The sequence below is a fragment of the Dama dama genome, chromosome 24, assembly GCF_033118175.1.
Source record: "Dama dama isolate Ldn47 chromosome 24, ASM3311817v1, whole genome shotgun sequence".
NCBI lineage: Eukaryota > Metazoa > Chordata > Mammalia > Artiodactyla > Cervidae > Dama > Dama dama.
In genome coordinates, this window is record NC_083704.1 from 23,263,272 (window position 1) to 23,334,041 (window position 70,770).

Genomic DNA, 70,770 nt, shown 5'->3' on the forward strand with positions numbered 1-70,770 from the left:
GTTTTGGGGGGAGGTATCTAATGGAAAGGTGTGCATGGGTTGGAATCTGAGATTCCCATAGAGATCTCTGTGGTCTTGCCCTTTTTCTGACATTCTTTGAGAGTAAGATTCTTTTTTTGTTTTTGCTTCTTAGCTAAAATTTGTCTCTAAGTCAGAATGGCTTTCCTTTTAATTGGGGGATGTTGTAGAAGTTGCATTAAACTTCAATTTCAGGCCAAGTCTTGAGGGATGGAAACTGCAGAGTGAAAAGCCTCCTATTTGAATGGACATTGCTGGACATGGTCATATCTAGAAGTTCTGGATCCTTAGGATGGGAGATTGAGAGATGACTGTGGTCTTTATTAGCAGGACATCCTTTCTCTCCACTCCCTCTTGCTTCTCTTGCTCCTCTTCCTGTGTTCCCCCTCTTCCTTCACCTCCTCCTTTCCTTCATCTTCATCATCTTCCCTCCCCTCCAGTGCCTTTTTCTCATTCATCTTTCTTCCTTTTCCTTTTTTCCTCTTCCTGTTGTAGCAACTGAAATGCACCCAAAGTGAAGTGCTTGCAGTTAGCGTCTCACCCTTTTGACAATAAATGGTCCAGGGCATTGACACAGAAGGATTTTCTCAGTTGAATGTGGAGCAGAAAATCTGTCAGAGAAGAAGTGGGGAGAGGATACGTGTAGGTGGCAGGGATCTGCATGTGTGGGGTGCTTCTTAGGGGAGGCATTTGTAAAGGTGGATCTGCAGGTGCTAGATGCCAGGGAGAATCCAAATTCAGTGTTTTTATGCTTCACATCCAGAAAAGACTTCTAGGAACTGGAAGATGTCTTTCTTGAGAAATGTTTCAGGGTTGGATGGATGCTGATCTTGATAACCTGTCCAGGTTGTCTACTGAGTGCCTTAATTTGCTTTTCTGTGAGGTGGGAGCGTTGACCTTGGCTTTTTCCAGCAGGTTAGAGACATTGTGGGTCAGGGGAGGGCAGCCTGGGTCAGAGGCCACAGCATAGGGAGGAGCCAGGGTGCTTGGGCAATAACCAGGCTCTGCTGTTTTCTGGGTGTGTCATTGTCACTGTGCAAATTGCTTCTGAAGATCTCAGTTTCCTTATCTGTGAAATGGGAAAGTTTGGTTTCTCAAAATGGGATGCATTAACGCAGTTCAGAATTGTGCCCCCTCTTTCCCCCATGGTCTCACCCCTGACACTTAGCACTTTTGGCTCTATGTTTTTTAAAGCAGGGCCAACCATAGCATCTGACAAAAAGCAGGTTCTCAGAAATACTGTTTAATGAATGAATGTATGGATGAATGAATGCTTATAATCAGGGCCGCCAAGTATGGCTGGGCTTTACACAACTCCAGGGCAAAGGGACACCTCAGTTCATGAAGACTGTGATGGGAAATTGTGACCCAGGAGTTGTGCGACATGGTGGCCTGCTCTCAAGGGACAAGCAGTTCATGACCTGAAATTGCCAAGAACAATGTGCGGCTCTTGGAAGATGTGTTTTCCTTCATGCCTCTCTGCCTAATTTCATTTTCTAGAAGCTGCAGAGCACCCACGTGGGCTCTCCATCCCTCTCACCTTGCAGAGTCGCTGGTCTTGAGTACTTTCTGGCTGGCAGCAGCCATGGGGCTCCGTGACCTGCTAAGAACCTCTAGCTGGACATCCCGATCAGCAGCAGACACTTAGCATTAACAGAAGCAGAAGAACTTGTGACATAATCTGATTCTTCACTTTCTTCTTTTAGAAGCTGTATTTTGGAAGCTAAAGAACCAAAGAACCTCTCACTTTATAATCTAAGAAAATATCGATGCTTCAGACAGAAAGCAAATTCTTCCTTTGTCAAGTGTATTTAAAAGAGAGCAAAATTTTCTTAGAAGATGCATAATTGTTACATTTTTTAACGAGTTCATCTGTGTGCCTTTTATAGTTACCTCATCTGTCCCAGTGGTACTCACGGGGACCCCATCCTTGGGAAACATTTGTTACGTTGTGGACATCCCTGTAACTTTGGAGGGAGGCTCTTATCACTTAACAGGTTCATACCGCCCCCTGGCGGACATCCCTGCTCAGATCGACCATGAATTTCTTGGACTTGATTGAATTGGAAATCGCCTTTCCAGCCACACTACTGTGGTTCCTGCTCCACTTGACCTTCTTAATTTTCTCTGCCTTTTATGTTGTTTTCTGTTTATTTCTCACAACTTAACTGATGAAGCTATCAGAGGACAAAGAATGAAGGGAGGGTGGTGGACAGAAGTGGACCCAGAGTTAAGAGTTTTGGTTGCAGGCACTTCTCCAGCTCAGCAGGGGGCATTGCCAATCTGCGCCACGTCTGCTGTTCTGTAGGTCAGAAGCGCGGGGAGAGGTGATCCCCAAGGCTCCTTGTAGCAGCGTAATGCAGTGTGGTGGTGTCTGGACAGCCTGGCTTCCCATCTGAGCTTAGAACTTGAGTTCAAGTTACTTCACCTCCATGAGCTTTAGCTTTGTGATCTGTCACCTGGGGATAATGATGATTTGGCCATCCTGGGCATTATGGTGAGTATCAGACAGGAAATGCGTGCAAAGCCCCAGCTCTGGGCCTGGTTAGCTTGTTAGTATGCTCAGTTTGTGGCCATTATAATCTTCCAATGATTTGGTCCTGAAAGGTTGGCTGCTGAAGAGAGCAAGTCAATTTCTAAATGAGAATAGGAATAGTAGCACAGTGCTTATTTAGCATTTGAAAAGATTCTAACAGGATTTATTCATTTCTGTTTTCTGGTGGGTAGTAATTTGTTTCAAGAAATGGAGCCGGGGCCATCCACCATCCACCACATTGATGTCATCACATCCCATCTATGAATGAAGATGCAGTCAGAGACCAGGGTCAGTGATGTAAGAAGTTACATTCATCTGAGCCCTGATCAGGGGAAGAAGATTGGTGGATAATGGTGTTCTCTGCCTTTCACGTCACAGCTAAGACTCTGCTCCCTGTTCCAGAGCAGAGCCAGGCAGTCTGGCCCCTGTGCCCAGCTTCCTCCTCCGGCTGCATTTCTGTTGTCTTTTCTGTTTCACTAACACACATAGTACTTACTATTTATGTGTTGGCCTGAGTACTTCATAGGAATAAAGTAATTTCATCCTTCTGACCACCATGTGAACTAGTTCCTGTTATACCCCTTTTACCGACGGGGAAAATGAGGCTCAGAAGAGAATTCTGTGCCTTGCCATAGCCACCAGCTAGTAAGAGGCAGGACTGGACCCAGCCTGCTCTCTCCCTTCTCCTTGATCCTGCCTCCCTTTCTCACGCCCATGCATGGCTAAGGGTCCATGGGCTTGGGGGAACCAGTAAGTTTCTTTATTACCCATCAGCTCCTTCACAGCTTCTCTTAGTAATATCACTGTGGGTCCTGCTATCCCCTGGAAGGCATCCCTCAAAGAGGGACCACATCAGGGCTCTGATGACGCTCAGTCCTGGTGTTTGCCATCAGGAAGGCAGAGTGGCACCAGGGTTGGGCATATCACAGTCAGGGCATGCCTCTTAGGTTCTGTTGGGGGATGGTTCTCCTTGGGCCTCTGGTGTTTCCCTGTGGCCGGCGCTTCCCCATCTGTCTTGTTTTCTGGACTATCTTTACCAGGATGTTTGTAGAGCAGACATCCTCGCTAGAAGAGAGAGTCTTCCTCTGGAACAGAGAGCTTACTGCCCACTATAAAATATTTGGGTTTCCGTAGCTCAGTGTTGTTCTCCTGTGATGCAACCCACTGTGTGTACAGGTCTTCACACGGCTCTCTTTATGTGGTCCTGTGGGGGCTGGAGCTTCCCTGGGGGCTCAGATGGCAAAGAATCTGCTTGCAATTTGGGAGACTCAGGTTTGATCCCTGGATCAGGAAGATCCCCTGGAGGAAGAAATGGCAACCCGCTTGAGTATTCTTGCCTGGAGAATCCTCATGGACAGAGGAGCCTGATGATTTAAAGTCCATGGGGTCACAAAGGGTCAGACACGGTTGAAGTGACTTGGCGTGGCATGACACGTGGGGACTGGGGCTTAGGAAACTGGGGCAAAAATGCTACACTGTTGCTGTGAGTGATGAAGTTCTGTGTCTCTGATGCGGGAGCCTCCTGTCTTCTGGCAGCATCCATGAAAATGTCAGGCTCACTACTGAGTTGGTAAGTAGGCACATCTCAGACCTTTCACAGGTTTTGAGGTATTCTAGGCTATGACTTAGAGGAGACAAAGGTTCGGAGTTTTTTTTTTTTTTTTTTTTTTTTAGGTTCGGAGTTTTAAAGACAAAATCATCCTCAGCTTCTGCCCTTAAAAGGGGTGGAGGGAAAAAGACCCCTGAGAGTATAACACAAGCATTAAAAAGGTGGATGCTTTCTGAGTAGGAAAAGAAAAGACTTTCAGAGGATACAGCCTGTGGGTGTGGTATAAAGGAGGCAGAGGATCTTGATGGGCTCAGAAGCTGGGCAAGGGAGTTCCAGGCAGAGGGAACAGAGTGAGCAAAGGAATCGTGTATGAAAGCCAAGGTGAGTTCAGGGGACCCAATGTGGCCATCAGGAATGCCTGGACGGCTGGACTGGACAGCTTCCTCTGCCTTTCTGGAGTCACCTTTCTCCATCCTGCTGTCTGCCTGGGAGACCGGCCGGTTCCTTCACCCTGGCAGAGCTGCTGACGGGAGGTACCAGTGGGAGGCCAGGCAGTGAAAGGAGAGTGAGGTCTGGGGTATGGATCTTCCTGGCACGAAGTCACTGTTCCTTCCTGAGGCTTCTACCCAACTCTGTGCTCGTGGTTTCCTCTAAACCCTGTCTGTTCTCACCCTTTCTAACCTTGTGGGTGGTTCCAGCTCCACAGCAACTAGCCAGGTGACCACACTGACCGTGTGGTTCCCCCCTTCCCCCTGTGAATAGTCATCCCCATGGGAACACACACTTCTTCCTAACCTGATTTGAGTGAGCCAGTCTCCCTCTTGGGACATGACTGATAGAGCGGCTGATGGGGACAAGGATGTTAGGTCCCGTCACGGAGGGAGTGTCATGAGACCTGACCAAGAATGGTCTCCTAGTTTTACCTAATCAACCTCCATTCTTCCTGTAAAGTCCACTGAGGTGACCCCATCCCTGGAAAGACTCCCAGGACCCCTCTACTCCCCCAGTCCATGGCCTTGATCGGCTGCACTTCATCTGCCACCTCCCCTACCACCTTGAGCGGTAGGTGTTTAGTTGATTTCCATTTCTCTCACAGTGCATGCAATGGATGTTTGCTGAGTGAATGAAGAAATGTATAGATAGATGATGTGTGGACAGAAGGGTGAATATGATCGTATGTCATTGAAGGTTTGGGGACAGGGGAGTGATAGGAACAGAAGCACAGATGCAGCCTCTGCCTTCTTCCTGGGAAGACAGCATATGGGCACGTGATATCTCTAACTGTCAAAGACCACCTCTGCAGAGGTGCCTAGCACACACACAGTGGCTCTGACAGGTGTCAGACAGGAGATGCTCACCCTGCTCTGGGCTGGGAGAAATCCAGGAAGGCTGCCTGGAGGAGGTGGAGCTGGAGCTGGGCAGGGTAGGATGGTGTCTTAACTCAGGCTGCTAGGACAGAATGCTGGAGACTGGGTGGCTTAAACAACCAACATTTATTTCTCTCAGTTCTGGAAGCTGGGAAGTCTAAGATCAAGGCACTGGCCCATCTGGTGCCTAGTGAGGCCCTCTTCCTGGCTGTGTCCTCACTAGAAAGAAGAGGTTCTTTGGTGGTTCCTGTTAGGGGACTGATCCCATCAGGGAGCTCCATCTTCATGACCTAATTGCTTTGCAATCATTATCACATTGGGGTTTCAGATTTCAACATATGAATTTGGGGGAAACATGGAGACTGCAAGGTAAGAGGAGTCAGACTTCCTATGGCCTTGAACTAAGGAATTTGGAATTTATCTCAGAGGCACTAGAAAGCCATTGAAGATGTCCCAGTGCAGTTTCTTACTTAAAGAACACCGATGAAAGTCAGGCTGGAGGAAGGAGTATCAATTTCAAAGTCAGGCAGACCTGAATCCAGCCTTGCCGATTATTCACTGCGTGACCTTGCGACAAGTTCCTTCTCCTCTCCAAGCCTCAGTTTCCTTTTCTAGAAAAATGGGGCTTGTAATAGTTACCCCCTAGGGCTGCTGTGAAAGAATGATAGAATGAGAGCAACATGGCCGTCACAGTGCTTTGTCTGTGGAAATTGATGGAAGGTGATGAAGATGATGATTCCTACTGCAGCCTTCCTTCATGTGCTTTGCTTTGTTTGGGGAACTAGCTTTGACAATCATACGCATTGTCTGCAGTAGTTTTGGCTGTTACGATTGTGGATAACAGAAGGAGGAATCATGCAGCCATAGAACTCTTTTTTTTTTTTTTTTTCTGGCCCGAAAGAATTAGCTAGTGGACTATTATTACCACTATCTGGGGGCTTGACCCTGGGACCTGGCAGGGGCTTGTTTTTACAGCCTGAAATAGTCTGGCATTTGCCTTTCCAGTGGGCAGGCTGCCAGGCCAAAGAGTGTGTAACCACCCAGCCTAGAAAAACAAAACTATTTTTACCTTGGGGGGCCCAAGAATGCATCACGCAGTTCACAGGCCAGCCCCACCCAGCCCGACGGCTAAAGCCAGTCGCCAGCGCAGGCCGGCTGGTCTCCTGCAGGCGTCAGTGGGCCCCTTGGGGACCAGTTTCCCTGGCAGGGAGGCAGGTGTCCTAGAAAGTCCCAGAGTGGCCCACCCCCACCTTCTCTCAGCCGGGAACTAGGAGACCAGGATTCTCACTTGGAGAGATTCTGAAGACATCAGGCAAAAGGCAATAGAAATAGATTAGATGTCAACTAATCTAATATGAGTCAGAGCAGTACTACTGCAGATAGTAATGCCTTCCAGTTATTGAAGTTCTGCTGGGGCTCAGGCTTTCCAAGCATCATCTCTTATCTTATAATATCATGGAGGTATACTGTAATATCTCTATGGGCTATAGCCCCCATTTTTCTGATGTAGAAACCAAAGCTCAGGGAGGTTCAGTGTCACTTGCCCAGGGTTAACCGGATAGGAAGCGGTGTGACCCCAGGCTGCTGGCGGGGCTGCATGGTGAGTGCCCCTCTCAGCTCCCTGGTTACCGGCCCTCGCTGCTGGGGGGTGAGAACGGGGAGGAGCTGGGGAGCCAGTCCTCGTCCTGGTCTGCCCCTAACCCAGACCTCACGTCAGTGGCTCCTTCGTGCCTTGAAGTTTTTATGGAGAAAATAATGCTTGCGCTCCTGGCCGTGTAGGGCTGTGAGAACACGGAAGATGGAAAGCTGTAGCAAGTGATGGCAACATGTTGATAGCAGCCAAGAATGCCCCACACTGAGGGTGTGCAAGTCACCATGGCTGAATCTCCAGTGAACTGGGGTTGGGGGACCCGGGTCAGAAACCGACAGAGCTGAATCTTCAGGTTACCCCAGAAAAGTCCAGAGAAGGCTTGTCTTTCTCCCTCCCTCTTCTCTTATTTACTTCCTCATAACCTTTTTTTCTCTTCCTCTTTCTTTCCTCATTTTCCTTTCCTTCCTCCCCCACCCTTCCCTTCTTTCTGTATCCACTTCCTGGTAGGATGTAGCAGAATGTTCTGCCCGCAGACAGACACCTGGAGTAGATGTAGCAGCATGGTCTTTGGCGTCTGCCTTTGTTCCCCCTTCCCATCCATCTACTTCTTCTCACCCTTCAGTATACAGCTCCAGTCTCCCCTCTTCCAGGCAGCCTTTTCTGACTTCGTTCACATGGGTTCCCTTCCATCCGACCTCCTGTCATATCCACTCTCTGTAACTATGGGCCACCTCAGTGGGAGTGACTTCTTAGTGGTAAGAGACATTTCAAATGTCCATACCGTGTCTCTCCGACTGGATTGAAGTCTCCTTGAGGGTAGGGGCTGAATCTTATGTTTCTTTATGTCACTTTACATTACTCCTCTGCCCTCAAACCTTTAATGACTTCTTACTGTATCAGGGCCAAGTATTCATCTATTTATCCATCCATCTGTCCATCCATCCTTCCATCTACCCATGCATTGTTCATCCATTCACTCATCTGTCTATCTAACCACCCATCTATCCATTCATCCATCCATCTACATACCTATCCATCCATCCATCTACCCATCCATTCTTCCATCTACCCTCCCATCTGTCTCTCTGCTCATCCATCTGTTCATCTACTCACCCACCTGTCCATCTACTCAACTACCCACTGTCCACCCACCTATCCATTCATCTATCCATCCATCTACCCACCCAACCATCCATCTACCTATCAATCCATCCACCCATCCTTCTACCCATCTGTCCATCTACCCGTCCGTCTACCCACCCATCCATGTACCCATTCATCCATTTACCGACCCATCCAGTCATTGACCCATCTGTCCATGCACCGATTCAATGAATACTTACTGAGTCCAGGGTTAGAGATGTGGAGATCCATTACCTGTACCAAGGAGTCTTGATAAGGGGGGAAGGAATTACAGTGTTAATTGTATTGGATGTAAGGATGATAAATTTTATGAATAAGAAGGTTATGAGAGTCAGAGAAACCCATACTCTGCCACTTCTCACCTGTAGGACTTCGTCAAGTCAGTTCCTTCCCTGGGCCTCAGTTTCCTCATCTCTACAATGGGGATAGCGGTAGTTCCCACTTCACTAGGTTGCAGCGAGGACTCACTGTGCTGATGCGTGTGAGGTGCCTGGCCCTCACTCTTTTTTTGGCCACATTAGTTCCTCACAGGCAGGGGCATGTGGGGGTGTGATCACTGTGGAGAAGCACTGGCTGCCTGTTGCTGGTCCAGGGGAGCTGAGAATTTGGGAATTCAAATGATCCGTCATCAAGCAGGCTTTGTGCACTGTGGTTCCAGAGATGCTCTGAATCAGACTTCAACTTGATCAGTCTTTTTTATTTCTCTCCTGCCTCTGATCTGTAAAATACATTTTTAGGGAGAGAGAGAGGGAAGTTTCCCCTTTCCCTGGATGTGCCCCAAGCCTCACCTCACAAGCAGAGAGACTAAAGCCCATAGCAGGATAGCAGAACCTGCTGGGGTCACGTTTAAAGTTCAGATCCAGATTTTGGTTCATCTATTAATACTTGCTTTTGCTCTTGCGAGGAGGCGGAGGATGGCAAAATCACCAGGGGCCGGCTCTTTGCATCCCCCGATTCTCCTCATTTTCCGAAGGACACTCCTTGACACCTTGGTCTGCATGCACCATTCCACAGCTCCCAGAACTGCTTCATTTTCCTTGGAAGCTTTGGAATTGTGTATTCCCAGTGAATGGGGGGAAAATTGAGCAGCAGCCCAGCTACCTGAACAGAGGAACCCTGGATTCTGGACAGGAATGGTGGCAGTGAGTTCCAAGAGGTTTCCCAGGCGCTGTTGGAATAAACGCTAACATTTGTCCTGGGCCAGACCTTTTGTTCCCTTTCCTGTTAGACTTGTTGATGGGACATGAGCCTTTGGAGATGAGAAAGGGGGAGGGTGTGTATTGCCAGAGATGTGAGTTTCTCAATTCTGAGCCTGAATATGAAAGCCTTTTGAGTTGTGAGCAAGGTTTGAGATTTGTACTTATTCAGGCTTTCTCTCTCTTAAAATTTTATTCTTTTTACCATTACTGAAATGGGGCACAAATTATTATTAAAAAAGAAAAAGAAACAAAACCAACAACCCTGTTTTTTGTAATGGCACAGATTTATGTTTAGTTAGAAAAACAGCCTTTGAAAATTCAATTTCTTGTGTTCCATGATAGTACCAGGGGAAGGAAAAAAGTGGAGAAATCTGAAAAATCCCCCAATGTCCTGAACTTGAAAAAACACAAGAGTGTACTTTCAGAATCTCTGTCTGTGTCTGTTTGCCTCTCCCACCTCCACCGTTAATCAGGGGTCCAAGTCTTGTGCTTTAGAAATTCTCAAGCGTTAAGTTGAACAAATGCTGGATGGTTATGAGGCTGTATCATCAGGCTGCCCAATTTTCTCTGAACAAAAGAACAGCAGTGTTTTCTCTCTGCGCCGTCAGCTCCAAATGTCAGTCAGAAAACTGGCCTGAGGCATGATTTGGGATTCCACGAAGTTTGTGTGCATAACCAAGTCCAAGTGAATATTTTCAGTGAAATGAAGTAAAGATAGTGTGGACTCTCGGGGCAGGTATGGGAGGTCAGGGAGGCATACTGTTGGCACTGCCTCTGCCACGCCCTCCCTGTAACCTTGGGGAAACCACTCACTGTGACCTTGGAGAGGTCACCCACTGAAACACTGAGGTGTTCACGTTTCCCCCCTGAGCCCCAGCACCTCATTTCCCTGCCTGAGAAATGGAATAGTTAGAGCAATTCTGTTTCTAATCAGTTTACTCTGTGGAAATATGTTCATCCAGGCACATGTACAAGGAGTTTTTAAAAATTACATTTTTTTTTTGTAATTTCAAAAAATAGGAAAGAATTTTAGAGTCCGTGAAGAGGAGAATGGTTGAACACATCACAGTACATTCCTACAGTGGAATGCCAGGAAGTGTTAAAGATGGATGAAGTTGAGATGCCAGGGATAATTCTTACAAATGTAATATTAAATAGAAGAAGCCAGACACAAATGAGGTCCAAATCATGAAAGCCCCAGCCATGCTAATGTGATGATATTTGGAGGTGGGACCTTGAGGAGGTGATTAGTATTCAGTGAGGTCATGAGGTTAGAGCTCCTGATGGGGTTAGTGTCCCGGCAAGACGAGACCAGAGAGCTTGCTCTCTTTCTCTACCATGTGAATATACAGCAGAAAAGGTGGCCGTCTGCGTGTCATGGAAAGAGTCCTCACCAGAGCCCACCATGCTGGCACCTGCATCTTAGACTCCCAGGCTCTGGAAATGTGGGAAATAGATTTCTGTTGTGTGAGCCTCCAGGCTAGTTTTACGGCAGCCTGAGATGACTAATGTACCTCCCTGTTGTATGAATTCAAGTGCGTGAAGTTCAGTAACAAGTACACTGAGCTTTGGTGTTACAAGTCAGGGGAGTGGTTACTGAAAAGAGACATGAGAGGGCTTTGGGATCTGGTCCTGTTCTGTCCTTCATCTGATTGGTGGTAACATGGGTGCCTTTACTTTGTGAAAATTCACTGAGCCTTGTGTTTTAAATATTTGCATTATTATGGTGTGTGTTATATTTAAATAAAATTCACAAAAAGAAAAAAAACCCGCTGAAATAAAAATGATTATCAATAAGAGCAAAAGGCTCATGAACAATATTTCAGTCATTTCTCCATTACTGGTATTGAGTCCAGAGTCTGGACTTAACCAGGGGATGTGGGAGGGTCAGGGGAAAGTGAGAGGGGTACAGCTAGAAAAGTTTTGGGGAGCTAGATTGAAAATTTAGACTCTGTTCCATGGGTGACAGGAAGTCACAGATTTGAAATAAGAAGCTTGTGAAGTGTGGCAGAGAGGAGCTTTCAGTCCTTTCCCTTTCTTCTATCTTGCCTCCGGGGAAGAGGGACTCTTATCAGTATGAGTAAAAGGCAGAGCCTTGGTAGACCTTACAAGCAGGAGGTTTTGCTGTGGGGCATGGCCACTATTAGTGACACAAAGGTTTGTTGGCCTTGTGGCTGTTTTATTTGGAGAAGTCTAGAGCCAGTGAAGCCCTTTACATTCCAGATCCAGAAGGTCGCCGAGCCTTTCCCAGAGCACCTGAGACCATGGGGTGTCAGGGAGGTAGCGGTGCAGAGGGCGGGGGTTAGGGAGAAGAGGCTGAGGTGGGTGGGGTGGGGAACTCAACTGGAGAAGGGCAGAGTATTTTGCAGCCTTCTCTGGGGCCTGAGCAGCTCAGGATCGTCTGCTCCCTTGGTTCCCCTTCTAGGATCTGGTGGTGCACTGGTCACCTCACCCCTGGGGTCATCGAAGAGCATGCAGGTGGTGTAGACCCACGGCCACTGGCTAGTGCTGCAGAGCAAGGGAGAGGGGCCCTGGTCCCAGGATGGAGGGTAGGGGGGCCAGGATGAAGAAGGTGTCCAGAGATGGGGGGAGGAGAGATGGGCAGGGGGTGTTGGGGGCGAGGAGAGGCAAAGTTGAGGCCAACTAGAGGTTTCCAGTTTGTGTGGCTGGGGGCGGGTAGGTGTGGGGATGGTGAAGCCACTGGGCCAGAAGAAGCTGAGGAGGAGGGAAGGGCTGGCCTGGGGAGGAAGGTGATTAGATTGGGGTCGTGGCCACACATCCGTCCTTGCTCAGGGTAGTGTCTCCAGCTGACATAAGATGGGGAGCCCGACATTGAGGTGGAGGAGAAATCATTTCTGCCACTTTTGGCTTTGAGGGAGGCACCTTGGTGTGTGTCTGCTGTTACTTATGGCTCTGGCACCTGCAGAGGTCTCTGCCAGGGTCAGAGCTTATGACTAATGATGAGTGAAAAGTACCTGATTCCTGTGCCCCACTCTGCTCCCAACTCCCCCAATTCCTATGCCCCATATTACTCCCAGCTCCCTGCCTGGCCCGAAGAAGCCACTTTATGTCTGGGAACCTCAGGGCAAAATGTGAGGGCGTATCTGTCATGGAAGAGATCCTGGGTGACAGCTTGCCTGTTCCTGCCATGTGATCCTGGGCAAGACCCTTCCCTTCCCTTGGCCTCAGTTTCCCCACGTGTATGGTGGGGAGGTAGGACCAGAGGATTTCTGAGATGCCAGCAGGTGTTCACCCCCAGCAATGATGACCCCACCAGCGGCCCCCCCCCCCACTGGGGCTGTGGAAGGAGCGACAGGTCGGACCCCGGAGCCTTGACGATGGAAGCCCCCTCTGTGGTCACAGGGGCTAGGGCAGGGCTGTCCCTCAGCCTCACAGAGCAAATTGAATTTGTGTTTGAAAATGTAAGTGATTGAATAGAGTTTTAAAATTCCAAATTGGTTGTGGAGACAAATGGATGGCATAGGTGGAAGAGAAGAGGAAGGGAGGAAATTGCTGGCGGCAGCAGCCTTAAGCATTAGGAGACTAGCCTCTAGGACTTCTACTGGGAACAGATTGCTCCGTCCTTATTGTGTGCCAGGAGCTGGGGAGGAAAACCTCCCCCATGTTTTCATCCAGAGGGGCTGGCAGCCAGGCCACAGAAACTGGTTCTAGCTGCTGGGATGGTAAGCATGCAGGCAGCATATCTGCTTTGACCTACCAAAGAGCCCCAGGAGAAATGTGCTTTGCAGCTGTGGGATGGGTCTTGAGCGGTCACCTGTCAGTGTTACGATGCTGTGGGGACAGGGCTTTCCTTATTCCCAGCTCCTGGGGAAGCATCCTTAGCTGAGCATTTACGCCTTAGGGCACAGTGAATTTCCTCCTGCTGTCCTTGTAAAGAGACATTCTGAGACTGGGTTCCTGCTTTTCAAAGTGTGAAAGTCTACAATCTGATACTTAAAAAATTACTAGTCGTCTCATCTCTTTCTTTTCTTTCTATTTCTCTTCTCTTTTCTTTCTTTTGTTCCATAGATGAAAAAAACTCATCTGAATAATATCAGAAGTCCAGAACAATGGGCTGATGAGATCATGGCACGATAATGTTGACTGTGCATTCATTCATTCATCACATATTTATGGAGCATCTGCTACTTGCCAGGCCCTGTTCAGGGTGCTCAGCATGCATCAGGGAACGAAACAGACAAAAATATGCCCTGAGGGGTCTTATATCCTGACTATAGGGTGGTGAGATATTCAATAAAACAGTAAGATAGTTAAAGTGTTGGGTTGTGATAAGTGCTGTGAAGAAAGACAAGAGCAGGAAGTAGGACTGTATAGCTGGAGAGCTGGTGGAGTTGGTGTGGGAGTGTCCAGTTTTAGGGAGTGGGTCAGGTATGGCCTCATTGGGAAGGTGACATTTGAGCAAAGGCCTGAAAGAGGGGAGGGAATGAGTTGTGGGGTCTGGAATTCCAGGCAGAGGGCACAGCCAGTGCAAAGGTCCTGAGGTAGGAGTATGCTTGGTGTGGCTTTGGAGTAATGAGGGTACTGGAATGGGGGATAGCGGGGACCAGGGCAGGAGGATAGGAGGAGTGCAGGGTGCTCCTCACAGGCTGTGCAGAGGCTTGACTTTCAGGACCTGTGAGATGGCAGCCAGGGGGTTGTTGAACAGAGGAGGGCCACTGTGGGACGTGCATTTATAGAAGGATCAGTCTGAGGGTTCTGTGGAACACAGGCTCTTGGGGAGTGAGGGGAGCAGCAGGAAGACCAGGGGATGCCCCAGGGGAAAGAGGGTGGGGGCTCAGATACAGTGGGAGCAAGGGGTCAGACCGTGACGTGACCCAGAGAGTGGATGTGATGTGCTCACCTGCACGCGGATATGGGGAGAAGAGGGGAGTCGGAGGTCAGGGGCACAGAAGTCAAGGGATCAGTTTGAGAGTCTGTTAAAGCCGAGTGGAGATCCTGGAGAGGAACCTGGAGCTCAGAGGAAGGGAGCACTTTTGGAGATGGTTAGTGGTCAGGAAGCGGTGTGAAGTCACCCAGGAGTGAGCATGGATGGACACAAGGTGAGTCCAGGCCTCTAGGTTTAGAGTTGGGGGTGAGGAGGCCCCATCCCCACCTTGGCGCCCCCAGAAGTGAGAGTGAGGAGAGGGCTGCGGCCTGCCGTCTCCGGGGACCGCAGGGGCTGGGGGCCTTGATGGGCAGGACGTGGTGTGGAGCCCGCTTTGGGCCGGTTTCCTGGGGGGAAGCCTGAGGAGGAATCTACAGGCGGGAAGGCAATGGGGTGGGGGTGTCTTGGACCCCGTCCTGTGAGGGAGCAGAGGTGCAGGCCCGCAGGGAGGGAACTTGAGCTGCGGGGCAGTCACAGCAAAGGCCTCCGGATTCCGTGGGGAGCCAGGTGGCCCTTCAGAGTTGACTCAAGTTCAGGCAAGGAGACTTTGCGTGGACCGGTCTTTGGACGTGGGCCTCTCTGGAGGGTGAGGCATGCCCTGGGGCTGGGCAGGTCCCTTCTGCCCAGGGCCTTTCCATAAGGGACCCCCTCTGGGCCCTGAGCAGGGCTGCTCCCGGGCCAGGGAGTGAGTCCGGAGGGAGCTGAGGATGCAGCCCAGTGCCTGCCCACTGAAACCTCCAACTGGGGGCTGTGTCCAGGCCCTTGTAAGACAGTGGCAGGCCAGGGTCTATTATAGGAGTTGGTGAGTTTGGGGTTCCCTGGAGAGTCAGGACTGAGGGAACCCAGCAGCTGTGATGTGACCGGTTTCCAGGTTAAGTTTTCCATTGTGTTCCGTAGTTTTTGCAGCTGAATTTTGTAAAGTGAGAGCCTGGTTCTCTTAAAGGAGGGGCCTCGCTGAAGTCAAGGGGATGGGGAGGGATGGGGAGCAGAGACCCAGAGGAGATTAAAGGGAGGAGCCAAGGGCATCCGGCCAGAGTGCCAAGTGGCTGCACACCCTGCGTGGACTAGTGCGATGAAGGTGATCCTTGGGAACTTCCAGGAAGACCTGGGAAGGACATCTGTTGAAGTGTGGCTTTTCTATTGTCAAGGAGACAGAGGTTCAGATTATCATCACTCCGGGAGAATAGGGAAGGTTGAAGAGTGACCTTCCGAAGGCCAGGGAATTGCCAGCATCAGAGTTTCACAGCTTTCTTCATGATTTTCTTGTTTGGTTGATTGCGTAGCCAGGTTTATGAGGATGGAGCCATTTTGTAGCCAGGTCAGAAAATCACATCACTCTCTCTTCCCCCAGATTCTTACAATGACACATAGTAATGCATAGGATTGTTGGTGGTCTACATTAGGACTTTGGTGCCAACAGGTCTTGTTCAAATCCTGCCTCTGCTAAACTTGAGCTTGTGTGACTTTGGGTAAGTCATTTACCCTCTCTGAAGCCCCTGCTTCTCCATCTGTAAAGAGAACAATATCTACCTTATGGGGTTGCTGAAGGATTTAGGTGGGAAAGCACCTGTGAAAGCATCTCTCTTCATCCTTGGCATTTAAGAGGCTTTGAAAGACCCCAGTCCCTTTTCTGTCACTGCAGTTAGGAGCCCATGATTTGGGCCTGAAGGGATGTGCTGGTTTCCCTGGCTCCCAGGGAGAGGAAGGTGCTTGGGTGCAGTGTTCCAGGAACCTCCCACTTGGGCCAGTTTCTTATTTGTGTCAAGACCATTCTCTTCCACTCCATCCTCAATTCCTGTCATGGGCACCGCTGGTCTCCATGTACCAGCCTGCTGATAAGCCAGGAACAATGTTATCACAGCTGCCAGGCCCTGTGGGGTAGAATTCCTTTGCTGGGCAGTCTTGGCTCCTGAGGGGGTTTTGTGGGTGGATCCAGGTTTATTTATATGGGCTGTTGAGGGGGCCTGGGGCAGGGCCTGGCTCCTAGTAGATGCTCAGTGAATGTTCACTGAATGGACAAATGAGTTGAGTGGTGAGAGCTCTGTAGATCGGGGGGCAGAATCCCCATCTGGAAAGAGTAAGGTTGAGTTCAGAACCAGTGCTTATGTGCTGCCATGTGGCAAGGGGACAGTATGGCACCAGGAGTTAGGAGGCTCCGGCCTGGCTTCTTACTGTGTGATCCTGGGCAAGTTATTTCACCTCCCTGAGCCTTTAGAAAACATCTGTCACGTGGAGCTAGTAACAATTTGTAAGCTGTAAAGTACTGTGTAAACGGAAAACAAATGCTGGCAAGAATGTGGAGACATTGGAACGCTGTGCACTGTTGGTGGGAATGTGCAGTTGCCGTGGAAAATCATATGGCAGTTCCTTAAAGCATCAGGCATAGAATTACTGTATGATCCAGCAAGTCCACTGCTGGGTAGATACCCCAAAGAATTGAAAGTGGGATCTTGAGGAGGTATTTGTCCACCCATGTTCACCAGAGCATGACTCACTATAGCCAGAAGGTGGAAGCAGCCTGAGTGTCCATGATGTAAACATACAAAGGAATACTGTTCAGCCTTAAAAAGGAAGGTAATTCTATCAGATGCTATAATACAGGTGAGCCTTGAAGACCCTACAATGTAAGTGAAATAAGCCAGTCACAAAATGACAGATACTGTATGATTCTACTTATATGAGATCTCTAGAGTAGTCAGATTCATAGAGACCAAAAGCTGAATGGTGGTTCCCAGGTTCTGTGGGGGACAGGGACTGGGAAGTTATTGCCTAACAGGTACAAAGTTTCTGCTGAGGATGAAGAAAAAATCCACTATCATCTGTGGATGATAGTCATGGTTATACAGTGTGGAATGTAGTTAATACCACTCAACTGTGCACTTAAAAATGGTTAAGATGGTAAATTTTATGTGCACAATTAAAGTTTTTTAGGTGCTGTATAACCACCACCATCTTCATGAAAACAGTTCACTTTGACCGGAATGGAGCTTTTCTGCTTGACTTTGTGTAGCAATGGCTGAATCCTGAATCATTAAAATTCTGGGTGAATTCTTTAGTTTTTATTTTAAAAGATTAAAATTTTATTTTTAAAAGTTTTATTTATGTATTTTTGGTTGTGCCAGGTCTTCGTTGCTGCACGTGGACTTTCTGTAGTTGTGGTAAGCAGGGTTATTCTTCCTTGCGGTGTGCAGGCTTCTCACTGCAGTGGCTTCTCTTGTGAAACACAGGCTCTAGGTGTGCGGGCTTCAGTAGTTGTGGCTTAGTTACTCTGCAGCATGTGGAACCTTCCCAGAGCAGGGGCTGAACCTGGGTCCCCTGCATTGGCAGGCGGATTCCCATCAACTGTGCCACCAGGGAAGTCCCTTAGGTGAATTTTTGATGCTATCTGCTCATCAGCTGGTTTTAGTGGCTCTTTGGGATCAGAAGGGGAGAGGAGACATGAAAGAGATGACTTCTGTATTTGAATGTCCTAGGATGGCTCAGGTTGGAGCTGCCACCAAATGAGATGACTTCTTAGAAAATGCTCTATGAATCCAAAAAGCTTCCTCAGTTCTTACTGTGGAGATTGCTGTTACCCCTATAAGATCTGTGCCCTTGAGGGAGGAAAATGAAAATCTGTGGGTCGATAGAATGATCTTACTAAAGAACTTAATCCAGTATTAATCTTCATCTTGACCCCACAAAAATCCTCTCCATAAAAAGGTAAAAAAAAAAAAAAAAAACCTTAGGTAGGGGGTAACCTCATTTTCTGCTGTGGATTTTACCCTGAAATGACTCTTAAAAGAAAGAAGTTAGAATGCTGAGTTGGGCTGATCCTTAAGTCAGTGTTTTGTTTTTAAAAGTGTAGAACACCTGAGTTGGAATCTCCCAGTTGTTTTGTGAAAAGAGACACGATCCATGGTTCCACCAGAGGCATAATTAATCAGGATTTGGGGAGGTGGAAACTGAGAATTTATAATATTGGTAAGCCCCTTGGTAGGTTGATTGAGAAGCAAGAGCCTGCAACCAGACACATTGGCCTTGTTGAGTGGCCACCATTTTGATGGGAGAAAAACCAGCAACAGCCTCCAGGGGTCTGAGGTGTGGTCACAGGGAGGAGGCAAGCAGGGGCTGATGCTTGTCCAGAGCTGCCTTATAAGAACTAAGTAGAAGCTGCCTCCTCTGATACAAAGAGATCATCAGCCTGGACTGGCTGAGAGGTCTCCCACAAGGAAGTGTGATGTCTAAGGAACCAGGGAGTTCCGCAAGTACTCATTCAACAGTTCAGGTGTCACCAGCCAGTGAGTGGTGCATTTTCTGCCATGACCACACCAGTGTGTATATCCCCCGTAGTGCCTGATCCCCGACATTCCAGAACATCTTGTCTGCTCCTCCTCTGCAGCCTCTGGGCCTCTGATTTTTAAGTACTGGGTTATGAACTTGTCTCTCACTTAAGACCGGGAGTTCCTCCAGTGCAGGAATTACCTGGTTTTCTTCTCAGGGCTGGGCACACAGTGGGCACTTTCTGAACCATTGAAGGAAGGAGCATCTGGTGAACTTTGTGGTAGCTTAAACATGAGACCTACTTGCCAGAAGTCTCTGTTTCTTGTCCAGCCTGGTCTGATGATTTCTTTCATCTTGCAGGATGCAGCCTCTGTTCCTTCTTTGCTGGAGCCCAGGAAAGGTAGAAGTGTTGTGAGTAACCAGTGTTTCAGAAGCACAGAGCACTGCCTCTTCCCGATGGAAGCTGTTCAGGGTACTCATCCCGCCACCAGGGGGCTTGTTGGTCTCCACACTGGGACCCCTTGTTGGCCTCTGCTCCTGGCAGACCGGACTCTCAGCAGTAGCCAGACCAGCCATGGTGAACCATTTTCCTGAGGCCATGCACACCCTCCGTCCCTACCACTATGACCCGCTAGGAAGTGGCAGAGTAACTGCAGAAAGGGCCTGAAGCCCAGGATGGATCACGCTCAGCTTTAAAGGATGATTGAAACCTGCTGAAGTCACCTCTGCTAAAGTCACCCTTCGGTGAACATTAACATGAGATGCAAAGGTCTTCGTATTCTTTGCCCATTCAGAGAAATCGATCAATATTCCTCATTTCCAGGCCTCCTTGTCACCAGTATTCCAGTGATGTTCCTTCTAGGGTTCTGACCATCTAGCAGAAGCATTTTGCCCATGAATTGGTAGACTCTTGTTAGTCGTTCGGTCGTGTCTGACTCTTCGCAACCCCATGGACTATACCTGCTTCTCTGTCCAAGGAATTCTCCAGGCAGGAATACTGGAGTGTATCCAGTTCCTTCTTCGGGGGATCTTCCCGACCAGGGATTGAACTCAGGTCTCCTGCATTGCAGGCAGATTCTTTACAATCTGGGCCACCAGGGAAGCCTGGTAGAGACTCGTACCTGTGGCCATTTCTTCTTTCTGGCCACATGCATGACCAGGTGCGCTGTTCAGAATTCTCCCCACAGGAGGATTTCCTTTCACTGTCTTCCGGGTATGCACTCAAAGGAGGCCGTAGTGTTGCAGCATCCACTTTTGAATTTTGAACCCAGTTTACAGTGACTCTGAAGCCATAAACTGTTAGTTTCTAGTACTGTCCACTTTGTATAGTCATCAAGCTTCTGCTTTAATGTTCTTTGGAGAGGCCCAACTCAGTGGAAAGATATGTCACTAGACAGATCTTCTGTCTGGTAAGCTGAAGTGGTCCCCCCATTCTGGATTGGCTCTCAGCGTGTCTACTTGTAGCATGAGTGTCCTGAGACTCAGTTCCTCATGACAGCCTTTTAAATACCTGCAGTTATTGGCTGAGGTATTGGCCCTCCCTTTAGGTGTTTTGCTCAGCATCATGTTCAGCTGCAGCCATACACCATGACTTCTGGATTCCCTTCTAAAACCCTGCACTGCCTAACACAGTTCCCACGGCCACGACTACTTTGAGTAGTCCCACAGCCACAGCACTCTCACAACTCAGAGAGCAAGCTATGAGATCAGACAGACTTTCTTTCCAAGAACAAACAAGATTCTCAGCAGTAAATAGATAGAGTTAACTCTTAAACACTTATGGTCATTCAACAAATGTTTCATGAGTACTTGCCATGTGCAAGATGTGAAGAGTGTGATGATGGATCATATCCATGGACCACTGTGGACAGGTTCAGGAAGAAGAGCTATAGGCAAGCCTTTTGTTGATAGCAGCAGCAGTGATACAGGATGAATGTAAAATGTCGGGAACTTAGTTGATGCCTCTCTCAGCCCACCTGAAGCCCCCTCTGATACCACTAAGAGGTGGGAACCAGTATTAACATCGTACTGGCCTGGATTCTAGAATTAACAATGCTTGTTTCTCCTGACACCTGAATACTACGTGGTGATGGATATTGTTTGGCCTCAGTCACTCAAGCATGCCATTGTAGTTGCAGACAGCATTCCTGTCTTGATGCTTAAGCAAGATTAGAAAGTTCTAGCAGTTGGTTTGTTCATTCCTCCATGTATTTTAAGAGAGATTTATTAATCCACTACTGTGATCTAACCTAGTGTTCAGCAAGGGACTTTCACCACCTTTGATCAATGCTCCCTGGTTCCTAAGATACAGGTAATGGTTGTCTGCGTTTTTGCAGCCTCAAGGTTTCTGGAACCCTTAGTACTCAGCTGTATTTAAAATTCTGTTCTTCTGTTTGCCATTTAATAATTTCCTATGATTGTTTCAAATGCTGAGAAGGGTTTTTGGCAAGCATACATTGTTGCCTGAAAAGTGCTGAACAACAACAGCAAAATACTCAACCTGTAATGGCGGTTTACATATTATTGTTTTAGTTAAGCCACAAATTGTCTCTCTCTGTCTATCATCTGTCATGTTTAGGTTCAAATACATACACACACATACAGACAAAGACATAGACACACATGCGTATTACATTTAGAGTAAGACACCCACACCAGGCACATACGTCTATGGTAATCCTGTTACCATGGGGACAGTTCTCCAAGGGCTTAAAATCATTGTTCAATGTACAAAACTATCAAAAAGCTAAATGAATTCTTGAGGGCCTTGGTCTTTCTCATGAATATGCAGTAATGGAATTAACTCTCAAGTTAAAGGAAAGCAGTGCTCCAGTCAACCATAAAAAAACCTACTTGTGAGCATTGAGTCATCTGAGCATATTCAAGAAGCGTTTGTCAAATTATTGCTACTGCGTTCATGACTGTCGCCAGCATTCTGTTGAGGGTGGGCAGTGGATGATGAGGGTGGATGTGGGGGAGTGGGGCTGAGGGCACTCTGGAAGCATCTCTGTGCCTGGTGTGGCTGTCGAGGCCAGGCCCGTGTGCCTCAGTCAGTGCCTCCCAGGTGGGCATGACAGTCTATTGTGGGCATCGTGACACGTCCTACGGGCACTGCTGGGCTGGGCAGGCAGGCACAGGGGATGTGCTTTGCCCTACCAAGCCAGGCTGTCCCGGCTAGAGAACCCCAGGTCCAGACGTGAGGGGTCACTGCCAGGGATCCGCGGCGGGCGGTGCCAGCTCCTGAACTCTCTGCTTCCGGCAGCAGCTGACCAGGTCCGGGTGTTCATTGTTCAGACTCCTCTAGAGGAGAGGGGTATCCTTGCAAGGGTTGGGGTTGCAGGCGTTTCCAGTCCTGATGCAGAAGGCTTAGGAAGAGACCTTTGAAAACCCACAGATGTTTCACAGAGAGCTGGGCCCACGCAGCATGGGTCAGGAGCTGGCTCTGCCCACGATGTTCCATGTGGTTTTGGAGCATCAGCTCATAATCCCAGCCTCAACAATTCCCCTGTGAGCCCAGGAGGTTGACACTGAAGTCTTGAGAGATCCCACGTGCTTCTCCTCTGCCCCGTGGGGAGGTAACCTCCTCATGGTTATTGCAGTTTACATTTTTCGGTGTCTCCTGCTCCCCCATTCTGCCCACACAGCACTCAGGAACCTGCCTCCTTCAGATGAGCCATGTGGCACAGGGGTCAAGAGCTCTGACTTGAGAGTCTAGACAGATGAAGATTTGAATTCTTGCTCAGAAAAAAATGGGCTCCATAGAAGTGCCTGTCTCACAGGACTGTGTGCGGATGCAGGAGATTGGTAGCACAAGCCTGGCAAGTAGAGGGTCTTGTGAGGAGGAGCCTCAGGAGCAGCACTTAGACCCGAGCAACGCTCTGATGGGCTCCGTGCTTCCCTGCAGATGTTTCCCTCTGTTGTATTTAAATCGGGCAACAATGGGCCCGCTGTTCTGGGAGGGGCCAAGGGTGGTCCCTCAGATCCCAGCGGCCTGGGCCCACTGGGAGGGCAGGCACTTCCTTGACTGGACATCTGGACCATGGACAGGGATCTGAGTGACGATGACAGTAAGTACAGCCGGTCAGGGCAAAGGGTGCTGCTTCCAGGGGACGCCGAGTTGAAATCTCTCTGCTGCCCTCAGCACTGTCTTGGTTCTGCGTCTGTGTTGCTAGAGCATCCCTTCCTTCCTCCCTTCCTTCTTCTTGCCTGAAAAGCCCACTTGCACCCTGTGGGCTGTTCTTCCATTAGGTACCCCTGGGCAGTTGAAAAGGATGGCAGAAACCAAGGTGAGACCTTTCTTCCCTAACTCTGTAACGCTATCTGAATCTTAAGATTCTTTATCCTTCCTTTTTCTGATTGACAGTCCGTCCCCACCCCCATTCTCCAGAGCCAAATGCGAGCCTGAATATCAGGGTTCCCATTTCAGTCACAGTGGCAGCAGTTCTTAGATGAAGTTAATTTTAAAGAAATGTCAGTGAAAGGTTTTTATGTGTGATCTCCCTCTAGCAAGCAGGTGGCTTGTTCATTGCCGCTCATCAAACATAGCCCAGGTAACCCCATCTTGTCATTAGTCATGGTGTTAGTCACTCAGTCATGTCTGACTCTCTGAGAACCCATGGATCAGAGCCCTCCAGGCTGCTTGGTCCATGGGATTCTCCAGGCAGGAACACTGGAGTGGGTAGCCATTCCTTTCTCCAGGGGATCCTCCTGACCCAGGGATTGAACCTGGGTCCTCCAGCATTGCAGGCAGATTCTTTATCATCTAAACCACCAGGGAAGTCCATCTTGTCCTCCCTGGGACAGAAATACAATGGAATCTGGTAACTATTTAAAGAAATGAAAAAGGAAGTGGTATTTTCAGAAGAGATGTGATGTGTTTTAAGACAAAAATGTTTGATCCTAAATTTGGGACAGGCAACAAAGTAGAGTACTGGATTTAAAGTTGGGAGGCTAGGACTCAAGTGCTAGCCCTGCTGTCAGCTGGCTGTGTGATCTTGGGCAAGTCACTTAACCTCTCTGAGCCTCAGTTTCCCAAGTGCAGAAGGAGATTGGTCAGGAGTTGTTAATTTGAGGACCATGAAGTCAAGGGCAAAATATTATGTATATGTGCTCTGTGTGTGTTGGGTGGGGGTAGGGTATCCTCAGGTCTCATTTGAATCCCAGAGATGCCTGTGACATTAGTGCATTTTCAGAGTTACTGAACGTGGTGACTCTGAAGGTCCTCTGCAAGCCCATCACTTTTTATGGCCTTTAATGTTGGTTTCTCAGAGCTTCAAGCCTCAGAACTCCAGTGGGATATAAAATGAATGCATGCTCATCTTAGAGAGCTCAGTTTATGTTTTCTTGGAGTCCTTTTTCATACTGAAGTGAGAGAATGTACATAGATAATTTAGCATGTATTTGAGGAGGACCTACTCTGACCTCTGATATGTTGGAATTGTGTATCCATAGTATTATTGAAATAACTTTCTGCTAATAGTTGATTGAAATCTTTCATCTTGGAAACACTGCTCATTAGCTTTCCATTTATATTTGGATTTTGTTGTAGTAGATATGGGCTATGTCAGAGTTGAATTCAAATCCAAGTGCTGCCTAATTGCTGGGTGACTTTACCTAAGTAACTAAACCTCTCTGAGCATTATTTCCCCCAAGGAAAAAAATAGAGATGGTGTCATCTTGTATAATTTATAAAAGATTAATTTTAATGTAAAGTGCCCAGAGTAGGCATGGAGTAAATGATCAGAAAATGATCAGATTATGTCCCCTAGAACATTAAACTGCTCTTAATGGAAAATACTGTTATTGTGCTCTTTCTCTTTTGGCATCAGGCTTTTTGGTAAGCAAGGTAAGAGGAAGGTGAACTCTTTTTAGTTCCCTTAAAATTCTAAAACCCCTTATTCTGCTGTAGGGTCACTCTATATGCTGGTTTCCAACACAATTGTACTTCAAGCCAGCACTTTGGGTCTCCTGACAGGTGTGAGATGGTTCAGAAATTTTTTAGAAACTAAGTTGATGAAATCTGAAACTAGGTAAAATTTTTTCCTCATTTCAGAAAGGAAGGCTGCTGTGGGACTTCTATAATTTAAATGTCCTTTCTTAGGTGAAAGATGGTATCCACTTTAGCCAATTGAGTTACCCTTCCTGGTCACTAAAGTTTTGTCTCCTTAGTTTTTGTGTCTATAATGTGGAGCAACTTCAGAGAAAATACATTCCTCCAGTGATATACTTTGGTACCAAAGGAGGCATGGATAGGGACATTCTGGGATGTGGCATCCACATGGAAGTCACTTTTAGCATCACCTCCATCAAATTTCAGTGCTTTGAGAATGATTAATCAGGAGCAGGAGACATGGACTCCTTTGATCCTCTGACATCAAAGGAATGACATTTTAAAAACAGAAACTTGAGGGGTTATCCATGAATTGTGCCTGTCTCCACAAGAAAAATTCTTTTCTATACACAAGAAAAACAGCTGGTGCCTGGTGAATAGAAACACGACCTGGGTAGCCCTTTGTGAAGCTCTCTGGGCAACCACTTGACCTGTGTGCCTGGAGCAGTGGGATGTCCCCCCGAGTGGAAAGGCCATAGGGCTTGGAGTCAGGCTCTGAGTTCTAAGTAGTGTTTCTGTCTCTGCTGTGAGCTCACTGTCTCAATCATATCTCTGAACCCCATCTTGTCCTTCTAAAAAATGGGGTCTTTCTACAAAAGTGGTTTTCATGAGGTGCAAGAGAGACCATGGCATACCCCCAAACTAGGCCCAGCATTGTTAGGGGACTGTGATCCAGCTAGACGACCGCCTTGGAACACAGCCCAACATCGCGGGAATGGTGACGTGGCTGGTGGCCCCCATCAGACCTCCCCATACTGGGCGCCACACAATGTCCCATGATGTCCGCATTCTTGTGCCTGATGCGATCTGCCCAGGAAATGACGCTCAGACCGTGCTTCAGCCTGGAGGTTTTTATTCTTGTCTACAACATAATGGGGAGGTTAATTTAGCTCTGACACATTGCCAGAGGTCAGAGTGACTCCCAGTAGATGGATGGAGCTCTGAGTTTCCCACCTCTTATTCTTCCCCTCTTCCTGCCTCTTTGTTTGGTTTCTAGCAGGACAGAGCGGCCATGTGGCATTTCCTTGTCTCCTCTGTCTGGGAGAGTATTGATGCCCCATCAGAGTCAAGACTTCCGGATGGGTGGTGACCCTCCCAGGGAATGGGGCTGTGATAACCTTGCCTTTCTTTTCATCTTTGACATTTTCACTCTGGCCCCCTGGCTTAAAGGAGCACAAAGAAAGAAGACCCGCCCTCCTCAGGTCCAAGGCATTGACTAAACCTTTTTTACATGCCAGGCTTGGGGCTGAGAGCTGTATACACATTGTCTCTTTAGATGGGCCCTAAGATCACCTGCTCTCTTTCACAGCTGGGGAGGTTGAGTGTTGGGAGGATGGGTGTCTGACAGTGTCATGTATTACCTGGCTCAGATGCTGGCGTATTAGAGCCCAGATTCCTAGCCACTGTGCCTAGGGATTCTGAGTCTAGTCACTTTGGGCTGCAGTCCAACCCTGCCCCTCATCTTTAATTCTTTTGACTGGATTCATAGATACTGCAATGAGTGAGCATGGACCCCAAGCCAGAAAGTTTCAAATTCCAGCTGCCACCTTCCTGATCCCCTTCAAACCCAGGCACACAAGTGTGTGGCAGGTCAGGGTGGGCATAATATGGCTCACAAATCAAAGCTTACCTACTGCCAGTTTTGTAAAGTTTAATTGGGACCAAACCACACTTATTCAATAGTCTATTGTCTATAGCTACTTTCAGGGCACAATGGCTGAGGCAGACTGTACAGCCCATAGTCTGAAATACTTTCCACCTGGTTATTTGTAGGACACAGCGACAGGTGTTCAAAGCTTTGGGATGATGTTTTTCTAGTAGTCATGTATGAATGTGAGAGTTGGACCATAAAGAAAGCTGAGCATCAAAGAATTGATGCTTTTGAAATGAGGTGTTGGAGGACTCTTGAGAGTCCCTTGGACTGCAAGGAGATAAAAGCAGTCAATCCTAAAGGAAATCAGTCCTGAATATTCATTGGAAGGACTGATGCTGAAGTTAAAGCTCCAATACTTTGGCCATCTGATGCGAAGAACTGACTCATTGGAAAAGATCCTGATGCTGGGGAAGACTGAAGGCAGGAGGAGAAGGGGATGACAGAGAATGAGATGGTTGGATGGCATCACTGACTCGATGGACATGAGTTTGAGCAAGCTCCAGGAGTTGGTGATGGACAGGGAAGCCTGGTGTGCTGCAGTCCATGGGGTTGCAAAGAGTTGGACATGTGTGAGTGGCTGAACTGAACTGAACTGATTGGTAGAAAATGTTTGCTGATCCCTGGGTGCCTGGTGGCTAGGGTCGCTGAGAATGCTAATAAACTCATTAGAAGCAAAATAATATTGAGAACCAAGGTTCAACAAATAATTCCAGGTGAATTCTCATCCTGGGATTTCAGGACACAGCAACAGGTGTTCAAACGTTTGGGATGATGTCACTTTACATCATACCCACATCTGTCCCAGGGCTTTCCCCAGGGTCTCAGCAGAATCATTCACTTACAGATACAGATTTTCTGGCTAAGAAAGGTACTCTACATCTACAAATGTCCTTCTATTTCTGCTTCCTTTGAAAGTTTCCTCCCAGGAGGCAGAACTTTAATAGATCCATAATTATTTCTTACTGTCAGAGGACAAGTACACCCCTAACGAGGGAGGTGGTTGAGCCAGGATTTTTTATTTGTTTTAATTACATCCCCTCTTTCCCTCACTGTTCTTGACCTGAATTCCAAAATTTCAGGCTTCCTCACTACCTGCCATCTGTCTCTACTTCCAGATAACCTAGGCTGTTCTACGTCTGAACAAGATCTTCTTATTCCTCTTGCCTTTGTTTTTATTAATCTCTAAAGGACAGAACATATTCTTTTTATTTTTGTAGTGATTAAGAGCAACAGGCTTTAAAGAACTGCAAAAGAAAAAAGAGAGAAGGATCCAGGAGATGAGGTGGATCCACTGAAAGCTTGAATCGAGTGGGCTTCAGTGACAATGCAGAGAATCCCTTTCCACTAACTGCTTATCAGCTCACCCTTTAAAGTCAACTTCCTGTGGTCAATTGACCACTAGAAAGACAGAGCTGAGGGATCCTTGTCCCCCAGCATGGGGGCTTTGGGGGACGGATTTGATGGATGGCCCAGTGGGCTAGAACTGGAGCAAGGAGCCTCTGTCCTTCTCTAACTCTAGCAATGTGCATCCTCAGGATACTGGAATAACTTCTCTGAGCCTCACACTGCTGAGGTCAAGTGGAGATAGAAGTCCTGCCTTCTGCACCTGCAGGAGGGGTGGTGAGGGAGGCACCGTGTGTGGGAGGCGCTTCATGAGTTGTCCTGAGTTTCCAGTTCGCAGACCCAGCGTCTGGCTGGTAGACAGCTGCCTTCTCACCAGTTGCTCACATAGCAGAGAACAGTCTTCTTAGGACTTTGATCCCACCACAGAACTCCATCCTTAAGACCTTATGTCAACCTTATCACCTCCAAAAGGCCCCAGCTCCGTTGAGGGTGTGGGTTTCAACATATGAATTTCGGGAGGATGCAGACATGCAGTCCATTAAAGGGTTAGTGATCTGGCAGGCAGTTGCTCTGGACTACAGGGCCCAACATAGCTCTGCTCATATTCCTGGTGGCTTGGCAGGGTGCTTGGAGAAGGCGGGATACCACTGGGCCCCTGTCCACGTAGTCTGTGGGTGTTTCCACTTGGCCTCTCCAGTGGAGTGGTCTGATTTCTTACCTGGCAGCTCAGGCATCAAGAGGGATGGCTTCAGGAGGCCAGAAGTAGGAGCTGCAGTTCTGTTCTCAGCTCCCTGCGTTCCCTTGGTGAAGCAGTCACAAGCCTGCCCAGGCTCCAGGAGCGAACAGGGACCTGTCTTGTGATGAGAGGAGCATCATAGAAGTGTGCCCGCCTGTTATTCAGTGCCTGTCCCCCGGGGCCGTGGAAGAGGCTACTGCTTATGAAGCACCTGTCCTGATGACTGGCTCAGAGAAGGAGCCAACAAGCAGGAGCTGCCCTTCCTCATGTTCCTCTCCTCGTTGCTATTACTGCCGCTGCTCTCATCACCCCACCCCATCGCTGCCTGCCCTGCAGAGGTGTGTGTGTCCCAAGGGGACCAGAAGGGGCCAGAGTGAGGCTGAATTAAACCCCAAGGCTCTTCACCATGTACTGGCCCTCACTTGTTCCTCCCCAAGGCTCAGCACTGCCTGCTCTCCCTCAGGTGTGGTAGACCTCAGCTTTGAAGCCGAGAGTCCTCTGGCGCCCCCGGCAGAACTCCTGGAGACGCTGCCCAGCTGTGACTGGGTCCTTCAAGGGGACAGTAAGTGTGTGGTCTGTAGGGTCTGTGGTCTGTGGGTGTGTATGTGGAATAGGCTGGCTTGGGAGAACTCCCCTGTCCCCTGGGGACCCTGGGAAGCCCCTTGTCACTGTTGGGAGGGAACTGGAGGACAAGGGCATAGGCCCTGTGTCCATGGATGTTCCATGACCATGACCATCTCCATCTAAGACCAGGATGATGCTGGTCTTGGAACCCTCCTTCTTCATCTGTTCTTTCTCACATTCGGCTCATTTTTCCTTCTTTCATCCCACAAATGCCTGTGCCTTGAAGCCAGACTGTTGAACCCTGACTCCTCCCCTCTTCTCCAGCACACCAGATATTTTTCCCACCTTCAGAGACTGCAGGGAGATCCCAGGAACAAAGATGCTGGTCCTCATTTCTGGAACACAGGTGAGATCTGGTGACCCCTGGGGAGCCATCACACAGGGTCATGCGTGACGATCCCTCAGTCACCTTTGTCCCCCGAGAGCCCTTCTCAGAAATCTCAGGGGCCACAGATTTCAACCTAGACTGTGCCTCAGAGTTCAGTCCCGCTCGATTAGATGCTCCAGGGATGGAACTTGGGAATGTGTACTTGTCCAAGCTGTCCAAGCTGTCTGGCTACCATGCCAGGCTTGAAAACTCTAGTCTAGATCAGGGGTTGCAAATGACAGCCCCTGGGTCAGATCCAGTCCACCGCCTATTGGTATACAGTCACGCATTTTTTTTTTTTCCCCTAGTGTCTATGGCTGCCTTTACACTGTGACAGAGGAGCTGAGTGGTGACACAGAGGCCATATGACCCACAAAGCCTAAAACCTTTGTGCTCTAGGCCTTTAGCAAAAGCCCGCCGCCATTGCTCTGCTCCCTGGAGCGGGCCCTCCTTGTGTGGAGGACTCGGGGCGGAGCTCCGGCTGTCCAGCCAGGTGTGTGTGGACACAAGCAGCCACGCCTGTTCTAAGTCTAGAGTGGCTATGTCCTGCCTTCGAGGGTGTCCTCCTGGTTCCTGGCCCCACTGCTGCCTGGACCACTTCCCTTCTCCGTTGGCTACCGCCCTGTGTGCCCACAGACCCACTTCCTTCGTGGATTCATCTGGGCTGCCCCAGTCTCCACATTCTCCATCTGCTCTGCACCATCTGTGGGCGCACAGACCTCTCTGTGCCCTGGGCCGGGGGTGCTGGGGACACAGCGTGTATGAATGCAGGGCTTGCATTTGGAGTTGGGCAGCCATGGAGAAGAATATGAAGATGAGAGGGGAAGAAGGAGGAAGGAGCCCCTGCTTATGGCGGTGGTAGGGCAGGAGGGCTTTTGCTGAGGAGGGACAGGTCAGCTGGGCCTCAGGAGAGTCTTCCAGAGAGGAGGCCGAGGAAGGGTCACCTGTCATCTGCCTTCCAACCCCGTGCTGCGGGCTCACAGGAGGTCTCCCTGGACACCACTGTCAGAAGGTTCTCGACTGGGGTCTCCTCCTGAGCACTGCTTACAGCTCCCGAGAGCAGGAGCCTTGTCTGCCTAACTCTGCCTCTGTCTAGCTGTGTGACATCTTCTCTGGACCTCAGTTTTCCATATCTATAAAATGACATCATTCATCTTTTTTTTTTTTTTGGTTTTTATTTTATTCAAGTTCTAAGATTCTATCAGCCCTTCTCTCCAGCTCCACACTCCAGCTAAAGTACATTTCTGTCCTCTAGACAGTGCCATTTTCCCACCAGCAATCCGTTCACACAGTTCCTGATGCTGGAGACACCCTGCCCAGGTGGACGCCCGAGGGCTGTACCCCTGCTGGGGACCATGGCGCCCCCCCAACTCCCTGCCCCCTGCAGCGTCCAGTCCTCAGTTAATATCTGCACAGGGAGGGGGCTGGCTGGCCTGGTGAGCCCGCAGGGTGTCCCCAGGCCCATGGCCCCCCTGCTCGGCCCCCAGCAGAGTCCCTGTGGTGACAGAAGAGGTGGCGCGGGAAGCCCTCCTCAGCTTCGTGGACTCCAAGTGCTGTTACGGCAGGGCAGCCGCCGGCGACCTCGTCATCCTGGAGCTGAAGCAGCAGAACCTATGTCGGGTGAGGGGCGGCCGGCGGGGGCCTGGAGAGGCCGGGGGAAAGGAATCTTGGGGGGCCGTGTGTGTGTGACTGGTGGTGACGCTGGTTCTGCCACTTCCCGGGTTTGCAGTGAGTGACAATACAAGGAATCATGAGTATCAGTCACCATGAAGCAGCTTGAATGCCCTGGGCATTACGGAAAGCACATTCCATATATGTCTTATCAAATCCTCCTAGCTGCCTTGCACTGTAGATAACCATCATCACCAGTTAAGAGGAGGAACTGGATGTTTACAGAAGTGGAGTTACTTAACCCCAAACACGAAACTAGAAGTGACCAAGCTGGGATTCAAACTGGATTTGCTGGCTTCAAAGTCTTGTTTTTTAAGACACAACTCATCTGTTTGCCAGAGGGATAACAGGACCACCTCCTGCCCTGATCCCAGCGCCCTCTGCCTCCCCCAAGTTTCGTCTGTGCCAAGGCTCATTTACTCACCATCCCCGGGCCTGAGGCTCCAGGGGGGCCTGTGTCTGGTCCCAAGACCGCAGACGCACCTCTGTCGCCCTCTGCCCCGACAGGTCGGGTGTCAGTCCTCACGTCCTGTGTCACTGGAGCAGCTTCCCCAGAGGGCACACAGCCACATGGAAATCGGCCTCGCAGGGATCTGGGGTAAAGGTCTCTGTGTGGCTGTGTGACCTCAGGCAAGTCAGCGGCCTCTCTGAGCATCCCTTTCCTCCCATGGGGAAGGAGGAGCTGGGCGGTGTCCAGGATCCCTTCCGTTTTGTGATCCTGTGGATGAGGCTCAAGAAGGAAAGAAGGTCGGGACATCAGGCAGATAAATTCCTCCAAGGGGATGCTCAGAGTGGCTGATCTCGGCAGCCTCCATTTGTCAAAAGGCGGTTTTTGCTCCAAAACTTAACTGGTAGGCCATTTCTATGTGTAAGGACATGCGGAGCTGAAGCTGCCCAGTTGTGCGCCGGTCAGGGGACATTTCCCCGGACTGAGTGAGCCCTGCAGGAGCGTCCCGGGCCATCCATGAGAGGTCACTACTGCCCGCCTGTTCTGAGCAGCCCTTGGGTGCTGTGCATAGCGTGATGAGCCCAGGGGCGGGAAGCCTCCTTTTCTGCATAAGGCTCTGTCTTCCTAAGGGCATAAGTGTGAACACGTTGTTTTTCCTTTGCAGTATCGATTGGAGACCTTCAGTGAATCCAGGATAAGTGAATGGACTTTTCAGCCCTTTACCAGTAAGTGAGTTGTCTGATATCGGTGTAACTGGGAGCAGATACGGACGGGGCTGGTGGTGAATGTCAGGACTTGTCTTAGCTACTAACCCTGAGGAAGATGCTTTGCCGCCCCAAGCCTGATTTCCCATAAAACGATAGCATAGCCTTTCTTCCTGGAGCCTCCCCAGAGCTGAGCTTAGCAAATGCTTCCTTGTTCAAGAAGTGGTTTGCAGGAGATCCTGAAAAAGTCCAGTGTTCGTCTTCGGCCACAGGCTGGTGCTGCTACCTGGGGCCAGGTGGCAAAGGGAGCAAGTGTGCTCGGGCGTCTGCCGGCCTCCCAGGCCGCCCCCAGCACCTCCCCGAGGCTTAGACCCCCCTTGTTCACTGTGCCACCCCGCCCGCTGCTGGAGCACCCAGAGGCTTAAGGCTGTCTGTCTGGGAAGCTCGGTGCTCTGCCTGCTGTCCATGCTGGCCACTGTGGCCTGTCCTTCCAGGCTCAGCTCACGGGTCCCCTCTTCTAGGAAGCCTTTGAAGATTTCCTCTCCTGCTGCCTCCTGCCCAGCAGAGGGAGTTCGTCTTCTGAGTTTTCAGAACCCTTCACTCACTCAGCTCTTGTCCAAAGCACTCACAGTGCCACATTCCATTGTATTGTGGTTGTTGCTGAGTCTGTCTCCTTGAACGGAGGAGGATGAGAAAGAAGGAGATGGTGGGAGTGGTGAGGGTAGCAATTCTAGTCCTTGTTTATTGATCCCTCAGCATGTACTAGCCCTGGGCTAATAAGCATTGGTGTGCCTTCTGCCACTCAGTTTTACTACCATCTGCCATGGTAGGTGGCACCATTATCCCCAGTTTAGAGAGCAGAGAACTGCAGGCCAGAGAGGTAGAGGGGCTGGTGTGGGCTTCCGCAGCCAGGAAGTTCAAAGAGGCAGGAGTCAGCCAGGTCTGTTCCACTTCAGAGCTTGGGCTCTTAACCACAGACCCTAAGGGGACCTGTATCTACCAGTCCCTTGGCCCCAGCGTTGAGCCTAACATCTGGTACCAGGTGCAGGTCTGGTCTGTTTGATGAATAAATGAAAGCTGGTACTCCCAGCTGTCTGCTGGGCTTAAAATGACCCCTTTCTCTGTCAGATCACTCCGTAGATGGGCCACAAAGAGGAACCTCCCCCAGGCTCTGGGACATCAAGGTCCAGGTTCCCCCAATGTTTCAGGAAGACACGAGGAGGTTCCAAGTCCCTCACTCATCATTGGTCAAGGTAATTTGTTTATTGGAGACGTCACTCCTCTCTGAGCTACTTTTTCTGTCAGCATGGTTTCTTCAAAATTTATCCTTTTAAAAAGGAAACTCGAAGTTCAGGCTGGTGGTTCATTCCTTGCCCATCAAATGCACAGAATTCTAAGGAAACCCAGTCTATGGGATGTAGACTCATACAAAATTCCACGCAGAGTAGGGAGCATTCACATAGCAACAGGATGGTATGAAATTGTCACCAGCTTTAAATAGTGAGTATTCATATTCTTAGGCCATCTGAGTGTTTTTATCCTTTTTATTTTTATTTTTTTCCCATCAGTAAATAGCTGAATGAAACAAATATAAAATAAAATTAAAGCATCATGGGATTTTTTTTTTTTTAATGGAAGTCATTAGGGCAGCAGAATTCGACATCCGTGCTGTTTCACAGAAATGTAATCAGGACAGGCAGTGAGGGTAGCCTAGTGTGTTGTAAAAACACAGCCAAGATGTTTTATGTTATGTTCTCACCTAATTACCTACCTTGTTTTCACTTTAGAACTTGATTCAAGCATGTCATTTTACCCTCTGAGTTTTCACAGCGTCATCAGACGAAAACGACTTTGAGAGATCAAGAAAGTGTTTCATTCTGTTCTCCAGGGCGGGAAAAGCTATTTTGATTCAGTTATTGAATTCCAGTAGCTAGCTCACTGCCTTTTGCAAAAATACCCTGTTTTTTGTTTTTTTTTTTAATGGCTTCTGTTCCCAAAGACTCCTTTAGCCACCTGTTAGGCAAAGGATACTGGCTTTTGTGGTTTAGCCTGGGAGTATGAGTAAAGACATGGGAGTCAGAGACCAGGTCTCCCCGTCTTAGCATCCAGGATAGACTCTCTGGAGCTCCAAGGAGATGGTAATGTGACCTCCTTGGCTTGGCGTTCAAGGCTCTTTGGAATCCTAGTCATGAGTGAATGGCCGTCTTCCCACTGTGGCCTGAACTGCTGTACATTTATTTGGGATACTGACATCCTGGGGGTGCGGGTGGTGCAATCAGGAACTGCTGGTTCCTGGGAAACTGGATCAAGGCGAGAATTTACTCTCAGGAATGCCACAAATGCCATGGGCGTGGACGCTACAAGTGCAGTGGCTGCCACGGGGCTGGCACGGTGAGTCACACGCGGCTGTTGGTGAGTAGGTGATGTGTGGGAGCAGGGCCCTGTGGGGGTGGAGTGCTGGGCTGGGGCCTGGGGCTCCCTGCACTAACAGTGAGATCTCACTCAAGTCGTCCTCCCTTTCCGGGCCTCCATTTTCCTGCCTGTAAAATGGGGACGTTGGATTGGGTGGTCTCTACTGACTTTATTTCACTTTGATGCTTCATGACTTTTATTCCCCTCTTTTTCCCTCCTCCACCTACAAACATCTGAGTACCTGCTCAGTGCGGCTGCAGGAGGACAGAGACCTGGGGTGCTCCTTGCAGGGCCCCTCTGTCTGTGGGACAGAGTGACAGGTGCCCAGCACTTAGGGGGCAGGCGCAGGTGCCGACAAGTGGCACTCAGGGCCTTGGAGGGACAAGACTCGGGCCTTCGGTTAGTTTTCCGGGGCAGCTGTAATCAAGGACCGCAGGCTGGGTGGCTTAAAGCAACAGATTTATTCTCTCAGAGTTCTGGAGGCCGGGAGTCCAAAATCAAGGTGTTGGCAGGGTTAGTTCTGGGAGGCCCTGAGGGAGGTGCCATCTTATCCTTCCTCTAGACTTCTGGCGGCAGCTGGCAAGCCTCGGCTTGTAGCTGCCTCACCCCACCTCTGCCTCTATCGTGCCCTGGCTTCCCCGTGTGTGGGTCTCTGCCTTCCCACAGGGACATGGGTCATTGGATGCAGGGCCCAGCCTTCTGCAGTGTGGCCTCACCGTTACTAATTACATCTGCAAAGATGATTGCCAAATAAGGCCACATGCTGAGGTTCTGCTCAATGTGAATCTGGGGGTGAGGGGATAATGTTTACTGTTCAGCCCATCGTGGGCCCTTCAGCACCGTCCAGGCCCTTGTGGCCTCAGTGTTCTTTGCAGAGTCCTGCAGGCCACCGGCTGTCCCAGCGGGAAGTCCATGCCCCACCTCCCCATTTGTGCCCCAACCTTTTGGATACACGCTGACCACTTGCCGCTCTAAGCTGAGCATTCTTCTTTTACCTGCCCGCCTCCCTTCCGCCCGCCTTCCACCTACTGCACGCTCATCGCTCTACCAGCTCTGTGCCCCTGCGGGGTCCAGCTGTGGCTGCACCAGCTCATTCTCCTGGGGCCTCACTCCTGCCCTCGCCTCCTCCCCAGGGCCCCCTCCCCGCGGCCTTTGCTCTTCCCTCCCCTCTCCCCTCCTCCCGCATTGTCCCTCAGGCTTTCCCTGGAATGGCTCCAGAGCCCGCCCGGAGCCTACTATGGGGTGTAACCTGGCCCATCTCTGGGGGCTTTTCTAAGACTGAACTGTTACCCCCAACACCAGAGGGGCCAGCCTGCCTATCTCCCTGCCTCTTTTGGCCATGGCTGCTTGGTCTGGGATGGTCCCTAGGGGTCGTGGGGGTCAGAGGAGAGCAGCAGAGGCGAATGTCTCAGAAAAAACAGGGATGTGAGGATGCAGGGTCTCTTACAGACAAGGGGCGGAGGCCCAGGGAGAGGGAGTGGGGAAGTGCCTTGGGGAAGGTCACAGTCTGGACTGGAGCCGGGTCTCAGGATGCCCTCTGCCTGCTCCTGGGAGGCGGGTGGGGGCTGAGGCTGCATGTGTCCGCAGGTTCGGTGCTCCTCCTGCAGTGGCGCCAAGCGCAAAGCCAAGTCCGCCCGGCGGTGTCAGATGTGCTCGGGGTCTGGCAGGCGGAGGTAAGATGGGGCTCCCCAGCCAGAGCTGAGGAGCTGAGTGTGCTCTCACGGGTGTTCTTGCTGTCACCGCCTGCCCTCGGGAAGGCAGGTGGGTGCGCGATCCGTCTTGCCACCCTCTGTCCCCTGAGCTCTGGGCATTGTAGGTGCCTGGCACCTTTAGAATGTTTCTCCAGACCAGACGGAGCCCGTCGGGCAATCTGTGGGTGGGTCGGGGGGAGGCATGAGGCACTTCTGGGAGAAAGTAGGTAAAGAGAGGAGACCTCTTCCTGCTCATGTGGAGGGGAAGTGAATATAGAAAAGCACCCAAGGTGATACTCTTAACTCTGAGGATCCAGGCCTGGGCACACCCTGTTCATAACCCACTGCAGGGACTAAATGGAGGAGGAATCAAGGAAGGTCCGCTGACTGGCTAAATCAACAAAGTGCCTGTTTGCAGGACTCTGCAGTCAATGGGCTGTTGCCCATTTTGGAAATGATAGCCTTTCATGTATTTGTAAATTTTTAAAAGGGAACAAGAAACCCCGAGGAGTGAAACTCTTCAACGGGTACATTGGTTAATGACACTTTGGGCTCACCAAGGCCCAGGCCATCCTTCTAACAAGCCAGATGGTAAGCTTTGGAGGATCTGCCACCTGTGACTGGTAAAGGAGGTCTTAGATTCAGAAAGAAACTCAGGTTTCTTTCACTTCAAAAGTAAAACAACTCCAATTTAAACTGGCTTTAGCAAAATAGTAAACTTGTAGGCCCGTGCAGTGGAAAAGTCTAGGAATAGATTTCCAGAATGATTTCAGGTACAGCTGGATCCAGGTGCTAAAGCGATATCACCAGGAATCTGTGTCCGTCCCGCACTCTGCTTTCCTTTGTTTTGGCCTCATCCTCAGGCAGGTTATCTTCTGTGGTGGCAGAGGGGGCCACCAGCAGCTCCAAGCTCGGCCACTTCAGTAGGAAAGCATGACCCTTTCCTGATAGTCCCAGCAAAAGTTCTGGGGTAGATCTCAACACACCCACCTGGTTCATGTGTCAGTCTTTGTATCAGCCCTGTGGCAAGAGAGATGGAATGAACTGGTTGGCCAGGCTGAGGTCCCAGGCTGGTCACAGGAGGGATGGGGCATGCCCTGGAACTGTGTAGGCTCTGGGGAGTGGGGGAGAAGGGTGGTCTCCAGTAGGAGGTTGGAGCACTGCTATGAGAAGCAGGAGGTCTAGATGGTGGGCACATGGAAGCAGACCTTGCCCACCAGAGCCCACCTCTCAGAGGAAGGATGTTGGGGGAGGGCCCTGGAGCCACTGGGATGCCACGACTGTCTGTTACCATCGGGGCCCCTCTCAGATGCAGCACGTGCTCGGGGAGGGGGAACAAGACCTGTGCCACCTGTAAGGGCGAGAAGAAGCTGCTGCACTTCATCCAGCTGGTCATCGCGTGGTACGTGCGCCTGTCCATGCCGTGGCCTGGTGGGGTGGTGGCTGGGGTGGGGCATGGCCTACAGCTGTGTCTGCAGAGGAGGTCCGCTTGGTTGGGGCTTTCACAGCGCAGGCGCCTGCTGGGGGAGCGGAATCCCAGGTCCTGCGTTCCCACGTCAGGAAAGCTCGCACACATTCAGGGTTTTCCCCATCAGGCACCTTGCTAGATCAGCACCTGACTGGTTTCCCACCTTACAGGTGAGGCTGCTGAGGCCCAGAGAGGCTAAAGTGTGTTCCCGAGGTCCCACGGGTGACCTGGAAAGCCTTCCCACCCTGGGCTGCCTGAGCCAAGGCCATGTTCTTCACCCGACCCCCCTCTGTCTCTCATCCTCCTCACTTCTAGGAAGAACAGCCTGTTTGAGTTTGTCTCTGAGCCCCAGCTGGACTGCCCTGGGGAGCTGCTTGCTAAAGCCAGAGGAGAGACCCTCTTTAAGGACGAAAACACAACGGTGAGGAGGCCTTTGCAACTGCCCCAAAGGGAGCTGGGTCCCTCCTCCCCCTGTGAGCCCGGGTCTCCCGGTTCTGCAGGCATTGCCTTCATCCAGAAAGAAACTGGGCGGGAGCAGAGCTTCCCAGGAAGATCGCAAGCTGCTGGGACCCTTCAGGGCTGCTTCTGTTTGAGTTTTACATCATCACCTTCCATCCTTCCCCTGTTCCTTATCTCCCCCTCTTTTCCTCCTTCCCCTGCACAAATCTTGAGACCTTCCTTATATACCAGGAACTATGCTAGACCTGGGGATACTGGAAAACACAATCTCTGCCCTTGGATCTCACAGTTGTTGAGGGAGAAGATGATAATGGCATTTTCTTCACAGTGTTGAATGGTAGAAAGACAGGAAGGGGCAGAGGTGTTGGGGTGGGGAGTGGTTTTGGGGGTAAATGCACGGTGTGACAACAGGAGTCAAGGTGTCCAGCAGAGGAAGCAGCAGGACAGAGGCCGTAAGGAGCAGCAGAGAGCAGGGGGGCTGGGGGGCAGTGACCTGACCAGAGCAAGGGGCTGAGACCCAGCAGGTGCCAGCAGCCAGATTAGGGAGCGTCTATACACTGGGGGTTGGCAAACTCTGGCCCTCACCCTGTTTTTTATAAATAGAGATTTATTGGAGCACAGCTCATTTGTTTGTGTACTGTCTGGGGCTGCTTTTAGACTTCAAGGGCAGAGTTGAGCAGTTGAGACAGAGACCCTATGGCCTTCAAAGCCTGAGTGGTTACTCTGACACTTTACAGAAAAGATTTGCTGCCCCCTGCTGTCCACCTGGGAAGGGAATGTGGCTTTTATAGGACATCTGTGGAGAGGTTTATTGGGAGGGTCAGTGTTTCCTTATTTCTCTTTTCTTCTCTTCCTTCCTTTCTCTTTTTACATATGTGGCTGTTTCAGATTGGCTGGTAAATATATCTAGTTTGACATCCATCACCATACAGTTAAAAATTTTTTTTCCTTGTGATGAGAACTTTTTTTTTTTTTTTTTTATTAGTTGGAGGCTAATTACTTCACAACATTTCAGTGGGTTTTGTCATACATTGATATGAATCAGCCATGGATTTACACGTATTCCCCATCCCGATCCCCGCTCCCACCTCCCTCTCCACCCGATTCCTCTGGGTCTTCCCAGTGCACCAGGCCGGAGCACTTGTCTCATGCATCCCACCTGGGCTGGTGATCTGTTTCACCATAGATAGTATACATGCTGTTCTTTTGAAATATCCCACCCTCACATTCCCCCACAGAGTCCAAAAGTCTGTTCTGTACTTCTGTGTCTCTTTTTCTGTTTTGCATATAGAGTTATCGTTACCATCTTTCTAAATTCCATATATATGTGTTAGTATACTGTAATGTTCTTTATCTTTCTGGCTTACTTCACTCTGTATAAGGGGCTCCAGCTTCATCCATCTCATTAGGACTGGTTCAAATGAATTCTTTTTAATGGCTGAGTAATATTCCATGGTGTATATGTACCACAGCTTCCTTATCCATTCGTTTGCTGAAGGGCGTCTAGGTTGCTTCCATGTCCTGGCTATTATAAACAGTGCTGCGATGAACATTGGGGTGCACGTGTCTCTTTCAGATCTGGTTTCCTCAGTGTGTGTGCCCAGGAGTGGGATTGCTGGGTCATAGTGATGAGAACTTTTATGAACTACTCTCAGCAGCTTTCAAATATACAATCCAGTATTATCATCTGTAGTCAGGGCTCTGTAATTTACATCCCCAAGACTTATTTATAGCTGGAAGTTTGTACTAATTTACCCCCTTCACCCACTCGCCCCCCCCCACCCCCCCCCCCCCATCTCTGGTAACCATCATTATGCTCTCCACGTCTAGAAGTTTGGTTTTTTGTTTTTGTTTTAATTCCACATATAAGTGAGATCATAGGATATTTATCTTTCTCTAACCTAGCTCACCTAACATAATGCTCTTTTCCGTCTATGTTGATAAAAATGGCAGGGGCTCCTTCTTTATGGCTGCGCTATAGTTCTTAGCCTGCTTTCTTTGCCCCGATCACCCTGTTTCCTAAAGGCTCACTTCAGGCATCAGCGCTCTAGGAAGCCCTGCAGCCACCCTCAATCTGAATTAGGCAGCAGCAAAGGTCTGCTGGGTGGGGGAGTACTCTGTCAACAACCCTCCTCTTTGGTTGGGTGGAGGGTCCCTGGAGGTTTAAAAACCCCCACCCTCCCCCCTCTCGCCCCTGGCCCGGGCCCTCCTGTCTCTGGGCTCACGCTCCCATCAGCCCCTAAGGTGCTGAGGCTCCGGGTCAGGCGGTCTGCGTCTACCCCAGGTGTACCCCATCGTGGACTTCCCCCTGCGGGAGATCTCTCTGGCCTCCAGGCGCGGCATCTCAGAACACAGCGCAGCCCTGGCCTCCCGGGCCCGCGTCCTGCAGCAGGTGAGCTGAGGGGGTCCCGGCTGGTGGGAGGTGAGGGGCCGGCTGGGCTGGGGCTCCAGGGCACTGCCCTGTGGACAAAAAGGAGGGAGTGGGGCCCTTCGCTCTGCAAGGGAGGCTCCTTGCCCAGAGTGGCTGGGCAGAAGGATGGGTCGGGGGTGGGGTGGGGGGGGAGGGAAGGAGCCCCCGTGGGAGGAGCACGGAGATACTGGGGACTGACCTGGGGCCAGAGTGGCCGGAGGGCAGAGAGCAGGCCGGGCCAGACAGAAGGCCACAGGGAGAGGTTTGGGTTAATTTATCCAGAGAGCGACAGGAAGCTTGCAGGGTTTCACAAAGGAATGTGACTCAGTGTGATTTTGATTCTCACCCCCTGGTATTCAGAGAGGGGACGGGAAAGCTTGAGATCTAGGGTGGAAGGCAGGGTTGGAACCCAGCGTGCGGCCCGACAGGCGGCCAGGGCCCGGGCAGTTGTGCGGCTGTCTCCTCCCGGGCACTAGGTGGCGGTGCTGCCCGTCGCGCTGCCAGAAGCAGCGTGGTGTGTGGGAAGGGACGCGGGGCGGGGGTAAAAGAAATGGGGCGGGAAGACGAGGGCTCGAGCCGTGAAGCCCCGCGCCTGAACTTGGTGAGAAGTCTCTCCGGGGTCCCAGTCTTACACTTTGGGTGCAGATCCTGGTTCTCTCGTATCCCAAAGTGGGCCCACGCCAGCTGCGAACTCCTTACAGTTGTTTCTTACCTTGAGAAAGAGATGCTACCGTCACATCAGAGGGTTTTGAAGGGATGAGATCATTTGCTTTAACCGCCCGGAACAGGTACTTAAAATGTCAGTATTCCTTCCTTTCCTTTAAAAAAAAATTTTTTTTTTTTTTTTTAATTTGGTTGTGTCAGATCTTAGTTGCATCATGCGGGATCTTTTGTTGTGGCCTGTGGAGAAGGAAATGGCAACCCACTCCAGTATTCTTGCCTGGAGAATTCCATGGACAGGGGAGCCTGGTGGGCTATGGTCCACGGGATCGCAAAGAGTTGGATACGACTGAGCACACAGCACACACGTGGACTACCTCGTTGTGGCGATGGGCTTAGTTGCTATGCCTCATGTGGGATCTTAGTTCCTCAAACAGGGCTCATCAAACAGGCACCCCGCCCCCCCCCCCCTCCCCTGCATTGCAAGGTGGATTCTTAACCACAGGACCACCAGGAAAGTGTCCTTCTATTCCCTTTGCAATGGGAATTCCTTCTCTCTGCACATCTACCCTATCTGCAGGAGAGAAAAGGATGCATTTAACTTAATAGTGACCCTCTTGGAGCTGGAATGAACCTCAGCATGATATGGGGGCACGGCAAACTCAAAGGCCTGCAGAGTGGGTGGTACTGTGAGTGGGAGGACCCCTTATCCAGAAGGCTGGGCATCCCTTCAACTCTGTGGGGCAGAGATTTCAGACCTTCTGAAGTCCACATTTTTATATGAAACCTTCCAGTTTTTCAATATTGAGAACAAAATTCTTAAAAATGCTAAGAACACTGTATGGGCTGCCAGACTGATATACCCCTGGTCTACTTCAAACCATGACTTTTCCAATAAATCAGAGGCGGCCCAGAGAGTGGAAGTAATTTAGGCAAGGACACACAGCTTCTTAGTGAAGAGACTTGGAGTAGAACTCAAAATTTTCAACTCTAAGGAATATGTTATTATCCACCTCATTCAAGGCACACAAGTGACTCTCTGAAAACCAGGGAAGGTTTGCAGGGCTATCCGCTGAGGGATTCAGGGTGCTTTTCACACGGCAACCACTGCAGGGGCAGTTCGCTTCCCAGGTCAGGCTCTGCTTCCTGGTTCTGGCATGTGGTCACGGCTCTTGGACCCTCTCTTCTGTCCAGGGGCCTCCATGTCGTCATCTGTAAATGGGTGTGGCTGGACCTTGCATTAGGTTGGGCTCTGCAGAAGCAGCTCTTGAGACAAGGATCTGTGTGCTCGTCACTTGTTAAGCAAGGGCTCCCAGGGAAAATGGGTGAAGGGGTTGGGGAGCCAGAGCAGGATGGTCAGGTAAGGGGGCGATACAGGTGGTGGTCCTCTGAGTGTCTGCCCTACCTCAGTGGCTCTTCACCTGGAGGTGATGCCTGGCCTGCAGCCCCATCCAGAGAGGACCCCAGATTGGTACCTAAGGACCCTTGCTCCTGCAGCCCTGGTATATTCTGGGGGCACTACAGTGAAGACCCCCACATATTGAGGTGTCTGTTCTGGGACTGGGCAAGAGCATCAAGGCATGATTTTAGCAGTTTGTGGATACAGATGGTTCTCCTGGGATGTTTTTACTGCTGAGGCTGGCAATTGGAGTCCTTTTGAATCCTTCATTTGGCGAAGGGGCACTGGCTACCCAAGATCACACAGTATGTGGTGGCAGGCCTCCGTCTACACCCCGCATCTCCTGGGCTTTCTATGATGGCATAGCCCCATCTCAGGTGACATAGGCCATCTTTGTGGTGGTCCTGGAGCAGAAAGGGTGAACTAGGGCCAGACATGCATTTTTTTTTTTAAAAAAGAGATGTAATGGAGGAACACTTCTATGAATCTTTGCCCCAGATTGTCGTTTGGGTCGGCATCTATAGACCAAGATTCATGCTGATATTTTGCTCAGGGTTAAGACGTTAGCAAATAGAATCCAGTTAGGAGACAGCTGTCACACGTGGGGCCCTAATGTCTCCTTTCGTAATATCTCCATGGTTGTTTTAATGTAAAAATGTTTACAATAACTTTACCCTCCAATTTTCTCCACCTCACCCTCTCCCTGCACCCATCTAAAAATTAATGTCCTGTTAGATGCCCTGTTTTGGGCTGGAGACATTCCCTACATCCTGAAACTCCCCTGGAGATGCCTGTGCCCTCACTTGATGAAACTTAGAATCAGGTGATGATTAAAGATGAGAAGTCAGTTTGGGGCAGAGCTTTGGGTGAGTGAAGGAGCCTAGTAGGAGATACATCTAGAAGGTAGGTCTGGGCCAAAATGACAACTCCAGAGCATGAACTTCCTCCTGCAGGTATTAGGGAGCTACTGAGGGTTCCTGAGGAGGTGAGTGACTTGAACAGAACACTGAGGTTTTCTTTTTGGCCAATTGTTTCCTCAGCGCCAGACCCTGGAGCTGATCCCCCTCACAGAAGTTCGTTACTGGTACGAAGGAAAGACTGACGTCTACTACATCTATGGCACCGACCAGCAAGTGTACGTGGTAGATTACCCCGAGAGGTACTGCTGTGGCTGCACCATCCTCTGACCCCACACAGCTGCCCCCAGAGCCCGCCACTCACATGTCCTGAGGAAGATGGCCGAGGTCTCTGAGTTCACTCACTATTGGCTCCTCTGGACAATCACAAACCCCTGCGTATCTTTCCAGAGTATTCAGCTCCTCTATCTAGCCACAAGTCCCTCCGGAGCCCCTTTGGCAGAATCCATCATTGTTTTTAACCCTCAAGAATTCATCTACACACATTCGTTTAGGAGAAGTAACTTAAACCAGGGGCTTTGCCTCTGGCATCTGAACTGAAGTGCTGATCGAGTGTGGGGTTGGTTTTGCTCTCTGCTGGGTCAGTCTCAATTCTGCTGTGTCTCTGCTAGCATGGGTCTTTTGTGGAGCTGAGTGATCTTGAATTTTTGAAAGATACACAGAAATTTGCTGCCATTTAATGCCACTTAGGCAAAAGCATACAAAATTTTACTCCTCATTCTGTGGGTCAGAAATTCAGATGCAGCTATTGCGTGATGACCTATCTCTGTTCCATGATGTCTGGGTCCTCACCTGGAAGATTCAAAGGCTGGGGTGGCTCAAGGGCAAGGGTGCTGACATCATCTGAAGGCTGGCTAACCCAGATATCCAGTGGTTGATGGCGACTGTCAGCTGAACACCTACACGTGGCTTCCCCAAGCAGTGTGAGCTTCCTCACAACGTGGCGGCTCTCAGGGTAAGCACCCCTCAGGTGCACCCCAATTAAAGACAGAGATCCGCTCCAAGTCTGGAGAACAAGTCTGCTTGTTGGGTAGGCTAAGGGTCTGTAGACTCATTTTTACCCTGGTGCCTGTGCATGGGTAAATTTTAGAGAGTTTTAGAGGATACATGCAGGTTGCTATATCACATGCTGAGTTTACAACCTGCCCACTGAGAATAAGGTGGATTGGATGTCTTGTGTGCCCTGTCCTGTGCAGGGATGCTGGGAGGGGGAGGGCACACCCTGCACACCGAATGCCCAGTTGGTTGCCTTCGGAGTGCTGGTTCAGGGGCTGGGTGGGCCACTGTGTACCTGGCTATGAGTAATCAGATGCCCCTGTCAATCTTCCAATGCCTGCCCCCACCTGGAAGAGGATTGCTCCCCCCAGGCTTGAGGTGGAGGCGGGAGCCTGGGGCCATTCCCCCAGGGCATTGTACAAATGGAGGGATGGTTTTTGGTTGTTGCTCTCATTGGTGGACGGAGTCCAGGAAAGCTGGGTGTCCAGCAGTGCTCAGGGATGTTCACATAGTGGAGCGTCATTCCACATGTTGCAAGGCTGGCAGATACCCCGCCGACAATCACAGAGAACTTCAACAAGGTCTCATCAATCATTAATGCAACGCTGATTTTTATTTAGTGTTCACCTCTGTTCTTTGATTTTTATGGTATGTCTTGTTTGAAATGGCCTCTGATCCTCTCCCTTAAGTCCACACTTGTAACTGTTGCCTTCAGTGGAGTTCCTCGGGCCACATGCTTGAGCATCACAGATCAAAATACATGTACTAAACCACTGTTTTCTTCTCATTTCTCCTTTATATTTCAGTTTGGGCATTAAATTGCTTTAAAAATGAGATGTAAGTGGGTTGTGTATAAATGTCATTGTAGGGTGAAAAGGGAACCTTGAGTATGTTAGAGTTGAGGCCATGTGGCTCATATGTGCTATTGGCATGTGAACCAGACCCAATGAGAAAATCTAGCTGGAATAAAGTGGGTCATGGGGATACTGTTCTAAATGAGCGCCTGTGAGCCAGCAGCCACAGGGATCCTTGCTTCCGGTGGTTCTGGCAAAATCCCATATGGTCACTGGGTCCTCTGGCTGTTTGATAACTGGTGTGTATTTTTCCCTGCAGTGTAATCTGTTTTCATGACCTTAGCTGCGGCCAGGATCTGACTTAATTTGCTCTTTCTGCCTGTTACCCTGGGGCTGAGTTGGCTGTCACTGTTCACCCAGACCAGTTAAAGTCACTGGAGGGTAGAGTGCGGGATTTGAGGGCAGCCCTAGCCCCTGCACTGGCCACTGCACACCGTGGCTCTGGTCCCGATTCACTTCAGCTGTAGAAGCGCAGCAGACGCAGGTGGCTGGCTTTCTCTCTGTGGCCCTGCCAAAGGGGAGCACCAGCTCTGCTCTTTACTGGTCCCTGACCGACGCTGGGCCTCTGCCAGGCGGCCAGGGCCATGCAGCGCTTGGTGAGGGTCTCCCAGACATCGGATATCTCTGCCCTCCGACTGCAGGATGGAAGGAGAGGCCGTCTGCAGGTGGAGGAAAATGAAAGAATCCATGTGAGAGTCAGCTGGCCTTACAAGATGAGGATGCCTAAAGGCCAAGGTGGCGGTGGCGGTGGTGGGTACAAGCATGTGTGTGCATGTGTGTATATATGTGTGCATGTGACACGCACGCCTGGATTTGTGTATGTGTGCACGAGTATGTTCATGTGTACATGTGTGTGTGCATGGTGTGTGCATGTTGTGTGTGCATGCATGATGTGTGTGTATTTGTGTGTATTGCTTGTGTGTCTTTGCCAGGCTGGGAGGATCACTCCTTTGAAGGCAGGAGGGACTTTCTCCCCCACCTGCTTTTCCTCTCTCCCTCCTGGTCCCTGTCATTCCTTATAGCTCCCTGACCCCAGCCTTCAACACCTATCAGCTTGTACTTCAGCCAACTTCAATTTCAAATTCAGGGCATCCCTTAATACAGCCAGTGGTTAGAGAACTGTATTCTCAGTCAGAACTGTGGCCTTATGTTTCTCAGCAGAAAGGACCCATCTAGATTCAGTGGCTGGGACGTTCAGCTTGAACTCCAGTCTCTGCTTACACTTCATAGGCAGGGATTGTGGAAAGAACATATACATTTTGGTTCAAATTCTGGTCCCGCCTGTTACCAGCTTCGTGACACCGGGCAGTTCTTCTAACCTTGTTTTTCTCCTCTGTGAGATGGGGTGGTCCAGCTTGCTTTGCAGGGCAGAGTGGAAACGGATCAGTCGTGCAGAGCCCTGTGTAGGTAGGTGCTCAGTCCCCAGAAGGGCCATCTCTTCCTTTGCGGGGGCAGACAGTGCTTGAATGCTTGTCACGGTGCCTCTCCGGGTGACTAGTGAGCGGGAGCTCGTGCACCAAAGTGACTGTGAGTGACATCTGTCCCACCAGCTCCCCTGTGCAGCTCAGCCCCCACACACTGCTCCCGCGGGTCATTTCCCCTCACCTTCAGGTCAGGCTGCGTCCCGCGGCATCGCCGCTTCACTGTCTCCCAGGGCGCGTGCGCAAGTGCAGGTCCCTGATTTGCCTGGTCTCCGCCTCCGCTGAGTCCTGGGTCTTGCCCATCACCGCATCCGTGAGTGTGGCCTGTATCAGAGAAAACCGCCGAGCGTGACCCACGGGCTAGATGGAGGTGCCACACGTTGATTTAATACAGAATATCGGGTTTTAATTCCAGTCTGGCCTCTACCAGCTGTGTGGCCCTGGACGAGTCCATTTACTTCCCTCTGGGCCTTCAGTTTTATACTCCGGGGAGAAGGTTGGATCCCATTTTTCCTTTTCTTATTTTTCCTCTTAAAATTTCACCTTTTCTCCCTCAAATAAAATCTTTGGGACGCAGTCACATACACCAGGCTCACAGGTCAAGAGGGGCTGCTGTGGAAGGCCCAAAGGCCATCGTACACGTGCCCCCTCCTCACCTCCTTCCTCCAGCTTCTGGGACACAGGAGCACAGAACCAGGCGAGCCTCTCACTCCTGTTCTGGGAGGAGGGCTGCACCTCTGACAGGCCACGGGACAGTCCTGGGAGCTTTCTGTGCCTTTTTTTCCTTCAGAGAATTACACCTTTGACCTGAGCTTATTTTCTGAATGAGTACTTCTCGTCGTGACACATGCATAGAGATAAGCGCCATGGGATCTTCTGTCTAGTGGTTCTCTAAGCAGTTAATATTTTTCCTGTACTTTGGAGCATCCTAAGGACATCTAGATTTGGGGTCCCTTTCCTCTAGCTGGGTCCCCATGCTAGAGGAGTACATGGGATTTGCCGTGGGATTTCCATCTCAAAGGAGGATGTGACCTGGATGTGGGCAGCTCATCTTTTAGACCAAAATAAGTCAGTGTCATTTTAGTGTCAGTTTGTTTTTGTCTCATGATCAGAAAAGCAGGCAGGGCTTTAAGGGGGCTGGAACACAGGATGGGAGTTCTGTCGGGGAGACAGGGTAGCGTGGCACAGAGCCACGCCGTGTGGTCTCCATGGTCACAGTCCAGGGTTCAGATCCTACAGCTCGCCTGTACTGGCCCAGAGACCTCCAACTGTCAGATGGGAACACTGACCCTTCGGATTATGGGTGTGGGGCATCAATGAATAGTGTGCATGTGCATGGCCAATAAGTTCTCAGATGATTTGGGCTATTAGTATGGCAGGATCCAGGGAGAGGCTGAAGTTGGGAGGAAGAGATTAGACCCTTAGCATTGGGGTCAGAGCAGAGGGAGGGTGCTGTAAACTGTATGTCTCCTCAGAATTCATATGTTGAAATCCTAACCCTCTAATGTGATGGTATTTGGAAGTGGGGCCTTTGGGAGGTGTTTAGGTCATGAGGGCAGAGCTGTCATGAATGGGATCAGTGTCCTTTTAAAAGAGACCCCAGGGAGCTCCCTTATCATGTGAAGTTAAAGCCAAAAGTGACTATCTGTGAACTAAAAAGGAGACCCTCCCTGCACAGCACACCTATGCTGGCACCTTGATCTTGGACTTCTGGTCTTCAGAGCTGTGAGGCATACATTTCTTTGGTTCACCAGTTACCCAGTCTATGATATTCTGTTAGCAGCCCATGCGGACTTAGAAAGGTGTCTAAGCACAGAATCCGAGGCTGTGTGATAACCAGGCAGTGATTTTCAAAAGCCAGTTGGAGTATCTGGACCTGACTCTACCTACCATCACCTAGAAAATTTGTCCAAACGCAGATTCTCACTCACAGCCCTAGGTATTTGGCGTATTGGTGGCTAAATTTCTGTAGCTTTAACCAGTGCCCAAGATGATTCTTATGAATGGTCAGAACAGGGCACTGACATTTGAAGTCAAAAGAATAGCTTTGGAATCAGATTTTTGAGCCTGAAATTTTGTTCCTCAGCTTACCGTGGGCTTACCTTCTCTAACCCTGTTTGTTTGTCTGTGAAGTGGGGGAGAATTCCTGCTCTCCCTCCCTGCGGGTTGTTTGAAGGTTCAGATGGAGGAGCCTGGCGGGCTACAGTCCATGGGGTCAACACAAACACAACAACCAACAATAAGACACTGAACGGAATAGCGCTTTGCAAACTAAAAAAGTGAAGTCGCTCAGTCGTCTCCGACTCTTCGTGACCCCATGGACTGCAGCCCACCAGGCTCCTCCGTCCATAGAATTTTCCAGGCAAGAGTACTGGAGTGGGTTACCATTGCCTTGCAAACTAAAACTGCATACGTATTCCTCCTATTAGGAGTGGCAAGGACAGCCTTCATTGTTTCCAAGCCTTCCTGCTCACTTTGACTCTGTCCACCAGGGGGCAGCAGGTGCACACACAAGAAACCTCGCAGGGTTTCTCCTGCACCAGTGAGCGCCTTATCAGAACTCTGTGAGGGTCTCACTCTCAGCAGCCCTTGCGCTGTTGGGGAACTCGATGTGGCTCCAGAAATTTTCTTCAGAGATGTAGAATATCTTCCATTATTTGTTGATTCCAGTTAAAACTGCTCTCTCCTTTCAAAAAGAGACCGTGGAAATCAGTAGGGACATTTAGGAAAGCAGACTTGAGATTCCAGGCTGGAAGTTAGGACTGTAGGTCAACACATTAGCTGTTGGATCTAAGGGACCAGGGAAGCAAAGGTGGATCAGGCCCTGACATTGCCTTGAGGACTCTCTGTCTTCAAAATAATGGTGAACATTTCGGGAGTACCACCCACGTGTCAGATGCTGTTCCTGACTCCCAACGTGTCCTCTGATGAGAATCCTGCAGGGGCATCTGAACCCGAACTCCACTTGACAAGGGAGGGACTGAGGCCTGCAGAAGGTAAATCCAAGTCCCATGTTCAAGGGAAAATCAGGTATTTGGACGCATGGACATGGGCGGTCTGGCTCCAGGGCCCACACTTTGTCTGGTTTGGTGGGGAGGTGGACATGATCATGACAGCGATAAATGCAACAGGAGACTCATGCCTCTGTTACTCCTTGTCCCCAGGCCTGCTAGTGACGCCTCCTGAGCTGGGCAGTGGGCTCCCGTCTTGGGACGGCAGGTAGTCCAGTCACTCACTGCTCCTCCTCACCCCCCTCCCTGGGTGCTGGACAGCCCTTGAGTGTGACCCTTTTCCTCCTTGGTGGGGCCCTGGGTTCCTGGAAGAAATCAGAGGGAGAGAGACTGTACTTCCTGCCTGTTTTTTTCAGATGTCCCCAGGGACCTGGTAGAAATCCAAGCATCTACCTTGGGAGCTCATGGCCAACCATGCAGGAGACCCAGCCCAGCGTTGGAACTTTGTTACATTAACAGAACTGTTCTCTCTTCCCTCTTCAGTCATATTACAGAGCCCAGTGGGATTCATCTCATCTGGCCTTGGCAGGTGCTATGACTCCGCCGAATCCTGTTTTGCCTTTTCACTGATTGCCACTGGGAATAATTATGACAAATCTGTGTTAAGCTTTTACTAAGTTTATCATGTGCTTTTGTATGTGCTCGACCCTAAATCTCAGCAATCTTAGGAAGAAGGGACTTTTTTCCTTTAACATTATTAATCTTCCAACACTTATTATTGATTATTTAAGGTATTCCTAAACGGTGCTGTGTTGTTCAGCAAAAGCAGTCTCCTTGTTTAAAGTCTTCACTCTAGCTTTATTATTATTATTTTTTTGGAGTATAGCTGATTTACAATGTCATGTTAGTTTCAGGCGTACAGCAGAGTGATCCGGTCACACATCTATCCTTTCTAATGTTCTTTTCCATTATAGGTTATTACAAGATACGCAGCAGAGCTCCCTGTGCTACACAGTCGTGTGTGTATGTTATTTACATCATCATTCGTCCCTGCCCTGCTTTTTCTCCTTTGGTAAACGTTAAGCTTGTTTTCCACGTCTGCGTCTATTTCTGTTTTATAAGTAAGTTCATTTGTATCATTTTTTAAGATTCCAAGTATGAGTGATATCTTGTGATATTTTTTTGTGTGATATTTTTCCTGTCTGACTTACTTTGCTTAGTATGCTCATCTCTAGGTCCATCCCTGTTGCCGCAAATGGTGTTATTTCCTTCTTTATATGGCTCAGTAATATTCCGTATATATATACCCCACATCTTCTATATCCATTCATCTGTGGACATTTCTGTGTCCTAGCTATTGTAAATAGTGCTGCTATGAACATCAGAGTGCATGTCTCTTTTTAAATTAGGATTTTTGTCTTCTGGATATACGCCTAGGAGTGGGATTGCTGGATCATATGGTAGCTCTATTTTTAGTCTTTTGAGGAAGCTCCATACTGTTCTCCATAGTGGCGGCACCAATTTACATTCTTACCAACTGTGTAGGAAGGTTCCCTTTTCTCTATAAGGAGGGGCATTTTTTATCCCCGTCTTACAGGTGAGCAGGTTGAGGCACAGAGAATCACTCACCCACAGTCACATAGCAGGAAAGTTAGAATCAGGCTGTCTGTCTTTCAGTCCTGGGTGCACCTGCAGTGTGCCCGTATGGATGGTGTGTTCCTCAGTGTGTGTGAGATGGGGCGAGGCCCCGGCCCTCTGGGGGTGAGCGGAGCAGCTGACAGCTGGCAGATAAAATGAGCTGATTGGCGAGGCCTGGATCCAGGGCTTGGGACCTGCCCTGTGGAAACCTCCTGGATCCAGGACTCAGAACGGCTGGTTCCCTTAGCAAAATCTGGGTGCCATTCCCAGAAGGGGTTGGGGAATCCTGCCAACAACCAGGGCAGGATTTGTGCACCCCTTGGACATGAGGCATTCCCCTAGCCAACCGCTTTCCCCAGAGACAGTAAGCTTGTGCCTGTTCAATGTCACCCATGAACTTGGTGAAGACCCTGGTGCAGAGTGCCCTCTGAGGATGCAGGGGTTGGGCTGGAGGCTCTCCATCTACACTGGCCTCAGCTCAGTTAGTAACTGGGAGGAAAATCAGGCTCCCAACTTTCCTTCTTTCCTGCCACTGATGGTCAATCTGCTTCCATGGGTGTGGGGGGGGTGCTTAGGAAGACAAAGGGCCAGCCTCCTCTAAGTGATACGTGCTGTCCTCAGGTGGGGCAGAAAGCGGCCTCCTCACTTAGAGTGACTGCAGACACGCCAGGCTGTGGGGCCAGTGTGGTGTAGTGATGGGCAGGCGGGGGCCGGGGGCTCCAGGGCAGTCACTCCTGGTGGAGACGAGGGCATCTGGACTCTTGCAGGGGAGCAGACCAGAGCTGATCATGCCAATATGAAAACCCTCCTGGCTTGAAGCATCTGCTTATTTTTTCCCTTCTTCCAGCTTGGCTCAGAGAGAGCTTTCTCAAAGATGGATCCAGCCTCCTTAGCGTTGCCCTGGGGCGGATAGCTGGAGACGCAGCAAATGATCCGGTGAAGGGGTGGGGTCTGTATTGACAGACACATGTTTATCCAGATCAATTAGGGGAAATTATTTTTTTGCAACACTCCCCAAACAAGGCTTTGCCGCTGATAATGAGTTTGAACTGCACAGCGCGAATGACAGAAATGTAAAATGAGACAAGAAGATGATTTGCCAGATTGCCTCTCAGCGAGGGCACTGTACAGTTGGGAAGTCAGGCGTGGATGACCCCTTGGACCAGAGGGCAGGATGCTCTGTAAATTGCTCTGCATAATGAAGGAGGGAGAGGTGTGAAGTTAGGGTTTGAAGTTGGGGAAGGAGTGACTGGCTTTGAAAGCTGACCCTCAGGCAGAGGAAGGGCAGGAGAGAGGGAGAGAAAGCACTGCTGAGAGGGGAGGGCCCTGAGGATTCAGGTAGTCAGGTGGGGAGCTTTTCCAGGGAAGTTCAGGGTGTGCTGGGTGATGTGGGCCTTCCTTCCCTGTGAACACATGAGTCACCAGTAAAGATTATTAAGAAATCCCCCAGTGCTTGGTGGGCGGCGTCTCTTCTCTTTACTTCCCTCGCCCTGTGAGGCCATCCTGCGTGGGCTCCTTGCCCTCTGGCTTTCTTTGGGTTTGGGCAACAGGGAGCTTTGGGTTCGGCCAGTGGGGTGCCCCCGTTTATGTCTGGGCGAGGCATCAGGCAGGAGGAGGAGAACAGTGGTCTTGGGGAGGCTGTTTGTTTTTCTGCATCCCCATCACCTTGTGCTGGATGGGGGAGGTTGTGCTGATGGCAGGGAGCACATGATCTCCTGAGGTGTCTCTGCACCCTGCCCACACCTTTGCAAAATGTCCCTCTGTTAAACATTGCCTAAATGATGCTCGTTTTGATCATCGTGGCTGTTTCCTGCCAGATTCTGACCAGCCCACCTGGGGTCAGTGCATTTCTCTTGAAAGTCTATAAAGGGTTGAGTTTTGCATCGCGTTCACTCAGACGAGCGAAGAACTGGCTTCGGTTACAGCAGACACGGGCCGGAGCTCTCCAGGGGTGTCCTGGCAGCCCTGCTGCCCCTCGCGGCCGCGGTCACTTGGACATGTGAATCTCAGGATACCAGAGTGGCTCTGAAACGTCATCGGGGCTGGGACCCCCTTCGGCCTTCATGGAATGGTCCTCCTTCCATAGAGGCTGGGAACAGCCAGAGTCGTAAGACACACAGAGTGGGCAGTTGAGGTTTACTGGGTGGAGTCATTTCATTGGTGTGGAAACCGAGGCTCCAAGTGGTTAAAGCTTACACGTCAAGGAGAAGGCAGCATCGAAGGAGCTGGAGTGAAAAGAGGGCCTGGCCTTAGGATCAGACACCAGAGGAGATGTCAGATGGAAATGCAGAAACACAAAATTGTGAGTACAGGGTTTGTGTGCAACATTACATACATTTTTTAAAGATTCCTGCTGTATACTGAGGCCCTGCAGAGAATCATTACTAGCCCTGTTTCTCCTGCCAGTCACCCAGGAGGGTGCAAATCTCAATGTAGCTTTGCCTGTGGGGAGTTTGGTAGGGTCTCTCTTCAGGGCCTGTTCCCACCCCCCTGCTCCTAGCCTGGCCCTCCCCCAGATCCTGGCCCCTCCCCGCAGGTTCTGCATCTGTTGGTATTGGTCTTGAAGGTGAACTTGGCGCCTGTTGTGTGGTGGGTGAAAGCTGCTTTGGTTCCAAAAGTAATATGTATCTGTTTTCTGCTTTCCAGATGTTCCTTCTCTCTGGGTCCAATTTCATGGCTCTCTGGAAAGTGATATGATGACCTTGGGCTTGAGCCCAAAGAACACAGGAGATTTTTGGCAGGTTGAGAGTGGGCTGGTGCCAATCCACTTAGAACAAAAAACACTGTATGTTGTGCTGACGTGTAGGAGCGTGTCTGCACCTGCCTCCTGTGGACTCAGGGGCACCGACAGCCGCCACCAGCAGACCGAGGGGGCAGCCAGTCCCCGTGGAGGAGAAGCAGCAGATGTGCTGTAGAAAGGATTCATGGGTGGGGGTTTGATGGGAGAGCAGGCACATCCTGGCTGTGGAATCAGGACGCCTGGGCTGTAGCGACCACTGATGCAAAATCAGTGATCCCGTAAGAAGCAGATACTGTACCCCTCAGAGTCTCAGCTTCCTCCACACTTCCTCTGTGTGAGTTACTGCTGGAAAGTTTGCTAGGGCCTTTTCCATTGAGTGTACACACACTTGTGTTCATGTCTCTGCACACACACGTCCAAAATATATGTTCTCCTGTACAGTCTACTTGCTGGATGGTGGGTAGGTCCCAGCTCATTCATCTTAAATTGTCAACTTCCTCCTGCTGCCCTGATGCTGTAAATGCACTTAGCTATAATAATAGCAGCAGCTTTGGAAACCCAGGAATGCCTTTCCCTCGAACAAAGCCCTCTTCCTGTGGCTGCCATCATGGCCCCGGTATTTCCCATGGCTGGGTAGAGTGTATTTTAATATTAATTCCAAAATGTGATTGAGAATGTTGATTTGCAGAGCTTGTGTTTGGACTGACTCAGGGTTCATGCAATGACACTCCATCACTTTCCCCTCTGAGCACAGGGAACTTGGAGTTGTTAGACATGACCATCTTACAAACATGGAAACTGAGGCTGAGAAAGGAGACGTGTTGGGCCCAAGAACACCACCCAGTGACTGGTGGAGCCAGGACTAATGTGTAAATCTCTAGGTTCTAGGCTGGTGCTTTACTTTTTTTACCTGTTATTTTATGAAGGTTTTCTGGGAATCCTTCCAACTCAGAAACAGATGGCAGTTGTGGGGAGGGGTATGTGTAGCCCAGAGCCTCATCTGCTAGGGGCTTTTAAAGCAATTCCAAATCGGATTACAAACAAATGATGTTCACCAGGCAACTTGCCCTATTTGGTCACTATTCTCTCATTCATTTTCCACCCAGCAAACTTGGGATGAGTGCTTACTATATCTTTGGCTCCATGCTTAGCATAAGTGAGCTGTTTAGTGTCTTTCCAATATATTCCCTGCCCTTGCCTTTCTTCCTTTCTTGAAGTACCTAGAATCTTTGTATTGTTTTCTATCAGTGAGCCCTAATAGGTGCAGGGAGTTTTTATGATCCAGTGATGAAGCCCATTTGGGAGATTTTAGGCAGGTGAGTCTGGGGCAGAATGAGTGTTACACAGAGCAAGCTGGTGACTGAACAGTAAATAACCTGGTTCCTGTGGGCCTACAAGTGGTCGACAGGAAGCAGGAAGATTGATCAGGTATCAAGAGTATTGACGATGAGGAAAGAAATGCTGAAGGTCTAAGCTAGGTCAATGGTTAATTGCACTAAAGGCAGGAAAATTTAGTGATTAAGAGCTTGGTCTCTGATGGCAGAGCTGGGTTCGAATCCTGGCCCACCACTGAGTTGGTGTGTAAACATGAGCAAGTCACTTAACCTTTCCCAGTCTGTTTCATTATGTGCAGGACAGGCTGGGTGAGAGTATCTCTGCTTGTCGAGTGTTGGGAGGATTCGCTGATGAACGCCTGGCTCTTAGGGAGCATTCTGTAAGTGTCATTTGTCTATTGCTGCTGCTGCTGATGGTGAAGACAGTGATGGTGATGCTAATGATGGTGATAGTGGGTGGGGTTAACAGGTGGGGACGATATGTGGGATTTGACGGTAAAGTTGGGGTGACTTCTGGATTTCTAGGCCTGGTAACTGAGAAAACACTACACACATACACATACAAACAGAATATTTTCAGATGGTTCTGTGCTTTTGTAGACTTTGAAAAGTTGGCTGTGGTGTATCTTAACCCCACTCAGCTGAGATGGCCTTCCCTGTCTTCTGTGATCTCTTCACACTGTCCCTTGTGTGTGTGGGGGTCCCTTGGGGTAGATGCAAGAAGGGACCATGCAGACTTCTTTAGCTCCCTGTTAAATCTGTCTGTATCATCACACTCTGCAGAACTCCTGAATTGTATCTACTTAATATTTCTTTGCCTTGTGCATGGGAATCCAGCGTCACTTCCATACACAGGCAGTGGCTGCAGAATTAGACATGATGGAAATCAAAGTCATTCAGTCTTAGCTGGATCTTGTTTCCTGCAAGAACCCTAAACCTGAGGTTTGGGGCTTCCCTTGTGGCTCAGCTGGTAAAGAATCCTCTTGCAATGTGGGAGACCTGGGTTTGATCCCTGGATTGGGAGGATTCCCTGGGGAAGGTTAAGGCTATCCACTCCAGTATTCTGGCCTGGAGAATTCCATGAACTGTATAGTCCATGGGGTCACAAAAAGTTGGAGATGACTGAGCGACTTTCACTTTCACGTGGTGAAAAAATAATTGCAGTTTCAGACCAGGAGTTTTAAATCATTGTAACTAGGCCAACATATCTTTATTCATCAAAATAGGAACCATTACACTCAATACATTTCTGCCAATGAGAAATAAGTTTGCTTATTCCTGTGGCATAAAAATCTGTGCTCCAGGATTCGACAAACTCTTGGAGAGCATTTTCTGCCTCCTGCTGGTTGTAGAAGCTTACTTCCTGTAAAAGGTTGTCCAGAGGCTTGAAAAAGTGATAGTTGGCAAGAGGTCAGGTGAATATGGAGGATGAGGCAGACCTTTGTAGCCCAGTTCTTTCAACTTTTGAAATGTTGGTTGTGTGACGTGCAGTCGGGCATTGTCCTGGAGAATTGGGCCCTTTCTCTTGACCAATGCCAGCTGTAGGCATCGCAGTTTTCAGTGCATCTCATCAATTTGCTGAGCATACTTCTCAGAGGTAATGGTTTTGCCGGGATTCAGAAAGCTGTAGTGGATCAGACAGGCAGCAGGCCACCAAACAGTGACCATCACCTTTTTTGGGTGCAAGTTTGGCTTTGGGACATGCCTTGGAGCTTCTTCTTGGTCCAACCACTGAGCTGGTCATCAGTGATTGTTATATAAAATACACTTTTTGTCGCATGTCACAATCCAGTTCCTTGTTGCATAGAATAAGAGAAAGTGACACTTCAAAAGACAATTTTTTTGCATTTTGGTCAGCTTCATTGAGGCATCCACTTATCGAGCTTTTTCACCTTTTCAGTTTGCTTCAAATGCCAAACGACTGTAAAATGGTTGACGATGAGTTCTTCAGCAGTTTGTTTCTCATGTAGTTGTAAGAGGATCAGCTTTGATGATCCTCTCAGCTGGTCACTGTTAACTTCCGATGGCCAGCCACTGTGCTCCTTCCTCATCTTCAAGGCTCTCATCTCCTTTGCAAAACTTCTTGAACCACTGTTACACTATGTGTTCATTAGCAGGTCCTAGGCCAAATGCACTGTTGATGTTGCAAGTTGTCTCCACTGCCTTACGACCCATTTTGAACCTTGAATAAGAAAATAATTTGAATTTGCTTTTTGTTTAACATCATTTCACTAGTGTAAAATAAACAGCAAGTAATAAGTCATTATCAAAAAAAGTGAGAAATGTGCATTAAAATGATATATAACATAACCACATTTATTTAAGAATGTATTCTGATACCAAACAGCAAAGTTCAACAATGCAAAAACCGCAGTTACTTTTGCCCCAATCTAATAGAAAGATGTTAAAGACTCAATGGCAGCAAAGTGAATGGCAGTAGTTACTTTCTCCTGCAGTAACCAGTGTGATATAGAGAGAATTGAGAGTAGCACATGGTAAATCTCTTGCTGGGTGGGCCTGGATCTTTTCATGCTGGGTCTGTGGACCACCAGAGCCATCCCTGAACTTCTGGTGGAACTCACCCCAGACCATGGACAGTCCTGTCCCCAAGTCAGGTTGTCCCGTCAGCACGCCACGTGGCTGCATTATTCAGGACCTGTGGAAATTGACATTGACAGGTGGACGCAGGTAAAAATTAGCTCAGGATTAATTGGTGTGGCCTGGTGGCTTCCTCAAGCAGGCAGATGGGAGGCGTCATCACACAAGCCTTCTATTTAGAGAAGGCATCTGAGCAACTGGGTTTGGATGGGCCAGGCTCTGCGGAGGGGTTGCTGGAATCTCCAAAGCAGGCTCGAACTGGTGACATCACTGGAGCCAGGGCACAATAGCCCAGCTCCGAAATCACCAGGAAGCAATTAAAGGGTGAGAAACCCCCCACATCTTCTAGGAGCTTCCGCAGAGACAATTCCTTCCCCTGAAGGAGGCTGAAACCAGCATATTGGCTTCCTGGAAATAAAAAAAAGTGAGGATGAATAGCTCTTTGGTCGTGTCTTTAATGAGCATGTTTTTCTCAGTCACTGCCCTGCTTAGTAGGAATGCGTTCACATGCCTTCCAGAAAGACTAATAAGCACAAACATAATCATGGACACCAGAATTGACCTTGGCGAAAATATTTGCATCCTTTACAGATTCTCTTTCTAGGCCCTGACATTAGCAGGGATGCTCAAAATATTGGCAACGTCTCCTTCTTAAATCTTAGAGTAAATTTCAATCATGTACAAGAGTAGAGAGAATGTTAAGTATATTGAGCCCCTGGTATCTAGCGCCTGGACTCAGCAATTACTAACTCAGGGCCGGTCTCATTTCATCTCTTATCACCTCTTCTGCCTCTGTTAATCCCACTGGGTTATTTGGAAGGAAACCCTAGAATTGTGTTAATTTCATCCACAGACACCTCCTAATGTGTTAGATGGAACTGTGTGCAATTGCTCCTGGATGCACCTCTTTCTGTAAAGGTGGTTTGTTTGGGCGAGGCTTTGTGCCATTTGGCAGTGTCTTCATGTTGCTTCTTCTGCCCTTACCTGTCTCCATCTCTTGTCTCAATGTTCCCGAGACTGACAGTCATCCCGAGATGGAAATTTGAGAAGGAGCTAAATTTGTCTTTGGAAGCCCCAAGCTCTTCAGGGGATCGTCAGCCCTTCAGATCCCACCCACCTCCTGTAGGCACTCAGAGATTTTACATTTCCTATGTATTTAGGAATTTCGATTCCCAACACAGTCTGATTCCTTGATAAAAGAGGGTCCAGAGGTGAGAGGGCCAGTGGATTGGATGGTGGAAGGGCCTCCTTGGCACTTCTGGGCCTCGTGGACCTGACGTTTGTGTCTGAGAGTTGAGCTGAGGCCTTGTCACTGCTCTGCGACACTGGCCAAGCCACTGAACCTCTCTGGACTCCAGTTGCCTCCAGTGCGACGCGAGAGAGTATCTGTTGGCTTGTCAGTCCTTTCCTTTCTCACTGGTAGAATGAATAGCTGTAGCAGGATGGCTACCACATTGAGAGTGCTCGCTCATCTGCTGGACGAGCTGATCAGAGGTCCAAGACTCGCCAGTCCTGCCCCGCTCAAGGTGTCTCCTGTCCCCCTCCTATTGGCGGGGAGGAGCGTCTCCCGTCCCTGACTTTGCTTGGCTGATTGAGAAGAAAACAACTGCGGACAGCAGTGGAGGGAGAAGTGGGCAGGGATGTTAGAAGCCACCTCCCTCGTGTCCTTGAATGGATGTCCCCTTCCTGGGTGCCAGCCCGTGTCCCGGCACTCAGCTCTATTTCGGGCGCTGTTTGGCATGTGTCGCCTTGCAGAGGCCTGAGCCCATGGGGACAAAAGGCCAAAATCTGCCACAAGAATGGTAATTTGAGGAACCTTGGCCCTCTGCCCTTGGGGCTTCGGTGTTCTTGGGACAAGTCACTGATGATATCATGGACTTAGTTACTTTCTGGAGCACGTAGGGTCCTTGTCTCTGGGCTCCAGCCGGTGCGAGGCCCCAGGGAGCCTAATTTAGGAAAAGGAATCAGTGGGATGGCAGCTGTTGAAAGTGCTTGGCTCCTGCCTTTAGCCAGAAAATTTAAGGAAAAAGCCCTTAGAGACACCCTGCTAGAGTGCTAGGTCTTTCCTCCTAAGGTCTCCCAGAAAAGGCTTAACTTGGAGGTGAAAGGGCCCACAGGGGTCATCTTAGCTGGCTGATACCCTTCCCAACACCCTAAGAGGTATTCATTCTGCTGGTACTTGATTACTTCCAATGGTGGGGGCTCATTCTCTTTGGAGACACCTCAAACAGCTAGACTGCCCCTGACTTCTGCACAGCCCAGTCTGCCTTGATGCCACTTCCATCGCCCAGTTTCACCCTGTGGAGCCACATGGAACCTGCTGAAATCCCTCTCCCTTGTGACAGCCCTTAGGTATTAGAAAGCCTCTCAGATATTGGAAAGTCGCTCTCCTGTCCCCCCTGAGCTGCTTCTCTAGGCTAAACGTAGCTCTTTCCACTATTGCTTATGTGACATGGCTTCCGTCTGTCGTCACCATTTCCACTGGATGAGTACTAGCTCTTTGCCATCCTTCTGAAAGTGGAGGGGCCTCGGAGGCGCTGCTTGGAGCAGAGAGGAGCGGGGCAGTGTGTTTATTCCAGCTCTCGCACAGCCGCCGTCACAGCCCTGCCTGGCAGACACCCCTGTCCTGACACAGGGCCCAACACCACGACTTGCTCACACCCGCCGCTATCAAGTGCCGAGCCCCCTCTGGGATTTGGGCAGCTGCGTCTCGGGGCCCACGTGCAGGGCTCTCAAGCATCTGTCCCGTTAAAGTTTTGCCTCGTTGGATTCATGCTGTTGCTCCTGGCTGTCTGGATATTTTTGGGTCTTAATTCTCTTAAAAGTTGGCAGCCCGTCTCAGCTCTGTGCTTCCCACACTGTGCTCACCTGTCGCTGAGAAGTATGACCTGAGGGATTGGACACGTGCATCCCCGTCAGGCTCCAGTGAAGCCATCGGTCAGTGCCCTTGTAGGGGGTGGTCATTCAACACCTTACGGGCTCCATCATCTGGCTTCTACTTCTTCATCCACTCACAGGGTGCTTGGGGGAGCTGGATTGTGATCCAGACAGTCTGTGTCTACGCATGATCCCTGCGGAAGTGACTTGTCATAGTGTTAGAGCAGGGATGGGGATTGTCCTGAGCCTGATCACCAGTCCTGCTCCTGGTGGTCCTCATCATCTCTGTGGAGGACTGGGTCTCCAGGTGGCCCTGGAAACCCGAGGGAGGCGATCCCTAGGCAGCACTGCCTGTGTGGTCCTGGGGGCTGATCAGCAGGTTCTGGAGTCTCTAGGCTGCTGGCTGAGGTCACCGGGAATGGCTGCATCAGGAGTGACAGATGCAGGAAAGGGGGAGCCTCCTACCTACAGGTCTGTTTACCCATGGAACCTTTTCCAGGGACTGGACTCAGTGGTTTTATAACTAGAGTGACTGTAGGCCTCACATTTCTCTGGTTTGTTTTTCTTATCTTTCCTTCCTTTCCCACCTTCTCTGACTTCCTTTCCTTTTTCTCCTTTCTTTCAGTATCCTCACTGAACTCAACGTTCCCCCAGGTGCCTCTGTCCTCCAGGTTGCAAGCCATTGGGCAAGACACATGTCAATCACCAGCATCTGGTGCGAGGCGGGCCCAGGGTGCACACAGGATGCTGTGGGAACATGGGGTTTCTGGGTAATCCCAGTGCCTGAATTTCTCCCCTATGGTCTTCAGAAACCATTGAACTGTCCTTGGAATCATCATACTTTGGTGTCCAAATGACACCTTCCCACATTGACTTCACATTTGAAGGAGACTATAATTCATCTGTTAGATTCTGGGCTTGTTTTTTGGTCTGGACAATGTGTCCCTGTAATAGGTGAGTTTAAAGTCAGTCGAGGTCATTTTGGGATTCAAGATGTTGCTGAATTTGGCAACAAAGCCTGATAAATTACAGCTCATTGTGATAAACTGGAACCAGGACTGCCACTGATCTGAGAGAGCCAGGAACTCTTAGGATCTTCTGGGAAGAGTACAGATTCTCACATCAGCCTTGGGTTTGTATCATGACTTTTCCTTTCACTATCTGTGTGATGTTGAGTCTCTTAACTTCTCTGAACCTCAGTTTTCCACATCTGTAAAATGGGGGTATTACTTTGCAATTATTAATTGTGAGGATTAATTGAGTTAGTGTGGTAACCGGTATATAGCAGACTTTGTATTTATAACTTAATTGTTATGCCTCTAATAGCAATATGAACCCTTTCAAAGAATCCTACTCTTCTAAAAAGGGAAAAAAAAAAAGTTGGAGAACATGAATCATATAGATTCCATAGGGTGCTTGAATTACACTTTCAAAATGATTTTCATTTCTGTTTCACATGCATGTAACTTTGTGAAAACTGGCCTTTCTTTGCTGCTAGGTTTTGTTAGGAAGTCTTTTCAGAAGGGAAAATGCAACAGCCTTTCAAAAGAAAACCGCAGGCTTTGCCTTTGCTTGGGACGGCTGGGCCCCACAGTCCAGGGGTCTGGGAGCTTATCCTGAAGATGACCAGGACATGTGGGTCAGGGCCTGTCCTGATCTGTGCTCTGAGGTTGGGTGAAATCAGGGAGCTTCTGGGGTGTTGAGCTGGAAGAGTTGTGTGTGGCTGGGAGAGGAGGACAGATCGGTGCCATGGGGTGCCACACAGGAGGGTCTCAGGGCTTTGTCATTGACTCCTCCTGGGTTCCTGGGTCAGATTTGGGGTGGAGGGCCGTCAAGCTGGGGATGATTGCTCCTGCTCCTCTGACCTTTACCTCTCTCACCCATTTTCAAGGCCAAGATCTGAATTCCATGTTCACCATCCCAACCACTGTCCCCACCCCCAACCCTTGTCTCCTCCCAGGGCCCAGCCCAGCCTGGCTGCCAGCTTGCTGCACATTAAGCGGGCTTTTGTCTGAGGGTCATTTCTCTCGTGGATTCATCTTCCTCCTTCCCCTTCCTCCTGGGTCCCAGCTGTGCGCCATTTCATTAGGATTTCCCAACTCTGAACTCTCTGACACAGTCAGCCCAGGCCATTCCACACCAGGTCAAGTCAGCAGATTTCATCCTATTTATAGGATGAGGAGGCAGTTCGGACCTGATGCCTTAGACTGCCAGCCTGGAGGCCACAATAGACTATGTTTTCTTTTCTCTTTTTCTCTGTTCTCTGAAGTTTTAAAGGTAATTAGTCTCACAAGTACTATGTGAATATATTCTCACCAGAAAAGAGTTAAAAAAAAATAGAGAAATATAGAAAAAAAAAACCAGTGAAACATTTAGGTTACACTTCATTCTATTCTGACCATTCCCAGTGTGTAAGTTTCCTTCTAGTCTTTCTTCTAGGCATGTATATACTTATCTGTGTAAGTACAAGAAAATATATGTGTGTATATGTAGTACAGAGTTTAGCCTTGACCCAAAGGAGGTCTGGGCTTTGCCCTTGGCTCCTGAAAGGTGATCTTTGTTTGCCTGGGTCAGATGGATATAACAGGGTGATTGAGGGTGGGGCTGGCCACGCCAGAAAGACCAACTGGGAGATGCAGAGTGGGGGCTTTGGGTCATGCAGTTACTAGTTGACCTGTAGATTAGCCAACCGTGGGGCAGTCAATCAGTGAATCAATACATCGGTCAGTCCGTTGTGCCTGTGTAATGGCACGACTGAACATTCTGAACCCTGAGGCCTGGATGAATGTCTCTTGTTAGAGACACTCTGTGCGTGGTGTCCCATGTGAATGTCAGGGGAGTAAACTGTCGGTGACCCCGTGCAAAGCGGGCAGTGGAAACTCCACCTTTGACCTTTCTCATGGACTCCGCCTTATGCACGTCTTCTCTTGGCTGATTGCAGTCTGTATCTTTTCCCTGTGATAAACCATAACTGTGAGTCTAAGAGTTTTCATGAGCTCTGTGGGTTCTTCTGGCAAGCGTGAGGATTTGGGGAACCACCCTGAGTTTGCAGTTGGTGTCAGAAGTGGAGGTGCTCTTGGGGACAGTGCCCTCTAACTTTATAGTTGACTTAAACTCATCTCAGTGTGTGAATTTACATGTGTGTGTGTGTGTGTGTGTGTGTGTTTCAAATTACATAATTCGGAATTCTATTCATGCTTCTGGGACTTGAATTATTTAATCTTTCATATGCTTGGAGGCCTTCTTTAAGGCTTCTTACTTCATGGGTAAAGTGGGGTTAATAGCAGCACCTCTGTCACAGCAGTGGTTGTGAAAGTTGCTTTGTCGCTCATCCTATCACTGGACTGTTGAGAACAACTCTGATGTAGGCAAGCATTATGATCCCCATTTATGGATGAGAAGACTGAGGCCTGAAGGACTAAGCACCTTGCAGCTGAAACCATTTTTAAAAATAACTTGCAGTTAAGATTGCACACTGGGTTGTGTGAGTGTCATAATATTGTGAGTAACTATCTCTGTGACCAGGAGAGTCATGCTCCTGCGGGCAAGGGGCTCTTTCAATCCCAGGACCTCTGCCCCCATCCCTGGAAGGCAGCCTGCGTCGTCTTTGGCTCTCAGCTCTTTTCTTTTCCAGTCTAGCTGCTCAAGTCCTTAGGACTCTGAAAGCAGATTCCTTTGGGCTCTTGGTAATGGAGTGTTTCAAAATTGAACATAAATGAAAAATAAAAGCCTTAATTAGGTTCTTTTGCAGCTTTATCTGCAAACAAATAAATGGCTGCCTCTGGAGGGTTTTCTTCATTTTTCTAGGCACGACACATTGTCAGATACATGCATCCTCCAGGGTATAGTAGAAAACTAAATGAGACTTTAATCTCTGCTGAGAGGAGTAGAAAAACCCAAGTTTAATGCAGGATGGCCACAGAGCAGCCAGGGAGTGACTCAGGATGCTTTTCTACACGACCTGAGCGTGGACTTTGAAAGGGTGACTGAGCTCTGAACTGCCAAAATAAGGTCGTGAATGAAACTGGCACTTACTTTCAATGTGAACTTCAGTTTGTGAGGCATCCAGAGACTCTCCCCTCTCTGTGGAGTGGGCCTTGTGAGCATGCAGGGCCCAGCGTCCAGGGCCTTTGCAAAGATAGCAACCCTTCCTCCCTCTGCCACAACTGCTGGTGACATAAAGGTGTCTCCACCCCCACACCCCACCTCCGGAACTCGGGATCAGTTTTTCCTCTTTGGAATCACAGCTCGACCTGGGACAGACATGGTAATTGATCATCCTCCCAGGCTCTTGTTCGGAGGACCACAGGATCACTGGGATTTGGAGAATTAGCAGGAATCTTATGCTCGAAGCAAAACAGTTTATTTGCCCACTCATCCGTCTTCTTTAAATTGGGTACCTATTGTGTCCCACTCAAAGTACTAGGAACTGGGAGTATTGCCTGGAATAGAACAGATGTGGGCCTCCCAGGAAGCTTGAGTACTCTTTTATCGTGACTCCGGGTGTCACAGCTGACAGTCTCAGATGGTACGCTCAGCAAGGACTTAGAGGAGGAAGGGATCAGTTTTTCCCATTTTCCAGGTGAGGAAACAGAGGTTGGAGAAGGTCCAGTGACAATCACAAACCAGTGTTGAAATTGGGTCTTCAAAGCCACAGTATTTCCTTAACCCTGAATGTCTAAACCAATAAGCTGTGCAAACTTTGGGAAAGGTACTTAATGTTTCAAAACCTCAGCTTCCCCTGTAATATAACGGGGCTGAGAAAATCAGATCTGCAGAGTAGCTGAGATGATTGAGTTAGATGAGATAGATGGGTGCTAATAGATAGATGTCTATCTGTAGAAAGAGAGGAAAGAGATAGCAATATGCTTATGGCCCTTGATATACTGCTGAGAACATAAGAATAACTACCTTTATAATAATACTACTAGCTAATAGTTATCAAGTGCTTCCCAAGTTCCAGTCAAATTCTAATATTTTCTCTCATTTTACAGTTGAGAAAAACTAAGTGTAAGAAAATGAGGTAACTTGCCTAAAGTGACATGGTTTATAAGGTGAAAGCAAATATTTAAGGTTTACAATACATAGATATATATTATATATATCTCCTTCACCTCTTATTTCTCCAGTGGGAAGAAAGGCAATTATTTTGGAACCATCAGAGGAAAGGCTACAACTTTTCGGCAAATAGTTTATAATATACATTGATTTTCCTGTGCTATGTGTAGGCTCCTGAAGGAAGACCAAGGCCTATTTTCTGATCTGTTCAGTGAGGATTGCTATAATTCTCTCAAGGTGGTTTTGAATATTAAGTGAAAATGCCTTGCACCAGATATGCCAAACTCCCAGGACCACGACATTTTGTGTTTTAAATGGGTAACGATGACATTTGACACAGAGAGAAATCATTCTTCTGAGTCTGCAGTCCAAATGATGGAATCTTACTGGGGTGAAAGGACACCCAGCTGACCACCCTGGGAGAGTTCAAGTAACTATTGAAATTAAATAAATTATTTCACCCTGGGCTATTGATGACCCACTGTTCAAATGGAACATCTAACTTTTAACTTCATTTTAAAAAGACTTGTTCAGAAACTGTTTTCTCTTTCTAATGTTGCTTTTAACAACCTCTCTCTTATCTTAAGGGCTTCCTTGAAAGGACAGTTGGTAAAGAATTCACCTGCAATGCAGGAGACCCTGGTTCAATTCCTAGGTCTGGAAGATCTGCTGGAGAAGGGATAGGCTACCCACTCCAGTATTCTTGGGCTTTCTTTGTGGCTCAGCTGGTAAAGAATCCACCTGCAATGCGGGAGACCTGGGTTCGATCCCTGGGTTGAGCAGGTCCCCTGGAGAAGGGAAAAGCTACCCACTCCAGTATTCTGGCCTGGAGAATTCCATGGACTGTATAGTCTGCAGGGTTGCAAAGAGTTGGACATGACTGAGTGACTTTCACTTTTCATTCTTGTCTTAAAATAATGGTGTCACTTGGTGTCAGTGTAGTGAGGTACAAAGGGGAAAAAATAGAAAATTAAAAATTTTTTTTCAGGAAACAAACAAAATAGAAATGCTGTCTACTACTCCATCAATTTTCAGATGTGAAAGAAACATAGGGTAATAATTTCTTCCTATAGACTTTTTATAGAAGTATTCTTTTTTATTATGGTAAAACATGCATAACAAAATTACCATTTTAGTCATATAATCCAGTGACATTGAGTACATTCACAATATTGTACAGCCATCATAGCTATCCATTTCCAGAACTTTTCATCATCCCAAAGACAATCTGTGTAACCTTTCCACACTAACTCCCCATTCACTCTCCCCTCAGCCCCTGTTAACCTCTATTCTACTTTCTGTCTCTATGAATTTGACTGTTTGGGGTACCTCATATAAGTGGAATTACGTAATACTTGTCTTTTTGTGTCTGGCTTATTTAACATTTTCAAGTTTTGTCCATGTTGTTCTATATTAGAGCTGAGGTTTGTGTTCATCCTCCCTCCAACTGTGAAAATTTATTTGTTGAAGTCCTGACCGTCAGTGCCTCAGAATGTCACCATATTTGTGGAGTGGGTTTTTATAGAGGTAATTCAGCTGAAATCAGGTCATATGGATGGGACCTGATCCCGTGTCACCACTGTCCCTAACAGAAAAGGAAATTTGGACACAGATTTATACAGAGGGAAGACCATGTGAAGATACAAGGCGAAAACCATCTAAAAGCCAAGGAGATCCTTTCCTCACAGCTCTCAGAAAGAATCAACTCTACTGACACCTTGATCTTGGGCTTTTAGCCTCCAGAACTGAAGAAAATAAATTTTTGTTGTTTAAGTCACCCAGTCTGTGGTACTTTGTTATGACAGCTCTAGTAAATGGCATGTACCAGAAATTCCTTCCTTTTTATGGCTGAAAACTACTCCATTGTATCTAGACCACATTTTGTTTATTCATTTATCTGTTGATGGACACTGGGTTATTTCCATCTATTGGCTATTGTGAATAACGTCACTTTCACTATTGGTATATGAGTGAATCCTTGAGTCTCAGCTTTTGATTCTCTTGGGTATATGCCCAGGAGGAGAATTGCTAGATTGTATGATAGTTCTATGCTTAACTTTTTGAGGAACTGCCAAACTTTTCAGTGGTGGCTGTGCCGTTTTACATTCCTACCAGCAAAGCACAAGGGTTCCAATTTCTCCACATCCTTGCCAACACATGTTATTTTCTTTTTTTTTTTTTTCATATGTTTCTTTTTAAATTTTTTTGTTCTATCAGAGGTGTTAAAATCAATAAGGAGTTGCACTTATGGGATGGTAGACTAGGCTCTTAGGCTGATCCTCCTTCAGAGAATAACTATAAGCTTTGAATAAGATAGAAAATCAGAACCTGAAGACTCTGTAAATTGCAGAGTGAGTAGGTTTTGGAGAGGGTCAAAACTTGGAAGAAGTGACCCAGAATTGGGTAGTTTCCAGCATTTATGGCTTTAGCTTGAAGGTAGGGTGCAATCATGGTGCAATAAACCATACCTAAAACTCCAATAGAAATCCTGCCATGTCTTTAGCCAGGGAATCAGAGCTTGGTTCTGGGGGCTACTGAAGAGTGATGGGGAAGTCCTGGGCAGGAGAGAGAGCTGGAGGGGAAACCCCTCCATTCTCCATTTTCTCCACATGTCTCTGGCTGAACATTGAAAATGCATGTTCAAGGTAGATGTATGTGGCTTCTGGTTAAGGTTAATCAAAGTCAACTGTGTTTTTATATATTGGCAGTAAGCAATTAGAAAATGAAATTTTTAGAAATTATATTACCACTAACAATTTAGGAATAAATTTCATCAAAATAGCCAAGACTTTTACAATGGAAGTCATCTGCAATAATAGAATGAAAATAGAGTGGTATACCATACTCATGGTTTGAGATACTCATTTTTGTTGAGATGACAGTTTTTCCCAAATTGATCAACATAGTCCCAATCAAAATCGCAGCAGGCGCTTTTCTAGGAGTTGACGAACTGATTCTAAAGTTTTTGTGAAAATGCGAATGACCTAGAATCAACCAAAACAATTTTGGCAAAGAACAAAGTTGGGAAACTTAGTTCTTCATGGTCTCAAGACTTACTATAAAATTAGAACAATCAAGACAGTGTAGTGTTGGTGAAAGGTAGACACATAGACCAGTGGAATAGAAGAGAGTTCGAAATAGACATACGTATGACGACTGATTTTCAACAAAGATGCCCAAGCATTTGGATCAGGAAAGAATGGTCTTTGCATTCTATTGGCCAAAGTAGGTCCCAAGGCTAGTCTGAATTAAAGGAATAGCGAAATAGACTTTGTTTCTTGGTTGGAGGGTAGCAAAGTTGCCTTGCTAGGAATATGGAGACAGGGATACATCAAAGACTGAACTCCTTCATAATGAAGGATGGATGAAGATCCATCTTTAAGATTCATTGGTACCAACTCTATTCATGGGAGTTTCAGTTCAAAGTCCACCTCCTCTGAGAAGCCTTCCTAGATTGTTCTACCTCTAGGTGACCCAGTTATCATTTATCACACTGCCCTGTTCAGCTCTTTCATATCCCTACAGTCTCATTCATCTGTTTCTTTGTTCATTGTCTGTCTTCCCTGTTAGGATATGATTATAGTTTAGGATGGCTCTGAAGAAAGTAGAAAGAAATGAAGTTGGAAAAGTATCCAGAGGCTGGGCCATAGAGGCTTGGAATGTCCCAGTAAGGAGTGTAGACATGAAGTTGTAGAGAAACAAAGAATCAGGAAGTTAGAGCAAGGTCATGACCAGGGTTATCAGATAACCCTGATATCTTCTAAAAGGTTCTTGTGACAAGGGCAGTGGGGTAAAATTCTTTTTTGGGGGGTGTCCGAAAGGAGAATTAGAGAGGGTGAAAACAGGAGCCTTTGAGGGTGTGACAGTCTGAGTGAACGTGAACAATGGGTCAGTGGAGTTGAAGAGGTGGGTCTCTGAACTCTGATAAGCCCAGCCCTTCTTCTTTTGTTTTTTTTTTTTCAGCAGAATGTGGACATTTAGATGTTCTCTGTGGAATCTCACAATTTTTCATCGTTGGCAACTAATAAAAATGCTTCAACTCTTGCTGGTGTGGAGGGGGTTCTATGGCCTGAGTCCCACGGGACAGCTCTCTGCCAAGCATAATATAGTCCTGATTTCAAAGGCGTAATTGTAGCTTAACTTGAATGCCTGGAACCCGGGTTATTGCGCTGAATGGCTTGTGTGTGGAGCCCGAGCTGGGGCACCCAGGAGACCAGGTCAGGAGGTGGGGGGTGGCGTGGGCAAGAGCCAAAGTGGGCTGTGGGCCCCACGGTGGGAGGAGGCTCAGCTCTCCATCCTGCCTGGAGGAAGCCTGGATTCTAACACACGAGTGGTCAAGGTACAGTTCCGCCACTTCACTTCAGTCTCTTCCTTCCAACATAGAAACGGTAATCCGTCCTTCTTAGAGTTGGTTGGTGGAGAAAACAAGGGCAGGTAATTACATCTGTGATGATGACTGTCTGCCACATGCAGCTGTCTGTTCTCTGCCTAAATGAATGCATTTAACACTCACAGCGATTCTCTGAGGGCCTTATTATGTACTACTTTTTATGTGGATAAACTGAGGTGCAGAGAAGTTAAGTAACTTGTCCAAGTCTGCACAGCCGGGACGTGGCAGAACAGGGTTTCCCCAGGCTTCGGTGCTTGCACCCACTGTGCTATCCTCTGAGATGTGGACG

At 48.9% G+C, this 70,770-nt stretch overlaps 1 protein-coding gene across 4 annotated transcripts; it reads left to right on the forward strand.

The window, feature by feature from the left end:
- Positions 1–22,562: 22,562 nt before the first annotated feature.
- On the forward strand, positions 22,563–45,426 carry SSUH2 (ssu-2 homolog). Of its 4 annotated transcripts, none has more exons than XM_061129153.1 (12): positions 22,563–22,618; positions 28,858–28,956; positions 29,283–29,364; positions 30,873–31,005; positions 32,169–32,229; positions 33,337–33,461; positions 34,537–34,599; positions 36,208–36,293; positions 37,621–37,713; positions 38,095–38,200; positions 40,523–40,630; positions 43,748–45,426. In XM_061129153.1, the coding sequence occupies exons 1-12, from the start codon at positions 22,591–22,593 to the stop codon at positions 43,892–43,894; spliced, it is 1,131 nt and encodes a 376-aa protein (XP_060985136.1). In that variant the 5' UTR covers positions 22,563–22,590; the 3' UTR covers positions 43,895–45,426. The 4 variants fall into 4 exon arrangements, with proteins under 4 accessions (XP_060985136.1, XP_060985137.1, XP_060985138.1 ...); XM_061129154.1 differs by having other exon boundaries at positions 30,876–31,005; XM_061129155.1 differs by having other exon boundaries at positions 29,310–29,364.
- Positions 45,427–70,770: the final 25,344 nt, after the last annotated feature.

Coding starts and splice junctions, on each gene's coding strand:
- SSUH2 (XM_061129153.1), top strand. CDS start 22,591: ATGGACAGGGATCTGAGTGACGATGACA. Junction 22,619..28,857: donor GGATCTGAGTGACGATGACA/GTAAGTACAGCC, acceptor GCTCTCCCTCAG/GTGTGGTAGACCTCAGCTTT. Junction 34,600..36,207: donor GCTGCCACGGGGCTGGCACG/GTGAGTCACACG, acceptor ATGTGTCCGCAG/GTTCGGTGCTCCTCCTGCAG.